At 40.0% G+C, this 72,089-nt stretch overlaps 1 protein-coding gene across 1 annotated transcript; it reads left to right on the top strand.

Moving 5' to 3' along the window:
* Positions 1-15,170: 15,170 nt before the first annotated feature.
* On the top strand, positions 15,171-67,536 carry MYPN (myopalladin). Its single transcript, XM_066324406.1, has 20 exons — positions 15,171-15,391; positions 23,581-24,519; positions 31,952-32,127; positions 33,611-33,662; positions 35,738-35,888; positions 37,351-37,422; positions 37,614-37,755; positions 38,326-38,349; positions 40,339-40,455; positions 40,868-41,237; positions 43,298-43,882; positions 46,212-46,359; positions 56,218-56,439; positions 56,890-57,039; positions 57,877-57,956; positions 58,465-58,591; positions 60,083-60,290; positions 61,006-61,171; positions 63,467-63,600; positions 65,591-67,536. The coding sequence occupies exons 2-20, from the start codon at positions 23,582-23,584 to the stop codon at positions 65,740-65,742; spliced, it is 4,014 nt and encodes a 1,337-aa protein (XP_066180503.1). The 5' UTR covers positions 15,171-15,391; position 23,581; the 3' UTR covers positions 65,743-67,536.
* The last annotated feature ends 4,553 nt before the right edge of the window (positions 67,537-72,089 follow it).

The raw sequence follows: 72,089 nt of genomic DNA, 5'->3' as shown, positions 1-72,089 counted from the left end.
GTGGAGGAAAAGATCCTAGAGCAGAGTAACACTTGCAGATGAGGAGGAAAAAGAAACTAATGAAACATTCGACTATCAGAGGGCACAAGAGGCATGCCATGAAAGGGATGTCAGCACTGATTGCTAGGAGGGAAGGAGGCACAGCACCCCTCTCTAGGAAGCAGAGGACCCCGGCAGCTGGGTGTGACAGCCTGTGGCCCCGTGCCTAAACAATTGTCAGTTCATGCTGTTTTCTCTATTCCTGTGCTAGCACTCTGCAAAGAATAGCTGGGAAGAAAATAACACTGGGGCATAAACTGTGACTGCTATGTTCACACTACATACAGCTGCTTCTGCTATTAGTTATCACTTAGAAATACAGGGCTATTTTGCAACACAGATATTTTTGTTCAGTAAAGATGATTGGACAGTACTCTGCAGCTTTTGCAATTTAATTTGGGACAATATTCATGATCTCACATGTTTTACCAAAACCCAGAGAGGCATGATTCTATAAGATCACTTTTGTGCTATTGGAAACCAACAGGTATTTATTTGGTGAAGCATGGACTGAAATGTGTCAAAGTGGGAGTGAATCTATGACATTTGTATCAACTACAGTAACAACATCTCTCTTCATAAAGGGGATTAAATATTCACAGTGGTAAAAAAGTCTTGGACAGATGAAAAATTAAATTTCTGTTGCAGATGTTGTTAAGGAGTTCCACAGAAACTATATGTGAACAGTCAGAGCTTGGAGTCCTTGAAGGACTGTAACTCTTAAATTCCTAAAATGTAAGTCTCAACCTTGGCATTAGAATAAAAAATTAATAAAAAAATTTTTGGAGACAGAAGGTGAGCTGTATGAGCTGAGCAATCAAATCCTCAAAACTGTGTGAAAAATGGAATCATTGCTGCTCCCTACACACAATTCCTATGTAGAGATACCCAGTGACTCCTCATGTTCCCAGAGGTCACCTAAGCCTGTTTTTTTTATTTATTTAGGAAAGAAATAAAATATTTATTTTATTTAGGAAAGAAAAATTGCCACAAATTTGCGATCTTTTCTTTCTGTTTACTGACACTGGAGTGGTGCAAAGTGCTGCCAATTTTGTTGTTGATTTTTTAGTATGAGTGATTTGGATGCTCCTATTTCACTACAGAAGACATTGGGTCCATGTTCTTGGGATAATGTTTCTTTGTTTATTTGGTCTACCAGCACAGAACAAACTGCTTCCATTTAAAACTTCAAGCTTGAAAGGGGAAGCCACAGCAACCGTATATCTTTTGGAAGCAGAAACAGTAGAGCAGCCACTTGTGCCAAACCTCCATTGCATTTAGCTGTGCTTTTTTCTTGGATAGGGAAGGAGGTAGCAGTGATTCATCACCTGTGTCTGCCTGATGAAGGCTTTCCTGTCATTCATGTCAGCAAGTCACCAGGACACCGCTAAATACGACCATGGTTCCAGTCAGAAATTATCATTTCAGGGGTACTGCATACTCCCCACTTTACACATACATATTTACTTTCATAGCACAATAATGCAGAGCTATTTTCAACTCCTGGTCAAGGTTCTAGAGCAGCAAAATTACTCCTAGACATACACAGACGTGAATTTGAGAGTTAGTCCCAGGGCTCGGGATCCTGGAGATTTAAGTGAGATTGTTCCTGAGACTGTCTCAAGAAAAGACAGAGCATTTCAAGAATATCCAACTGAAACAGCAGCTCCTGTTCACCCTATGACCCAGAGGAGACATCCAAAACCAGACAGATTACAGGAGAGTCAGCCTGAAACAGCAATTTCGTCAGAAAATAGTCACACGTAATATTTTAGCCAGTAGACATGTCAAAAAATATTGTGCGCAAAATGGGATATAACTTCTGCAAATACAAACTATTCAATACAAACACTATTAGATGCTTCTAGCTTGTAGCAAACTCAGCCAGGCAAACTGGCTTTTTAACAGACAGTATCAATATTACGAATGAAATTCCTTTGATTATAACAGGGTTTTTCAATAAAATGAAGGAAAGGAATGCTTATTTGTCTCATGAACAAGTGGTTGCTTTGTAGCAAGCAGCATTAGGATCAAAAATCACTTTCCTGAGAGGTAAATGATGTGGTCTTTATCATATTCCCTGACCTCTTGTTCAAGTTTGAGCTGCTAAATAGCTCACCACCATTATAAACCTCTTCGTGTTGTCTTCTGTGTTTATAATAACCATAAGCGTTAAAATAGTCTGTTCATAACTATAATAGTCCTGCAGAATTATAATAGGCAAGAACCTAGAAACGTTCCATTTATAGCCATTACAAACAGTTGTAATTTCCAGTGCATTGTATCAGCAATGACCTCTCAAGAATCCAGTATTTGGGATTAAAGTGTCTGGGCATTTTAAAGTCAAATTTATGAACACTGTTATCCTTTGTCAAAGTTTTAGTTCAGAATAGCTAATAACAACACATACAGTTTTAAAATCTTCATTTCTGAAACTTCCAACACCAGTAGTTACAGCTAATTTTGACTGGATACAGAACTATCTGCCCAAGTAATAACAAACCAGATACTGTTATTATCATGATTTCTGATGTTTTCTGCAAACCCACAGCAAGTTAAAAGAAATACAATTTGACAAGTGGAATTAAATGGATTTTAAAATATATTGTAAGTATACCTATTTTGAGGTGAAATTTAAAAGCTCAAGGATTATCAAATACATTTATGTTTATAGCTGTATTTCAAGAAAGTTACCATTTTTAAAAATTATTTTTTGAGTAAATAAAGATTCAAATAGCATGCTTGACTCTGCTGTAATTCGTTTGGACATATATTGATCAACAGAAAGAGAATAAAATCAGAAACTAGTGATATATTCCTCAACAAATATTTTCTGATGTAAACCTTTGGCTTCTTCAAATCCTGCATCTTAAGATCTAGACCAGAGAGATCTTCACACCTCTGCAAAAGACGCAAAGGTTTTCTCTTATGCCTCAGAAATAGACACCAAGTATTTCAGGATTAGGAAGCATGCAATAAGTAAAGAGTTCCTTTCCTGAGTTTTTCAAAGTTTTCAAAGGAAACAGTCCTGTTTGGAGCACTGTTGTCCCTCCTTAATACTTCCAGTAACAAGGAAAGGAGCCTGTGCGAGTACACAGAAAGTCACTATATCTGCCAGAGGCTGTCCTTAGAGTGCTCATTCTTGGAGTCAGATTATACATTGGCTCCTGGATTTTCTACTTTTATTACCTTGATTACAGCTGGGAAAACTCTGGAAGTTCTTCCCACTGAGTCCTTTCTTTTCACCCTCCCCAGCCACTCAAAGCCATCATTTCCCGTTTCCCTTTCCTCTAAGTCAAACCCTGGGACAGGTCAATTATTTCTCTTTGGAAGTCAATGGCCAGTGTAAACTAGCTGACTCTGGTGGGTTTATATCACAGCTCAGAACCCCACAACTGAGCATGCCAAGTATGAAAGCCCACGTTTATACTCCTTGCATTTCATGTGAACTCTATCCAGCACTGCCTGACAGCAGCAGTTCTGGCTCCCCCTCCACTCCAGCCCCCACATACACTTCTCTATTCCCTCCAACACTTTAAATCCTATTCAGCAGAAAAATTCACAACCAATCCACTCCACACTGGAAGAATAGTTTCCATACCCACGGGTTATAAACACTGTGATTGAGACTTTCTGAACTATGTACCTTCAAAATGTGTATTGTCATCTTCCAAAAATGGTGAGTATTTAGACTGCCTCTAGTCATTTTAACGTCAAACTCTTGGCTAATATGAAGGTAAACACCTCAAATGGGAATATTCAAGTGGATCTACACAGGCAAGTCCTTAGATTTTCAACAAAAATGTAATAAAAGTTTGTTGTGCTTCAAAAAGTCTTTGCTAATCAGATTAAATGAAAATCACTTACCATATTTGCATTTTCTTTCTAAGTATCACAGTTCGAAGTCTTTCAATAGTATTCCCTTTCTAAAAACAAACCAAAACAAAACAAAACAAAGTGAGACTTTTAAAAATGGATTTCCAAAGGCACCCTAGCCAGAAAGAGAATTCCTTTCTATAACTGGTGGCATAGCACAAGGCATTAATATATATCACTGATGCACCAGTTGATCTAAACTTGGCTTGTAATATGCATGGTTTATCAGATCACAATGTATTTTAAATCCTGTGATAGGTCTTCTGACTCCTTCTGTTGAGTAAATAATGTTTTGACTGGCATGAAATTAGATGGTTCTGGAGACTGACAACTGAGCAAGCAGAACCACTGGCCCGGGAAAGTATTCATCAATGTTTTTGATTACAAGGTGATTTATTTGAAATAGATTAGAGGTCTTATTTAAAGTCTTAAAAGAAAAGGCATATCCTCCTTTGTTTTCCTTATCCCCACTCTGACTCATATACTTGTGAAAAAGTCATCTTTGGCATAGCTGACCGTCAGCCTGGCTAGTCAGAATGGCCAGTACTTCATACTGTTGTTGCTCCAAGGGTATTTTCTGGGTCATGATCGTGTAAGCGAGCTTACATTACCCGAATGCTATTTGTTCTTCAGATAAACAGAATGCTTCTGATACTGATGGTGTTTCATAAGGTGGTACTAACAATTTCCTTTAATTCTCATCTCTGTTGCTTCTGGAAGTTTGCTTGTGTTTTGACTTTTATCATTATTATTATTATATCAATTAAATCTGTCAGTAAAGCTGTATCTCTAAACCCCCCTGGTGTTCTGAAAGCTTCATCGGTACCTACAGATAAAATTTGGCAGTACACCGTCAGATCCATTTTTACAATTGGTGTTGTAAGGCGAGTTAGTTTAGTGTTCCAATGCAGCCTTTAAAGCGGGAAGGTGACTCAGGCCTGAGGGAAGGCGTTCCGGACAGATGAGGCAGCGCCAGGGAGACAGTGCCAGAGCCCCCGACACTGAGCTCGAGTGTGCGCGGGAAGGTGACACACTGAGGTGCCGGGAAAACACCAGCCCCGGCCATTAACGGAGTGACAGCTTGGGGGTGATAGCCCGGCTATGTTTTCCTATCAAAATGACCCTATTTGAATTCGGAGGAGGAAAACTTTCCAAGCGCTAGGCTCCTGCAGCGTGGGCGCAGTCAGAGGCAGGCAGGTGCTGTGCACAGAGCTGTGCACACAGAGCGGTGCACACAGAGCGGTGCACACAGAGCGGTGCACACAGAGCTGTGCACAGAGCGGTGCACACAGAGCGGTGCACACAGAGCGGTGCACACAGAGCTGTGCACACAGAGCGGTGCACACAGAGCTGTGCACACAGAGCTGTGCACAGAGCTGTGCACACAGAGCTGTGCACAGAGCTGTGCACAGAGCTGTGCACACAGAGCGGTGCACACAGAGCTGTGCACACAGAGCTGTGCAGGCGCTCTGCACAGAGCGCTGACCGCACTCTGCCTACAGCCCGCCAAGGCGATTCCCCAGCCCCAGGCCAGGCCTCACTTTGCTGTTGGCACAGACTTCCACGCTTTTCTGCTGCCCCCGTGTGTCGAGATGAGAGGTTCCCTGGGGGTGTGGCTATAACCTGCCCAGCTCGGCTCCCTTCCCTCAGCTCATCCCGTTCCTTTCCACGGAGTTGGCTTCTGCCGTACTTCAGCAAACTGCTCTCGGACCATGCTGTCCTGCTACCTAAGCCACGCGTTTCTATGCAGTCTACCGAACCAAGCTCTTATCTCTAACCACCTCTAACCTGTTCTAGACACCTCTCTGAACAGCCGTGTTCCTGTTCTCCAGACTGTTTAGCTCTATCCTGAGATCTGCCTGGCTGAGGTGATCCCATGACCACAGGTTCAGAGATGAGCTGACAATGCCACTACTGGCAGACACTGAAACTCTCATCTGAATGTGCCTGGAAAGCAAGAGGTCTCAAGAAATTATTTTTAAAATGTAGACTATCCATGAACGCTCTCTCCTTATTTTAATCTACCAATAATATAAGGCATTCTAATTAGGGGTGTATCTTGTGAAGTACAATTTTGACAACTGAATTATTGAATGTCTTATCCTACTAAAGATAGAGCTGGTATTTTGTACAGTTTTGCTTGCCTAGAACAGGTTCAAAAGCCTCTGATGCTCAAAACACCAGCCATTCATTCTGAGTTTGGGCTCTCTAAAATCCTAAGGGTCCTTCTCTACACTGCCACATGCTGAGCTGCCTTGGCCTCCTGCCGCCTGCCCTCTGGGGTTAATCTGCTGTTGTCCTCAGGACCTCTAACACAGACCAAACAACACTGGAAAGACACTACCCCTAAGCAGAAAAAGGATACTGAAGATATCCTATATTTTAGAATATCCCATATTTTATATATAGGGTACATACACTCAGTTCAGACAGAAGTCAAGATTGCTTGAGCTTATTTTTCTCACTACCATGCAACTCAAATTAATCGGGTTTCCACAAATAACAGCCACACTTTGTTTTGTTCTTTTATGTTAAAACCACTAGCAAATAGATTCTCAGTGAAATCTCCCTGTTCTTTTAGGGTTTGGGAATGTCTCTGCAAGGGTTAAATTCTGCTCTCTGTTCTAGATGTATGAAGCCATTTAAGTGATAAGAATAAGGAGTGAACTGTAAATCTCTGTTTGACGAATGTGTAATTGGAAATAGAGACCGTGGTTACAAAGTACGCCTCCCTGGACTGACTCTTAATCCACTTTTAAAAACACAATTCACAACATGTTGTGTTAATCTCAACCCCAAGTTGAAAGCATTCATGTTCTTACTCTGGACAACAGAAAGTGATTAACCAAGGCAGACACTGTAGATGTCATTCCTACTTAGTATCAACTTAATATCAACCACAGAAATAGCTACCAGGAGAAAAAAAATTAAGCTTTTCTACAAGTAACACAAGAAAAAATTCAAATAATCAAAATATAAAGTATATTATATGGCTTCCACTGTAGCAATATACCTGTGTTTCCTTTTCCTTTGGATTTAGTTAATCAGGTACTGCCACTATTCGTACCACCCACTCTGACAACATGTTCAGTTGGTATTAATTATGGCTATGAATATCCTTATTATAGGTTTTGGAGATGTATGTTCTAAAAAAGGGGAAAGCAAACTGAAATTGATGGACCTGTGTTTACCTTAGTGCCTTCTCTTACACTGAATCCTAGGAAAGCAAGTTCATTGGTGTGTCAGCTCCAGTGAGATGTTGCACACCTGTACCAGTATCAGGCTGAGGCAGTGCCCCCAGGGCTGGCTCAGCTGGACACCTGAAACAACATAACAAAATTAGCCTTGTCTGCTACACCGGGTTCCTGTCAAAACCAAGAGGAGAAAAGACATGAAAGACAAGGAAAAAAGTGATGAAGTAAAAGAAGACAGGCAAAGAGAGGGGTCATAGTAGAAAGGCAAATCTCCCTCATCACAAAGTGTCCCAAGTTAGGTGGAGACATTAGAACTGGCATTATCAAATCCCTTCTATGGTCTGTTTGGTCTGATCATGCCTTGCAGTTGGGATAGTGAAATCCTGTCGTGTCAAAATGGATCCCACAGTCTCTGGTGATGCTGAGAGCAGTAGCCCTGACTGACAATCTCACACTTTTCAATTAAGCTGGTTGTTTGGCATCAGTGTCAAGCTTCATCCTGCTTTACTTGCCCAAAGAAAGTCATGAATGGAAGAGCACATACCAAGTAATCAAACCCAGCTTCTGCGTTATTAGTTCTGATAATTTTATGATCTTGTGTTTCTGTCAGTTACCAGACATAGTCTCCGAGACATTGAATTGTAGAGATAGGAGTCCTCATTAGTTTTATCTCATTTTCTAAATTATTTTTAAAACCAATCTGCTGTAAGGGGTGGCATCAAACTTTTGCTTTTTGGGCAACTGCCAGGCTCTGTGTGCTGGTATTTGCTGCGTGCTCTACGAATCATTGAGGTTTGAGGGTGCTGACCACAGGAGGAAGGCTGCTGTGAGCCAAACTCTGCACCCAGACATAGTGGGAACTGCCAGGAGATCCTACTCAGCCACGTGAGCCTTGCCAGGGAGAGCTCATGGATGTTCTATTTGAACCATAAGGGGAAACTATACATTTTAAATTCCGAATGCTAGCAGCTTCTAAAATATTGGTTAGATATCCCAACATTAAAAAAAAAAAAAAAAAAGTAATTTCCCTTAGAGAAATACAAATGTAGGAGAAGCTAATGAAATATTAACTGTACAGACACTTTTGCCATTTCATTAGTATCACAGGCATTTTTGAAAAGCTGATATTTATAAGATAATATTGTGCAGTGGCTAATAGCAGACAAGAAAAAAAAATCATGATTTAAAATAAGGACATGGTATTCTCCATGGTTTTTAGACAGGGAATCTGCCTTAAAGAACCTGACACTTTTACAATTGCGTAGAAGCTTTTTACAAGAAAAGAGATTTTACAAATAAGCTTTCACAATTGCCACCCATAACATCAATTACTTCATGTTCTGAAGATTGTCTCTTTACAACATTTTTCAGCTGTACCTTGTCTGCTGCAACAAAGCAAACTACTGATACATTTTAACCTATTGAATAATTTTGAAAAGCAAATATATGGAACATTGGGGTTCAAGAGATTGTGGTTCTGTGTGGATGACAGCAAGATTGCTTTCATTACTGTAGTTATAACTTTCTGGAAAAGTCTGACTTCTCTCCTATTGATGATAGTGACAGAACAGACTCTGATTTCATTGGAAACAGCATCAGGCCCCATAAATCACTAGTACATTTCATCTAAATAATGAATGAGAGTGAAAAATTCTCTGGTAACACTTGGACAATCCCCAGATAAGGTGAGGATTGAAGCTGCCCTGTGCAATGATAAAGCCTGTTTTGGGCTGGGTGCAAAAGAAATAGGCACTCAAGGAATGTTTTAACATTATTATTTGTACTTTCTATAGAAAAGAGGTACCATTTCTATCATCCTTATAATATGTCTCCACTTCTAAAATTAGAATCCAAATTAGGATTGCACAATACCTGGCAGAACTCATGGTAAGAGATGTGCTGCATAGTGATATGAATAGAGAATACCCAACTCTTCTTACACAAGGTTTGTAAATTACTTGAAATAGCTTTTCCAGGAACATCCAGAAATCTGCCATTAACACTTTTATTACCAAAGGAATAATGGCCTTAAGATAATTCAGTAAAGTCTATAAGAGAAATAGAGCTTGCATCTGCTGTGCAAAACACCCAGCCTCTAGTTGTTGTTATTAAAGCAGCAGCAGTCACTGATGCTTCAAGCAAAGACATTACTGCTCTTGCCCAAAGCTGCACAGGTAGGGAGCAATTCACTGCCCTTGGAACAACCTAACGAAAGAGTACTTCAGGAGTCAACATTCCTACTTGACCAGAAGAACGGTCACAGGCTAAGCCTCTCTTCTGCAGGTACTCCTTCAGCCCATCAGAACAAACTTGGCTAAGGCATTGTTTCATATTATGCATTAGGAAGAAATAAGATCAGCCTTGGGAAGAGCAGGATCAGGGCTTGGTGGGATGCAAACCAGGAGTGGGCAGTAAACATTTGCTGCACAGGGCTTTGGAGAGATCTGCAAAATCAGTGGAACTTGACTGTAAAGGGCCTTAAGGAAGCTTTCAAAGAAATGGGATGTCTCATTTCTCACTTAATGCTTCAGCACATGCTATTAATAGAATAGCATTAATTTCATCCTAATAGCTAGAAAATCAATAATTTACCACTTACGATAAATCCACAGGTTGACAAATACAGTGGGATAATCCTACTGAGGAATAACAGCTAACCAGCCATGTACACAGTTCCATTTTAAACTCACTTCTTGTGGGTTTTCTTTGAGCTTATGAAGGTAGTTTGGGCGTTGACAGCCAAGATCTGGAGAGAAATAGTGCTCATGTATTTTATTCTAGGACACTATGCCTCATTCTTCTGCCGGCCAGCAAAGACAAAAGGATGGAGGTCATCCATAAAGATGGAGGTCGTCATACTTTGAAGTGCTTTTTTTAGTGCTCAGCAGGCAAAAGCCTGATTTCATTTCTATAAATGCAGACAGAAGAGCCACAGTATTTTCATGGGCTTTAGACTGTTACTTAAAAATTAGTGAATCTGAAATTCTCTGGTGTTGCTCTATCAAAATACCAACTCTGCAAGACCTGGCACATTCACATTTTTTTGGTTCTTGAAATTTTTGGCCTTGTACTATCCGCTATTACAATGGTCTGTCTGCCACAGTAAAGGCTCATAACTTTTGGTGATTTCTCAATGCTGTACTTTCTACATAACCCTGAGCTTTTTTTGTCACTCAGATTATTCAGTGATTTTGCAATTCTAGCATCTTAAACTCTGTCTTAAAAGTGGAATTTTTTTTTGCTTTTCAATCAGCTTGAATAATTTTGCTTATCATGCACAAATGGCAGTTCACAAACAGCACACAGGCAGCGAGACTCCATGGTAATAATTGCATTTCAGCGGAACTCCCCACAGGTTTATAATTATTACCAGACACATCAGACTTCATTTTCAGGCTGCAGACTTTGTAGCCTAAACATTTACAGACACTGTCCAAACCACAGCAGTGCGGGATACAGTATCAACAGGCAGTTCCTGCCAGCACTGTATGGGTCACATCTACTGTTACAGAAACTATAAAGAATATCTTAGATCTCTATTCCAGGTATAAAGTAACATCAGGCATCACCCATCCCATAAAATGCCTCACCTGTGCCAAAAAGAAGGGCTGACTTCACTACACAACCTTTCCATATCTTCACCACAAACTCATGCTCATAAGGTATTCTGATAATGGTATTTGTGCTGGTTTTTGCTGGGGTAGAGTTAGGGGGTTTTTTCACAGTAGCTGTGCTTTGGGTTTGTGCTGGAAGCAGTGCTGGGAACACGGGGCAGTTTTGGTCAGTGCTGAGCAGAGCTCACACAGAGCCAAGGCCTCCTCTGGCCCTCACCTGAGCCCACCAGCGAGGGGCTGGGAGGGGACACAGCCAGGACAGCTGAGCCCAAGGGACCCAAGGGACATCCCAGACCATGTGGGGCCACACTCAGCACAGAGCTGGGGGCAGGAGAAGGACATTCCAGGGACATGCAGAGTCATGGACTTCTGTCTTCCCACATCACCCTTACATGGGATGGGCCTCTGCCCTCCCGAAGATGGATGAACCCCTGCCCAACCATGGGAAGTGGGGAGTGAAATAGGAATAGGCAGATCCATCAGGCCAATGCATGGCTCTGAGGTTGGTCTTAGTGGAAAAATTTGGGGGTTGTTGACCATGGGAAGATCTACTCAACAGCTGGCCTACTCTGACACCTGACTGGGTGCACCAGTCTCAGAGCGGAAAAGGAGCTCTAGCACAGGAGCTAGCAGGCTCATTGACAGAGCTTTAAATCACCTTGGAAGAGGGACAGGGACAAAACCAGGCTTGCCAGTGCCAAGGGACGGGATGCTGTGCCAAAACTTGTACTTCCAGATCCCTCAATCTGCTCAATGCCAACAAGGTGTTGGCTACAAAGGACCACACCTGACATGTTTCTACACTAATGCACACAGTACCAGGAACAAACAAGAGCAGCTCCAGGCTTTGGCCCAGTCCCAGAGTTTGACAGCACTGTATGAGTGAAACCTGGTATGATGAGTCTTGTGCCCGGAATTCCCTGCTGGATGGTTATAGACTCTTCAGGTGGGAGAGGCAGGACAGGAGAGGCAGAGGGGTGGCACTGCATGGAACAGAAGGGTTAGAATGTATGGAGCCCACAACTGGCAAGGGCAGAGTTGAGAGCCTCGGGATAAAATCAAGGGGCAAATGAGTAACATGGATGTCATCGTGGGAGTCTACTACAGACCTCCTATGCAGGACAATTACACTGACAAGTTTTTCTTTGAGCATGGAAAGGATGCTTCCAAGTCAAATGCCTGTGTCCTTATGGGGGACTTCTACTTGCCAGAAATTAACTGGTACAACCCGGGCCAGAAAATTCCTAAAACTCCTGGATGACAACTTTATGGAGCAAGTCCTAAGGAAGCCGACTTGGAAAGATGAGAGAAAGCCCTCATTGACCTGCTGCTTGTCAACAGAGAGGTTCTTGTGAGCAAAGTGGGGACTGGGGCTGTCTTGGCCACAGTGACCATGAAGTGATTGAGTTTAAAATCTCTGTTGACAGGAGGAAAAGTGCCAGCAGGACTTGAAGTCCACGCATGAGGAGAGCAATCTTCTGGCTGTGCAGGGAATTAGTAAGCAAGCTACCCTGGGAATATACTTTTCCAGGTGTTGGGGTCTATCAGCGCTGGTCACTTTTCACACATCACTTCCCAAGTGCACAGGAGCAGCAACTCCCAAACGCTCGAAGTCAGGCTGGTGAGGCAGAAGGCCAGCTTGGCTGAACAGGAATCATCTCTTGGAAATAAGGCCAAAAAGGCAGGCGTATGCCTAGTGGAAGCCAGGCCAGGAGACATGGGAAGAATGCAGATATGTTGCTTGCCACTGCAGGGATGAAATTCATGAGGCCGAAGCTCAACTAGAGTTGAAACTGACAGAACTGTAGGGGACAATAAAAAGGAGGTTTTTCAAATATAATAATGGCAAGAGGCAGGGTAGAAATAACACCACTCTGTTCCGGGATGAGGATGGTCACCTCACAAACAGGGACAAGGACAAGGCAGAGCTGTTTCATGCTTTATTTGCCTCTGTCTTCAAAACAGATGATGGACCAAGGGGGTCTCAGTGCCTTGAGCTGGAGCACCATGACTGAGAGAATGATCAACTCCCAGCTGACATTGAAACTGTGCAGGATCTGCTGCTCTAGTTGGATCCCTACAAATCCATGGGGATTCCTGATGGGATTCATCCAAGAATCCACAAAAAACTGACAATGTATTCACAAAGCCTCTTTTTATGATTTCTGAGCTGTGGTGGGAATCCCAGCTAACTGGAAAAAGGCAAATGTTAGCCCAGTTTTCAAGAAGGGCAAGAAAAAGGACCCTTGAAAATAAACCTGTCGGTGTCACTTCAGCGCCTGGCAGTGTTATGGAGAACATTTTTCTGGGAGGCATTGAAAAACCTGAAAGAATCTAGTCATTGGTCACAGCCAGCACAATTTCATGAGAGAGAAGTCCTGCTTATCAAACCTGATTTCCTTTCATGACAAGATACCCCACCAAGTTGATCAAGGGAAACCCATGGATGTAATCTTTCTGGATTTCAGTAAATCTGAATCTGAAATCTTGATACTGAAATTTTTGATCCCAGGATCCTTCTGGACAAAACGTCCGTCCCACAGACACATTATGGGATGGGTGAACAACCAGCTCACAGGTTAGCTGCAAGTGGTGAGAGTGAATGGGGAGACATCAGACCGGTGCCCTAGTCACTAGTGGGGTTCCACAGGGTTCCATCCTCGGCCCTGTGTTCTTCAACTTCTTCATAAACGACTTGGATGCAGGACGAGAAGGGATACTGAGCAAGTTTACAGATGATACAGAGCTGGGAGGAACTGCTGACTCTGTTGAAAGCAGGGAGGCCTTGCAGAGAGACCTTGACAGATTAGAGGACTGGGCAATCATCAACTATATGAAGTTCAACAGGGGAAAGTGCTGGATTCTGAACCTGGGACAGGGCAACCATCTTTCCTTTGTGGTGACCAGTGACAGGGCCTGGGTGAATGGCCTGAAGCTGTGCCAGGTTGCATTTGAGGAAAAGGTTCTTGACCCAGAGAGTGGCTAAGCACTGGAACAGGATCCCCAGGGAAGTAGTCAGAGCCCCAAGCCTGACAGACCTCAAGATGTGTTTGGACAAATGTTCTCAGGCACATGACTCTTGGGGATGGTCCTGTGCAGGACCAGGAGTTGGACTTGATTTTCTTTATGGGTCCCTTCCAACTCAGCTTACTCTATGATTCTATGTGAAATCCTTGCTTTTATTTGCTTGTGTGCACAACTTTTGTTCCATTTATTGAACTGCCTTTATCTGAGTCCATAAGTTTCCTCACTTTCACTCTTCTGATTGTCTCCCCCATCCCGCCAGGGGCTGGGAGTGAGCGGCTGCGTGGGGCTTTGTTACCGGCTGCGGTTAAACCGCAACACTAAAAGAGAGGGAAATAATAGAAAAGTATCTGCAAGGCATCAGGAAATTTTACATGAAAGAATTGCCATTTCCTCCGACTTTTCATACTGTTATGACTCATAAAATAACTTTCTGAACAACTACATTCCACAGGTGAACTCCTTTTCCAGCCCATGTGCTCACTTGATAATGTTTTAAGAGATCTGGAAGAAGGTCAAGAAGCCAACTCTTACTCATTAGTTATTAAAAGGCTTATATATCAATTCCCCAGCATAAATGTGTAATACTTTAATAATCTTTTAAAATCGGAATTGTGACAAGCATTTTAAATAAAATATCAACAATTGAGCAGCATGATGAACTGTTTAAAATTATGGACTGCTTTTTGTGTCTGTCAAGAAGAATAGAAATGAAAATCTTATCTCTGTGTTTACCAAGTGATGTGGTAGGTTTTAGCCAGTCAAGGTTTTAAGCAATGAAATTCTACACAGTAACAGGGTTTCTCTGTGTACTGGTTCAAGTGTGTTGAAGTCATTCCATCTATGTTTCTTTCTTAGTTTTATTTACAGCTTAGTTTTGATTGCCTTTTTTAATTGCTTTTCCTCCAACACTGCATTTCTGTACATTCATTAACAAATGAAGAAGTTCTAGCTTTTTGAGTATCTGTAGTTACAGGTCATCCTGAAGGCTTTCTGCACTGTTCACTGTGTTTATTAAACTGAACACTCCAGAGAAGTCAGGAATATTTTAATATTTAAATCACATGTTTTTTGAGTTTGCCTTTGGAGTTGTGAAACTTTTATGTTGTTACCAGCTGACGGGTTTCCCTGTGATGGTAACCTTCGAGTTCTAATTGAAACTTAACGAACCAGCGATAACTAGTAATTCGAAAAGGAAGAAGTGTAAACAGCTGCCAAGAGTGATACAATGCCACTACAGAGCCTCTTGGAAGAATAAGCAAAACCCACATATGCATCTATAGGGGCTGTTGCATGAGCGAGGAGAAGGCATTCTGTGCCCATAGGTGCCGTGGGAGCAGTGGATTCCCCGTCCAATGAGGTGGAATGCTCCGCGGGCACATGGTTTACGCTGCTCAAAATAACTTGGGACCTGCAAACTGACAAATGCTATTGCTCCGGTGGTGACAGGTTGTCCAGCTCCTTACAGCCATCCTCACAATAACGAAGGTTAACTTCCTCCACTGTGTGGACTCCTAGCTGTTTCTGTTCCTGAGGACTCGAAGAATCCCCTCGCTTCCTTAACTTTAATCTCACGCTTCTGGATAACTGTCAGCGCTACTCACTGCCAGGGTTGGGCAGCAACATCTGGAGGATTTAAAAAAGGTAATCCCTCAATTTCAGATTGGTCTACATTTCGATTTTGCAGAGTGTAGCAGAAAGGTCTGATAAGCATGTATATTTGAATGCTAATTTTAGCTGGTAAGGCATATACAGGGAACAAATACTTTTTAAACCAAATTAGATTATGCTGAGGTATAAGCAGTGAAAGAGGAACAGTGTTCTGTGGCATTATAAGGGACCTGAATAGCACTGGGGTTCTCAAAATCCCTCGGAGCCAGTCTGACTCCTCTAAAGAGTCAACAAGACTCTAGTGACCTGAAAAGTTCTTTGCTAGGACTCCTTCCTCTTCCCAATCACTTTCCCTTCATGAAATGATAGAGAAGTGAAATACTTACATTCTTGTATTCAGCCTTAAACCAATATGCCATAATTTGGAATTCCTTCTTAAGCAAAATCAAACCTAATTTAATGTGACCCCCATAGTTAAATGCTTTCTATTTATTTAATTATTTATTCTGTCATGTAAAATGACCCCCGTGGCTATATTTAGTGCAGGGAGATCTGCTCTCTGGATTAATGTACACAACAGCTGCAGAAACAGTCCTGCTAGAAGGGCATAGCTCTCACCCTTGAGCTCTCACTATCTCCTTTGCTCTCTTTCTCTCTCTCAGAAAAGTATTTGACTGTCAGTAGCAAATGTTTGGCCCAATATATTGCAACATTAAGCAGTAATCAGAAGCCCATGTTAAGGTTTACCAAATAATACATCAACAATTGACAAGAGAACACAGCTCCTGAACATATGTTAACAGAACATTATACAAATCATGTTAAAGACACTGATGACTTTATCAGCAGTTTTTTATTGGTCATAAGGTTTACATTTGTGAAGATGCTCTAGAGTTTGAGTGAAAACAAAACCAGCAAGTGTTAATGGAACAATTTCATAAACTTCAGCTCTGCTCTTCTCCCTCTCCTACACCTCCTGAAGGTTCCTAAGGTCAGGATATTTCTTTGTTCTGTCTTTTTTTTTTTTTTTTTTTTTTTTTTTTTTTTTTTTTTTTTACTTTCAGAAACAGCTAACAAAAATTAAATAGTATTAGCAAGTGTAGTAGTTCCTGTAGCTGAGCAGAATAATATTAAGATATCAAAAACCATTTATAGTCAATTCAGGAGTTAGGTCTTGTACATGGCAGAGTACCAAGCACAAAGGGGAACTGTGTGCTCTGTGCGGGTTTTTATTCCTGTGCATTCTTTAGAGATTTTACAGCACGTCTTGCTGTGGTACTGAAGGAATCATTTTTTTATCAACAGCAGATAACAATTAGTAGTCTAGGGATATTTGCACATAAATACAACATTAAGATAATTTGTTAAAAATGTACACAATACTATAAAGGCCATTGGGCGATGCAACCTCAGTTGTAATCTAAATTATGGAGTGGGGGTGGAAAGAAAGAAAAAACAGTTTACTTTTCTGTTTAAAACTTAACTGGGTTAGTGCTTGTTTTCATAAATAGGAATTTTGTACAGGAATGGGCATGTTATTCCTGTAGAATATAAATCTCATCTAAACATTGCAGTTTGAAAATATGATTAAAATATGAAGGCTTTTATGTTACAATGTTCTTAGGCAAGACTGTTGAAAAAAACATAATAAAGACAGAACAGTGGACAAAAAGAAATATAGTGAGACCATGAAAGAAGAAAGGCATAACTGAAAAACCTGAGGAGAAGAATGCAATCCAGACTTCTTTTGTGTCTAATTTAACACTTAAGTTCCCTTTTCCATTGGCAACCTGTATTTGTAGGAAAACTGAATCTCATTTTAAAACCAACCAGCCCATGGATTTGAAATTTGCAGACAAAGAGATGTGCAAATGCCATGTGGTTTGCATGGCCCTGCTTTTCGGGGCTGTCCTTTGGGTAGTCTGCACTTGTTCAGTCTGGATGTGGTGCAGTCGTCAATACTCGTTTGTGAGTCCCTCACACTGGTGCCATTTACACACATACGGGTAGGATAGAGACTTCTGCTCAGCACTTTAGGTTGTGCAAATTCTCATTACAGTTCCAATGCAGTGCTATAATTTCAGTCTAGACTGAGCCCGTGCCATACCTTTGAACACTGAGAGCTAAGCTGTAGTTTCAGTCCTAAGCTGAAACATTACAGCAGTCCTCAACCACATGACGTGTGGATTTCTGCACTGCTCCCACATACTGCCAGCAGGACTCACAGAAATGACTGAGTTTAAATCACTTGGCTTACAATCCATAAAAATGGATTTGCAGTTTTAGCCATGAAGAAAGATGTGCAGAGTGGTGTGTTCGTGCTTGAACCAGGATAAATAAATATTGTTGCCTGTTAGTTATGTTTTCATTGAGGACTTCTATATGTACATCCAGCACCAAATTGTGGATCTCTGCTGCAACTGGTTTTGCCTTTCATATAAACTTTTTCTCATATGGGCAATCCTTGAAGGAAAGAGGACTATATACATTACTTGAATCAATAAAAACTTGTCCTTCATTGCGAGCACTTGATGTACACTTAGAACTTGTCGTGATATCTGAGGCCTGGCTGCACAGGTCATTGGGAGAGGAGGATGGAGAAGCATCCCAGGCAGGCCTCAGAGACACCCATCACCTGTCTTCCTTTCTGAACTTCTAATTTAAAAAGCAGCTAAACATGTATTTGTTACAATCTGATGTTGTTTCTTCAAGATATTGTTTGCCTTGCAGTTCAAGGAGATTCACTGAGGAGAAAAAGGGTACTTCGGACATAGGATAAAGAGTCTCAGTTCTCATCTTGAGAACTACCAAGGGACAATATTAATTCTGAAATAAGGAAGACTTCTTGTGATCAGAGTGAAAAATAAAAGGTCTTTACATTATATGGGAGTATAAAAGAAATGTTGAAAAAGTTAGAGAGGTCTTAATGTGCTTTTCCCTTGAAGCAGAATTGAGTATTTCCTCCTGCTTAGGATGCCTAATACTGTAACAGTGAGGTCATGGGCGAGGGCGCAACTCCCAAGTGCACACAGGGCTCTTGCAGTGTCTGCTGCAGAATAACTTGGAGAGAGGATTTATCCCATCCCATTTCTGAACGATTTTGTTTCCATAAGAAGCTGCTACACTCCTGATCCTGGAGATTTTCCATTTTCCATATTTAATTACATTACTTGGAACTGGGAGTTTAGTTATATGACTCATTACAGGGAAATGGAAATCAAAGCCACTAAAGTGTCTGGAACAGGAAAGTAAACCACCCTCTTGTATACAGTTTTCTAAACACTATTTTAAAAATATCTCATACGCCTGCCCCCAAACACACAGGACTGCTAACCTCAGTCCTCTACTCCAGCCTAACCTTTCCTGTGTCTGGAGTCTCAAGGCCTCTCTTGCAGCAGCCACAGCTTGTCAACAGGCAGCACCAGAAACTGTGACAATGGCAACTGCTAAGTGAGAATCCCTGCAAGCACTCGAGAATGGGACTGCAATCATCCAAGGTCTGCAAGACAGATCTCTTGTGTCAACTCTTACCTCGTTTTTCATAGCTGCAATCACACAGTTGGAACACTCCCATAAATGTTAAACACTCTGTGGGTAAATGCGATTTATGTGCAATTGAATTAATTGTGAAGTAGACACAGCCTCTAATATTTGCTCAATTTTCCGGTTTCCACACTGAGGTGCTGGGCATGCAGAGTGTTGCTGTGTAAAGGCCACAAAGGTGCCTCTCTATAGAGCAGAAGCAGCAGTTTTCCTGCTGCTCTGATGCTGGGGTTTCACACAAAAGCACTCCCAAAAGAAGTAATGGCAGCTTGAAAAGGTAAGACAGGAACAACATGTACTGACTGAAATTTCTCCTTTTAACTTTTGAAAGCCAGAAAAGTTGTTCCAATACTTTTTGCATTAAATCTGCTAGTTGCATTTAACCTGTTTATTCTGACACAGAGAAGGAGAGTTTGAAAAATTATCTTTAGGGCATCAAGCATTAGCAGGTGTTCTCACCAAATGAAATGGAGATGTATCAGATACATCTGTGATTCCCTTAGCTTGCTGAGGCTTCACTAGTGCTGTAGGAAAAGCTCAGATTCTCCCAGTGGCAACTCAGGAATGAGTGTAAGAAAACTCAAACAAGAAGAAATGAAAGTGTTTGCTGCCACACTATGCATGACCCCCATGGTGCATAATTCCTCCCTTCCACGTAAGGATTTTCAGGTCAAGCCACTGCCAGAACAAACTGTGGAAACTAATTCTACCTCTGTGAATATTTAATCCTAAAGATCACTTGGCTAATAAGAGAACATTGCCATCCATAACCATAGGCTCTTGGAAACTCAAAGCTTGTTCAATTACTTGCCTAATGGAAACTGAATTAGCACAATGAAGAAATTCATGGAGTCATTTTTGTTTGTGGCATCCTCTGGTGCCTTTCAAGACAGCAGGTGCCCAAGGTCACTGCTGGTGGTGTCCCAGGAAAGGCAAAGATATTGCCCTCACACTGTGGTTTGGTGCTGTAGGTAAGGACCCAGTCAAGAGTAGAGAACCTTAGGCTGCTGATGGCAGTAACCCCATTTCCCCCCTAAATAACACCAGTTAAGAGACACTGTTTGTAACCAACAATGCAATTCCTGCCCTTGATACAGGTTCATTACAACTCTTTTCCAGTCATCAAAATTATCGGTGCTTTCATTGCCACCACAGATTGCTGCCTACTGTGTTTTTACTAGTTTGTCCTTCTTACTGCCTGCTCTACACAGTCATCTGCACTTATCTGCTCAGAAGAGACATCTATAATGACAATACAATTAGCACAGTTTTTTGAAAAAAAACCCACAACAAATGGGACATGTCTCAAGGCATAAGCAAGGCAGAATTAATAACTGAAATGGGATTGCCCAGTAGCCTCACAGCAACACTCCCTAAGACTTAACGTTTTCCATTAAATTAAAAATATCAAATATTTCAAAATACTTTAAGACTTCAGTAGACAAACACTACCTGAAAGTGTTACATTTGACTAGAACCCAACTACTTAATTACTAAAAATGGAATTAAAAGTCATCTTCTACAACAAGCTGAAAATAGACAAGAGTTAGATACAAAATTCTGACCCTGAATAAGCTCTAAAGAAAAGTGATGGCCCTCTCAGTATGCAGAATTTGACATCAGATTCGTTCTCATTAATATCTTGCTTCTGAACTCTAGAAGGAGAATTCTGCTCCCTTCTACCTCTTCTGCTCCAATGAGCAGAATGAAGGAAGTTGTTCCAGATCCTTTGCTGGGGAACTGTTTGTTTTCCTCCCTTTGCTGTCAGACAGTGGCTTCCTCACTAGGGTTTTTCAAGCTAGAATTATAAAACTATTTTGCCTAAACACATCTTTGAGAGTAGCTCCTTATGGTGCGGTAATACTCCTTAAGCAAATTAGCAGAAATTATTTCTTTCATGTTTCAATGCTTTCAATTCATCAAAAGATTAATAGAAGACATGCAAGAACAAAGTCTCAAATATACCCAGAGGAGAGTCTCAAAAAATCATACTGAACACACAGTTCCTTTACTATGGTTTCCTGCAGAAAAGCTACACTGTGATTAACAACCTCTGTTGAAACAGACACAGCACTTATGTCTGTGCAACAGAGGAAAATGAAACCTTGAATAGTCTCAGTCAAATAATTTTCATATACTCTTTAGACAAAATCATTATACGAGTTCTTCGAGTTTATTTGACTTCAGGATTTGATCACACAACATCCGTTCCCTACTTAGAACATCCAGTGTTCTCTAAAGATCTGCATCATCATTTTTCAATTCTGATGACCTTTACAGACACTGAGATGAAGATGTACCTTTCTGAAATGCTGCAGAAAGAGTGGCCAAGAAATGCAGCAAACTAAATTTTGCCACCTTGTAAAATACATACTTCTCCAGCCACGTAAAACACAGCCTTTCCACTGTGTCCTGCAAGCTACAAAGAGCTGGATGTCCTAATTCAGCCAGAGCCACATGTGGAGAGGTTCTAGATTCTAGGGCTGCAGTTCATTCATGCAACAGGTCTTTCCTCCAGGCTGTAAACTCCCTATGTTCGAGTGTATTGAAACTCTTGGGAGCTGAAACTGTAGCTTGAGCTGTGACCTTTACAGCGCACAGTCTGCGATCAGCACATAAACAAGCTAAGAGAGCTCCTGAAACAGGTCCACCTTCCCTAGAGGTGGCACAGCTGCCCAAGGAGTTAAAGCTGAGCAAGCAAAAGCAGTTTCCACTGGGCAGGAACTTTAAGCCTCATGGGGGGCCTCTTTGTACTCTTAAGAGGTTAAATTATAAACTCTGTCCAGTCATGAAACACCTCACGATATTATCTCATGTGGGCTTCCCAAATCAATGTTCTCTATGTGCCACAGCTTCACTGAAACACTGCACCAGATAACTGAATGCCAAGTGTTCAATTAGTATCACAGAGCCTGGCTCAGCTGCAGACACTGGACAGGGTGCTTAAAACCCTACAATTTATATGGCATTTTATTTCTCATTCTTTGTAGAGGTAGAAATTTAGCAATATTTTGATTGGGTAACTCTGTAGTCTTAGTGATTTTCTTTCATATTATGAAAACAAAGCAAAATCAATAAATCTTAAATGCCCAGTATTTACATAAGGAAAAGGATTTCAGTATAAAAATGTGCCTCAAGCAAAGGGATCAAGGTATCAAAATGCACATCAGATTATGATAGCTGTATGTTCATTCACTGAAGAAGATTATAAACAGTTTAAATTGAAACCTTCTCTTTTGTAAATAAGGAATAAGGGCTGGCACTCACATTCCAGGAAGAAATACTGCAGCAGTCTGAGACATTACCACTTCATTTGTTCTTAACCAGCCCTTTGCCAGGGACAATTGTCCCACCAGAAAAGCCAGAAGCTTTTCACAGCAGAGACACCTTTTTAACTTTCCTTTGCCGGTAACTTCAGCTGTTACACAAGGCTGTGAGTGGAGATGGCCAAGCTAGGGCATGGATGTCTTCTTCTCTTGAGACCACGACAGGAACAGAACGTTCTGCAGTGTGACAAACCAGACAGCTTGGGATAGGAATACCTGAAACCACTGCAGCAAGACTTGCCACACCCTAAATGAAGCAGGAGGGAGATAATGAGCACTGCATAGTCTGAGAGACAGATCCAGTAAACAGTCCTGCACTTGTTTCAGTATCTGTGAGGAATCAGCTCTCTGAATGGCTAAAGAGCAGATCTTTGTCTTCTTATTTAGGCCACCAGAAGACAAGGGTGTTGTCAGGGCGTCTGAATCTCTCTGCACTCATGCTGGCTCTCGTGTAAATAAAAGGGAGAACACCACACAGTTTCACTTGCTTAAGTATCAAAAGGGATGCTTTAGCTTTGCTTATCAGGCATGAAGGTTAAGTACGGGCTTCCTAATGCTTTCATCTCATGTGGTACATTTTTTCCAGAACCAGGATGACCTAAGAACATGATTTTGAAAGCCCTGTAGTACAAATTATGTTTGTATCCAACAATGACACAGTTCTCTACCTACTTCAAATAAATAATGACATAGTTCTCTACTTAAATATCTTATTAGAAATAACGCTGGATTTAAGAAGCTATGAAACATCTAGCACCATTATGACTTCCTATAATGCATGAAAAATTGTTATTATAGAATATTTTAGTTCATTCTCCTTCCTCCTCACATCCCTCTTAGGATTTTGAGGGCTGACTGACTTACTACTTCAGTGCTTTTCAAGCTAAATTTACTTCACTTTAAAGTACTGTTATTTTCAACAACTTTCAGTGCCTGAAATATCCAACACTTAATCTATCTGATGAGATTGTTTCTTAGCTAAGAAACATACATCAGCAATGATGAAGATTTGACACGGAAACTCAGTTAATAGCTCTGTGGTTGAAGTTTTTCCATGAACAGAGTAGAAAATACCACATTTGCAGTTACTTTATGTGAGGCTACTGACAGTAGAAAGTGATGAAAGATGAACTTTACTAGGTAAAGGCAACAGTGTCTGGCAGGATGTGCTGAAGCCGGCCTTTAACACAAGGCTATCCTTATGCTTCAAGCATTACAAGTACTTCCAAGTATTCAGCACACAAATGCAGTTTGAAAATGTTGTGTTCTGCTTTTCAGAAGCCTGTCATTGTGTTCAATCAAAAAAAATTGCTATTGATAAGGCGTGGTCCTATTTGTCCTTTTTGTTGGCAGCATGCAAGACGACAGTTTAGAAACCTCAACTTCAATATCTCAGCTTCTGAGAGAGAGTTATTTAGCAGAAACTAAGCATCAAGGGAAGAGTGAAAGAAGCAGATCAGAGCCAGTTTCTCATAATTTCCACTATGGCAATGCTTCTGGTGATTCAGATGAGGTAGCTGCCCAAGATGATCTCCCAGATCTCTCTGCCTTTTTGAGCCAAGAAGAGCTTGATGAAAGTGTAAACCTGGCAAGACAAGCTATTGATCAGAATCCAGTGGAAACGAAACAGGATGAGCTTCAGGCACATTCACAGCGCCCCTCAGATCAGCTGAACAACACGGGAAAACACAAACAAATGGCCCAGTCTACAGCTTTGAAAACATCAGACAATGGCCTGCACTCCAGCTTTTGTCAGGAACATGTCAAAAATACGGTGGGGTCCAAAGAGAGCTCTCAAGATCTAAAAAAACACCACCTCCCTTCTGAATCAGAATCCAAGAAGGAATTCCTAAACAAGGCAGCAGATTTCATTGAGGAGCTCTCATCACTTTTCAAAGCTCACAACTCTGAAAGAATACGACCCCGAGCATGCAAAAACTACAAGAGCAAAATTGATTCTAAGAACAAGTCTGCTCAAAAAGGTAGCTCGAGCCTGTCTCTCACATCAGAAAACAGAGAAAGACTTTCCACTTTAACAACTCAAGACTTGGAAAACAAAGCAGGGAAAACTTTTGGACAAACACATGATCATCAGGCAACAAATCTGGAATCTATCAGTCAATTAACAAGTGCAGAGCTGAAAACAGGGTCAGAATCTGCATCTGTATATTCTGATGAGCCCATTGGACAACCACCACGCTTTACTCAAAAACTGAAGAGCAGGGAAGTTCCTGAAGGATCCAAAGTGCAATTGGACTGCATTGTGGTAGGAATCCCAGCACCTGAAGTCAGGTAAATGTGTTCTGCACTTGTCATTTTGTATTTCTGTAATGGTAGGAGTGTGTAGGCGGGAAATACCTTGTTTGGGAAGAATATTATTTCTATTATGTTTCAGTCTAAACTCACTGCTTTAGTTAACAGTTTTGAGGCATTCCCTTGGTGGAGCTTATGCCATTACAAAGGTTCTATTGTGTTCAGCCCTTAAATTCATAGAGGAGTCTGACTAAAAGAGAAAACAGTGCCAGAAATTCAGGGGTTTTTTAACAGAAAACAAACAGGAAATATCATCTCCTAGATATTGGCAACACTCTCTGAACACTTCTCCTAATTACAAAGCAAGACTCTGAACATTTCTCTTGCTTATTTCTCCAGGCATTTGCCTTCATAAGTCCTTTGGATAATAATAATGTCAGTAGGATCCATGGAAGTGAGAATCTATTTTTCCCTCTTTTATCATTCATAGCTTATAATGCAAAGACAAGAAGTGAAATCATCTTCTCTTTTGTACCTGGACCAGTACAGAATCTGGCTTTCTTCGTATTCAGAACAGGTGAACACTGGCTTGTTTACAGACTGAACTCCAACACACAATGTCCAATTCAGGTGTTTCTCCAGAAGGCCACGACACTGTCCTTGTACCAGCAGTCATGTTTGTGCTGTTGATACACATAAAAGTGACAAGGTGTTCATGTCATCCAAGTTTAGGTGTTTAACAATCACCAGAATTAGACGCTGACGCTATAAAGTCACGGAAGCCTCGCAAAGGCAGCTTGGGGAACCCAGGAACGATGGCTCATCCTGCAGATATCCAGGGGTGACCAGAATGCCTGTACACCCAATTCACAGACCATTGATTCTACAGAAATGAATGACAGATATCTTTGTAACTCAGGTCCATTTTTGCGCCAAGAAATCTGAAGCTTTTTAATTTAAATTTCTATTTCAACATTTGATTTTGTTAATTTCGATTAATTAAATAAGCTACTTATGTGAAGCTATTCAATACAGGAGCTACTACACTACTGTAGAATGAGCATCCATCAGATATAGGAAATTAGGGACAGGGAAAAAGAAGTGCCCTAGGGAAAGTTAGTCCCCAGCAGTTAAAGCTCAAGAAAAAGATCAAGCTCAGCTTTTAGTTTCACAGTTTAAACTAGATAATAAAATCTAAGTCACAAGGGGGGGAACTCTGAACTCTCTCTCTCTTGTGTTTGTGTATGTATATACGTGCTGTATTAAGGAGAAAGCTGGGAATGTCATCTCCTTGAATGGTTTCCTGATCATAGTTATTTATTAACAAAACTTTGTCATGTTCATCCAAGATTCTTTCAACTCCACCAATGTGCAGAAGTAACACTAAGAGAGGGTGTAATAATTGTCACTTGACTGAGTGATAAATATGCACATGCTTCCAGTGATCATAGCCTTGTTAGTCACTGCTACAGCCCAAGGAAACCAGAAAACAGAATGTACTTTGGAGTTTGTGCACATTAATCATGAGGATCAGAAGAATGCAGCATTTTTTTCCCATAAAACAGAGCTTATCTTTGATCTGCTATGCAAAACTTCCAAAAGAGTGAAGGAGGAATCTTGTTTGCCATAGCTGTGGAACTGTGAGCAGAACTGTGCTCAAAACTGCCAAATGTCTTGCTTGGAGGGTAAGAGTTTTCCAGGGTTTATGGTGAGTTAGTTCAGTGTCTGTGGAGCTGGGCAAGGACAGAAGGATTCTAATAGATAGGTAAAAGAAATAAAAAAATCAGCAGCCCCAGGAAAGGACTGACTGGCAAGGTAGCAACTGATGAAAGAAAGCTTAATCACCTATAACTTAAAATGGACCTCTTAACCACAGGAAGGGATCCCAAGTGACTTATAATGTATATATTAGAAAAATTACAAAGTGGAAGTTGTACTGTGGGAACCCAGAGCATTGTGAAACAAGAACAGGATTCAGCAAGCTCTGTAATGTAGTGAATCAGTCAACACTAGGAACAGTCTGATGGTTAAACTGATGTAATGGGGATTATATAGAGAAATTAGAGACAGGATATTTAGAAAGAAGCTGATCACAGCTATATAAAGGACTGGAAGATATGAAGGGCAGACACCATGTTTGAAAGCAAGATAGTACTAAACCAAATTTATATAAAAGATGGTGTAAATGACAATTATGATGGATCAGGCTCAAAACACCATTTTGATTATTTATGGAATTGCCAAACCATGGCAATGATAAAGCATTACAGGTGTGGTAGGTAACTATCAAGCACGAGGGCTCACTGAGGGATAGAAAACTGGATAGTGGAGCAAGAGAAGAAATGGGGAACTGATTTGAAACACCAGTAGAAGGAAAGCTAATCCCTCTTGGCTGAATACAGAAAGACTTGCCCAATTGTTTTTTAAGGTAACTCAGCCTTAATGTAACAAGCCTAGAATTCAGAGGAAGCTCGTTTGGCCAATCTATCTAGAAATTTGAGTGAGAAGTTACCCATTTTTCAGTATCATCACCTGAATGCAGAGTCACAGAAGAGACAAAGACTGATACCGCAGGATGTGTGCCTCCTGCTAGCTCAAACCTTAGCTCGCAATTAAAGAGCACTCCTACAATTACTGCTCATTGCTTTCCTCTGACTGTACTGCAGGTTAGAAACAAGCCTTTGATAGAAATATGTAGTGTATTTCCAAAGTGTTTGATGACCCCCTTTTCATGCTCCCTTCTACAGCTCTGCTTCTGTATGAGTAATGGTAGGTGTGACATTTAGTCCCCTCTGTGAGGAGAGCACTCCTTTTCCCCTCAAGTTCAGAGGTCTCTACGTTTTTTCAAACTGTTTGGCACATCACTCCTAGGTTAATTTTACTGATGAATCACATTGCATGGCTTGGCATACACAGTTATCCTGGAAGTGTCATGAGGATTTAATGTGCTAAAAACAGGCTGTATGTCATAAGGTTTCCATGAAAACATTCTTTAACATAGGAATACAAAGCTTAAAAGCTGCATTTTGTGCTGCTTTGTTCAAGGAGACAAGCCCTGCAACTAATCACAGATTTTTAGAAACTCTGAAACCCTGCAAGATTAAGACTTTTCTTCCTGGCTGCCAAATGAAAGCATTTCTCTGTTTTAGTGCTCAAAATCTAGAGCCAAACTTCTCTTGCATTCAACTCCAGTCAAGTCAATGGATTATGATCTAGGATGAATTTGGCACAAGGGATGACACTGCCTGTGCTTAATGTGAACCCCCCTTGCATGAGGAAGCTATCATTGCAATCCATGGCAGGAATGAAATGTCAGTGACAGAGTATTGCTACTTCAGTCATGCCACGTATCTCAATGCCAGAACTCCCCCTGGAACTGACATTTCATTGCTACCACGTACAACGTTGTCACACTAAGCATAAAAGCAAATGTTAACAACGAAGGAGCAGGTATGGCCATACCCAAGTTTTCCATGAAGCTTAACTTCAAAGAAGATGACTGGTTTTGATTTACAAGCATTACAGAGGGACAACATTCACACAACGTGCTCTTTTTTCCAACACGATCTCGAAGTACTTGAACATTATGCTGAAAAGAGTGACTACAGAACACACTGCATAGAGAACTAAACACAGGTTTGAAATAGGAGTTTATTGCTGAAGTTTTAAATCACTGCTGCTGCAAATTTGGGACTAATGAAAGGAAAACTAACTGCAAAGAAAACAACTCAATCCTGCTTCACGGTTTGAGTCTACTAAAGGAATATGATACTTGTATACTAGTAAAAGAAATGTAGAAATTAGCTTACATGGTGTTTTTAAATTTGCTTATAGGAAAATTAAATTGTGCCTCACAAAAGCATATGATACAGACTTAACTGCACAAACATAGCAGGTTAATTGTAAAAGCTGATGAGTAACACAATGAGTTCTACTTTAATAGGAGTTATATCACAGCATTTTGTGTGATGCATTTTGCTCGATGTGCCACTTCAGTAAGGAAACACATTTAAGTGGACACAAAAGTATCACTGAACCATGCAAGTCATTTTCATGTTCTGAAAAGATGCTGCTGAAAATTAAATCAAATTCTAGAACATGGGCATTCTCTTTAATGCTTATTCCTATCTGCTAAGGCACACATGCTAAAACAAGGCTACAATATAAGGAAGAGGCATGGGGTAGGTATATAAAAAGACATGAGTAAGAGCCATGACTCATGTCCCAAAGTGCACAGTTGCCTACATGAATTACACACCTAAAAGGCAACTTGTACATTCATATACCAAATTTGTGCCTGTAGCCATACAACTGCATGAACCTTCTCTCCTGATAATGTGACCATTTTCAGTGATCACCAACTGCAGTTCTGGAGAACAACAGTAGAATAAACCATATCGTAGATAGAATTTTAAAAAATCCTCCCTTCAGTATCACAAGAATCCTATATAATTCCCAAGTCTGGAACTTGAAAAGGCACTAATAATTGTCAAAGGATATTTTCAATTGACCCTGTAGTGCCCATTACCATACTACTCCCTCAGGACTGCTAAACATTTCCTCTACTTGCTCCGGGTAGAATTGTTCATCTATCCCAGGCACTGGAGGTTTGTGTTCTGGATGCCAAGTACGAGCTATGGTGTCTGTACCTACATGTGTGTAAGGACAGCACTGAACACAAAAGAAAAATGTGATACTCACTTCCGGGGAACCAGTCAAAAATATCCCCTTTTTATCCAAGTAATAGTGGTGAAAATTTCAGATTTGGGCAAGCCATTATGGGAAAAGTTTCAAATAGATGTAGCTGTTCCTTCTGTTTGAAGAGGTTTTGTTTTAGAGGATTTGACAGGACTGTGATAGAGTATGACCACTAAAAGTCAATCAGAAGGTGGTAGAAAGATAATTATTTTTAAAGGAAATGCATTTTGAATGGAAACGCAAACCAATAGTTTCAAAATAAAGATGACATAAATAAAGATTAGCATTTTCTAAATAAATGTTAGCAAGGAACCATACAGTCTAATCTACCGAAAAATAATGGTAATGGTACTGTGATAATGAAATCCTTAAAGGGAGAGGTAGTTTGAAATGATGATTTTCAGACCAGTGATTTCACATTTTTAGAAGTATTTTCAAGTGCTGCTTCACACCTTGGGAAAGAAGTTGAAGAGAATGGTTACACACTCCAGAGCAATCAGTGAATAAACACACATGTATATGTTCACTCTGTTTTTACACCGTCCACCCAGTGTCTGCTTTTGGCCACTGTCAGGAGACTGTGCTGGGTTAGGTGGATCTGTAATCTGAGCCAGAACACCCAGGGGGTTCTTCCTCATCCTTCCATACGTGCCAGCTCATCTGGCATCCTTGGATTTTTGCTGCTGTGACTGCTGCCTTTTGTGTGAGCACAGCTGGTTCTCCAATCTCCAAAAGTGCTGCATGCTTAATGGGTTTGGTTGGTGGCCAGAACACTGTTTGCATCTTAACCAAGTTCCACTGAGGTTTGAGAAGCAGCATGAATGGCTGCTGAAAGCCACCTGGAGTAAAGTGCAGTCCTAGGCAGAGTGTCCACTGACAGAAGGCAGCTCAGGGCATCTCTGGTGTGCACAAAACGCAGGGAATACGCTGTCTGCTTTGAGAAAGCCGTGTTGGATGGCTTGGACTGATGGGCACAAAGTAGGGCCTGCTTAGCTCTAGGATTAGCATTTAGGGGCTAGAGCTGTACTCCTTCATACCTCAGTGTCCTGGTTTGGTGCCTGCTGAGGAAGGCAGGAGCCTCCCTTGCAATGGACAATGCAAAGCCCTTTCCCTCCAAATCATTATAATTTTGAAATTAAGGGGCTCTCAGGCAAAGGTGTGGGGATAGGAATAGCAGTTCTTTACTAGCATGTGTAACAAGGCAAATAAAACAACAACTACAGCATTAACAACGAAAACAGCGCTAGGAACCTCGTGACAGTCCTGTCAGCCGAGAGGGGAAGGGACGGAAGGGAGGCTTTGCCTCACAAAAGCGCCGGGCACTCTGAGCCCGGGGGCCTGTTATATTCTCGGCTTCTGCGGGTATGGGCTGTTTAAAGATTTTTTTTTTTTTTTCAAATATTAATTTGGGGGTTTCTTCATGCTTAATTTGTAGCACAAACTTCTTTAAATGTTCTGCAACTGAGTGGTAAAACAAATTTATTCACATTTTTCTAAAATCTCTGAGATCGAAATGTATTGAAGTACCTTACAGTGTAAGACAGGAGATATTAATTATTACAATTTATAACTTATAAACCTATCCTTATCCTTTCCCCAGCAATCTTATTTTCTGTAGTACTAGTCAAATGTTGACCAGTACTTTTACCAAGTTACCATAAAAAATGGATGAAACTATGACTAATACGACAGCCCCCACCCTCACATGCAGAAGATGCATTAGCTAATCGCACGTAATTACGAAAGTCAGAGTAAAAAAATACAAAGACTTTTGTGGCATCTTATATCTATCTATCTTTATGAGAAAAGTTACAGTGAAGATGAATGCACTTAAGTTTGGCTATTCAAATCCAGCCTAGTTATCTATAATTACAGGTATTTATGAGCATTATCACAAACATTTAACTCTGGATTTTGATACATAGCGCTACTTCCTCTTTATAAAGCCTAGATCTAATTTGAATCTGTTTCTGCAGACCCACCTGCTTTTTGTGCTTCTGTTCTGCCTTGTAACCAGCATCCCTCAGTCCTGCTCTCCCTTCCTACCAGCTCAGAGTGAGCTGGTGGTTACTGCCAGTAACACGTCCTGTAGAGATCTGTGTGAAGGTGCTGCTTTTCCTTTTGTGTGGATTCCTGCATCTTCCACTGAAACAACCCTTCTGAACTCTGAGGGACTCAGGAATGCCTGAGATGAGAGTGTGAAAGCTCTGGAGGGCCCAACAGATTCTTGGACAAGTAATGGATTCTTGTTTAAAGAGGAACACAGCAACATTGTGCAGAAAAGCATTCCAGGTGCAGCTGTCTCACTGGCTGTTTCTGTATGGAAGTACCTCTGTATTGTAATGGATCAACTCTCTTACCTTGTGATACACTTCTGCCATCTTTTATAAAAAGCAGATTGCGTTAAATGCATGACCAAAGACAACTTTCACTCACATTCTGAATTAACATGAACTAAAGAAACACAAGTTTGAGGGAATCTTGTTGACATAGGGTTGGGATTTTTTGCTGCACTTTAAGCCACTACACAGAGCTGATTGTACCTCAAGAGCAATTCTGAGCTGGATTGACAGTGTTCCAAATTCAGAGCTCTTTTACTCTTTATTGAATATTATGAAAATGATCAATATTTTATTCCTATGACTGTTGACTCAATAGTCTGTTAGAATTTTCAGGTTAAACCTACCAGTTTTATCATCAGAAAGACTTCAAACATCATCATCCTAGTTATCAACTTGTTTGGATTGAAAAACCATTTCTTTTTGCCTTGCAGGTGGTACTGTGAAGGGAAGGAGCTTGAAAACTCACCAGACATTCAAATTATCCAGACAGGTGATCAACACTCATTGATAATTGTTGAAGCTTTTGAGGAGGACACAGGGCGTTACTCGTGCTTTGCTTCCAACATCTATGGAACAGACTCCACTTCTGCAGAGATTTACATAGAAGGTAATGTTACAAGTGTTGCAGAAACTGATGGTTGGAACTGGTCATACAGGATTAAGATACAATTATTTATCTGGTTTGTTAACTTACCATTTTGTCATAAAAAACACCATAGCAGGAGTCAACACTTCCCATCATTACTAATATCATTATTATTTTCCTGTAAAACACTCTTTAGACAAGGGACCAGCCTTTAAATTTTACTGTGTTGCTTCCCAGAGATTTATCTATCTCACTGCAAGATCCAAATCTAAAAATATTCAGATTCTGAAACCACCTTGTATTTTTTGTCTGTGGAACTGTACAGAAGTTTAAGAAACTAAACTTTGTGTCTAATTCTTATTAATACCTTTTCTCTACAGTCATTATTACAAATTGAATGTAGGACAGCTTCCTCTTAACTCTTTCTTGGGACCTTGTAATCAAAATATATATGCCATCAATGGGATATTATGCTTGTCCAGTAGATGCTATAAATCAAACAGAATACATATTTGCAGATTTAGGTAGCTTTTCTTTTTCCTTATGCTTTTTACTATACCTAGTAAGCCTTAGAGTGGTCTATTTATTATATTTCTTTTTTTTACTTTCTTGGGTAAGATTTGAGATTGAATCCATTATTGTGCTAGCAGGACTATAAATTTAAAAATAAACACATAGGATTTTTTCCCTTTTTCTCTCGGAGAAACATACTATGGGCACCATCACTGACCACAGTGGCACCATTCATAAATTAAAGCACTGCCCTAAAGATGAATTTAGTTCTGCCGTTCTTCTTCCACATCTCTAATTTGACAGTGAAAGGACAAATCCTTTTTTAGAATCTGCACTGCCCCTGACATTAATGGGATATGTTTGTGCTCAGCAGGGATTTACAGGTACTCCAGACAGGGGCCAAGGGCTGCTTTTACCCAACTCAGTGGATGCTGGATGGGAGCCATGGCTGATGGAGATGCTCTCTGGCAGAAACTGCAGAGAAAATGCAAATTCCAAGCACAGTGAAGGCAGAATCAGAGGTGTAAAATGGCTCAGTAACTGACAGCAGTTAGTACACAGAGCCAGTATCTTCTTCCTACCGTGGTACACGGCACTAGCTGGAGAATAACAGCTATGATTCCAGGTCTCTTTTTCCTTTTAATCTGATTGTATCATGTGTCTGAGAGAAGAAAGCTCTTACTTGATTCACAACAAACATGGACTAAATCACAGTGGCATTTGAAAGAGAGCCCAGGAACCCAGGTATCCATTCACTTTTGGATGTTGTTCTCCTTACTTCAACTGCACCTCCTCCCAAATCCGCCTTACCTCAACAGCAGTTCTGCACCTTGCACAGTATGGAACTGCAGTGGGATCTTTTGTCTGGGCACAGCTTTACAGTACATATCCATAGAGTGGTCTACAGGAAATCTGAATAAAGGTTGTATAATTCATGGAGAAATTCAAAAACCCTTCTGCTAAATGATTTTATTTTTATTTTTTTTCATAGGCATCTCTTCTTCTGACTCTGAAGGTGAAATCATCAAAGACGAAATGGATCAGTAAGTTTAAAATCAGTTACATCTTCCATGTAGTTAAAAAATCCACAAGTGCTGACATTTCAGTTTGCAGGCTTCCAACACGTTATTATTCTGTTTAGGATTAGTTTGGGTTGGTTGGGTTGAATTCTGTTTGTGTGCTTGTTTGTTTGCTTTACAAATAGTATGGAACAAACATTTGTTTGCTTTTGGGTCCTCAACTTTAGATTAAGAATTGGAATTTTAATATTAAATATTAATATAAGAAGAAAGACGTTACCATAAAGATTGAAATTCTAAAATTAATTTACCAAAACCAAAGCCATTTGACTAGATCCAGCTTAAATGCTGATTTAAGTGTCTGACTTGGACAAAGAATGTAGTACAATTTCTCACATGAAAATACGCAAGGTTTTTGGGAGAATATCGGTAGTCATTGATTATTTAGATTTAAGACAAAGAAATTAATAGACATGCACTAGAGTGAACTGAAATGATGGTATTAAAGACTACTTAATTATAAAAAGGAAATATGTCAGATGTAATCTAAAATCAGGGAAAAATTTATTTATTCATTTATTTATTTTTCCTAAATGAAATCCATCCCCTGATGATCTAGACCCTGATCTAATGCTGTTAAAATTCTTTCAGAATCAAAGTCTTTCTATTAACTAGAAAGGGAGTCAGACTAGTGGAAAACTAAAATAATCAGTCTTTGATTTTGAACTCCTTTGTATGCACAGATTCAACATCAAAAGCAACCAGTGCTTGATAAAAGAGGCCTTAATCAGATAGACTTACGCACCCTGTTGTTTTTTTTTTTTCCATCACTAAGGAGAATTATACTCATTACAAATGCCAATTTTTAAAATGCAAAGAGAAGACATTTGCAGTGTATTTGACTGAAGAACTCAGGCTGACAGCAAACCCTGTTGTATGAGATTTAAACGGCAAAGTCATAAAGTACTCCAGATGGAATTGGTTTATGGATTTTGATAAATGTTAGTGGTCTTATAAAACTTAAGGTTAGGAAAGTGTCAAACTTGGGATGTACTGCTAATTGGTTTGGGATGAATTGTGAAGTTTTCCATTCTGGCTCAGACTTGTCTAAACGTCACAGGCCTTTTTTTTTTTTTTTTCTTTTTTTTTTTTTTTTCCCACATTCATCTCTTTAGGTGTCAGTATAGGGTTTACCATGATCCTGACCACTTGATGGCATCTCTAAATCACTTACCTGATCAGGTTGGGAGGTAATTTTTTTTCTCAGAATGCTGCTCTGACATCATACTAGGATGTCTTCAAATGCTCACAATGAAAGACCAGGTTTGAGTATAAGAGTGTCTTCAGTTTTGCTGAGCTTCCAGCTGTCATCACATGAATCTGAACACCTGTAACTGAAGGGAGTTAATATGAGAACAGGTGCTCTACGAAGTTTAAGAGAGAAATCAGTGATCACAACAGTTGTACCTTCACTTTGAGAAAAGCTTCCTCTGTTTTGAAAGCTAGCTTTCCTGGGGGGACCTCAAACTGAATAAAAAGACCAGCTCTTCTCTATCTGCATTATTTCACCGAGCAATAAAATAAAAAAAAGGTCAACTCTTGTATTTCCATATATAAACAACCACAAAGTGAAGAGATGTCAATCTGTACACTAGTAAAATTGATGGTATGTTGGCCAGAAAGCATGTCTTTTTTATTTTTCAGCAATTAATTATTCCATCTGTATCCAAGCAAACCATGGTACTCTCACTACCTCAGAGCCCCAGCTCTTCACAAAAAAAGAAACTAGCAGTGTCTTCTATGAAACCAGCATTGCTTTCTCATGCTGCTCTGAGCTGGTAACAGCCACAATTGAGTTCATCCAGGCCATTTATTGCATTTGGTGTGGATGAATCAAGTTTGAGATCTTAGAGTGGCCAGATATGGAGGCTGACTTACAATGCAGTTTTGCCTAGGAGTACAGATCAGCTTAGATCAAGAGGAATTCAGTCCCAGAAGTGAGGCTGGGCTTCACATGTATCTGAGACAGACATACTTAGGGACACACAGACAACTCTAGCTTCGAGTTGGAGAACTTGTTCTTGGTTCATATTTCACAGCAAACCAAAGACAGCCACCACCTCTGTGAATGCAGCATCTCCTGCTGTCAGAACTGCAACCAAGCATCAAGAAACCTCCAAGACACCAGCATCAGCAGTGGTTCAGCCTGTGTCTGTGCCTGTCCAGGTGGTGTCAACTCCAGTTAACCAGGTAGGGGGGACACCAGGGTGAACTTCAAGAACTAAAAGCAAGCTCTTAATAAAGTGTTTCTTCTACAGTTTGTGACTGAGAAGCCCAAATTTTCTAGCATTTGCTTTGCTGTTGAACTTCAGCTTTAAGCCTGGCAGCCATACAGTCCACAGAGGGGAGGCCCTGCCTCCAAGGATCACCTGGCCAAGGGCAGGGCACCTTCCTCCCCCGGCTGCAGGAGGAGCATTCCAGCAGCTCAGGAGCTGCACGGGATCCTGGTGCATTCCAGCAGCTGAGGGGCTGTCAGCTTCCCGGCCTCTCCTCATTGCAGACTGGCTCATCCACTTTCCAGCCCAGCATGTTCTCCTCTCCCTCACTACAGAACTCACTTGAAATCTTTTCCTTTCAGTGAAACTTATTTTAAGTTGAATTGTTTCACTACTGTGTTTACTTTACACGTAGATAAGCTCGTTTCCCACATAACATTTTACTACCCACATCAAAGGGTTTCTAGGTAATATTACCACACATTTGGAGTCGTTTTTGTTGCAAACTGACAGCATCTTCACAGTTGTGAATTCTTTCTTGATAGGAAAGAGGAGCCATACGTACTCAAAACTGCGAAGTTCAAGAGCTTCTGAGTTTCTCGCTTAACAGGGCCTTTCCAAAGTTTACAGAGTTAGGTGGTAACCAATAAACAGATCCTGAACAGGTGAACTAATGCATGTTCACTTTTGATTACAATGAGACTAGAACTAAGCCTCTGCAACACTGCCATTTTGAGAGACAATGCCTTAAGGGTAATAGTTACTTCAAAAATCACTACTTTTAAATTTTGTTGGCTTATAAGGCACCATCTATGTAATTTGGCTATTTCCTGAGATACTGAATCATTAATTCTGCTGTTCTGGGGCAACTCCTATTGCAGTAAAATAAAAGACTGTATTAAATACTCAACCCATATAACAAGGTTTTCCAGGAGGAACACAATTCCATTCTGTTTTCACTGAGTAGGATCAACAGGTTGATATCCCACCTCTGTAAAAGGTTTGGTTTTGGCAAAGGAGAAGAATTACAGTAGCAGTTACACAAGTGACTTGACTTAACCTTTCTTTATTAACACAAATAACTATTTCATCAGTAAGAATTTTTAAAAGAGGATTCTGACCAAGCAGACAACACATATTTGCCCTATTAAAGGATGAAGAAAAACTGTTACAATACACTGGGCTAAAGCTTTTCTTGCCATGATTAACTAAGTAAGGCAATAAAGTAACAACAGCCTTTTTGCTGTTATCCCATCCAGGAAGATCTCTAGCAGCTGTCCATAATAGAATTTCTGGTCATTGTATTAGGTATTTTGCTTTGGACTTCATCCACCAAAATCTCTTTTATGTCATTCCAAAAGCACATTTCTCTGGTATATGAAAAAAATAATGTCTGTACACCTAAATATCATCTTGTGATGTTTTGCAATCTGCAGGCTCAAAGCCCCACTAACTATTTGCAAGGACTGGATGGAAGACCTATAATTGCTGCTCCTGTATTTACAAAGGTAATTTCTTCTATGACATATTTGAAAAGGAGAGGTCAGATAACTGTAAAGAGAGAAAATTAAAAGGATGCTTTTCTTAAGTCATTCAAGGGTTTAAGTGGCTTTATTAAATCTTGCGGAAATCAGTAAAATCCGTATTACTTCCAGACCATTAAGACATTTATTGACTGTCTATTCATTTTCTCTATTAGATGTTACAGGATATTTCAGCTTCTGAGGGGCAGCTTGTTGTTTTTGAATGTCGGGTGAAAGGAGCTCCTTCCCCAAAGGTTGAATGGTACAGAGAAGGAACACTGATAGAAGACTCTCCAGATTTTAGGATATTACAGAAAAGTACGTTTCTTGTGTGAAAATCTTATGTCTAATAAAATATAGGCAAGCAACAAAATTTCTAACATAGCAACACTGTGAATTTCTTATTACAATTGTAATTTTAATTTTCAAATGCGGTCAGAACACCTGCAATTTTCTCTAAGTCTCTGAAATGCTAAAATTGTGAAAATTCAATGGAAGTTCCTTAAATACCACACTGAACTAAACCTAAGCAAAACAATGGTTCATCATATCTTGATTTCATGAGGGTCAGAGTTTCAGAAATTGTCTTCAAGACAAAATAAAATTGTGCCAGTACTGAAAAAAAAACCCAAAAAACACCAACCCCCAACTACTTAGAGAATTATTTCCCATTCCCAAGTTCCCACGAGTGTTCATACTGTTCAATGGCTTTGACATACCACTGAGAAAAAGGCCTGGCTGTCTTCACCTCCCCCAAACAGAAAATTGAATCAAAAAGAGTATTCCATCATATTTAGAAGGTCAAACTTTATATTATTGCTTACAGAAAAACAAATATTGGCAAAATAACTACATTCAATCTAATAGTTCTGCTCTTCTTCCCTTTAGAACCACGAACTATGGCTGAACCAGGTGAGGATCATCAAAAGGCTCACAATTTTTTCATTACATCAGTGGTAATTTAACCTCAGAAAATATTAATTATTAAAGCTTCATTATTTAATTAACATAATTTATTCTTTTCCCCATGTTCTATAGCTGCTAGTGACATACATTTCACTGTAGACTGTTCCACAAACATGTAATTTGAATTAATGCAGTCTCTTTTGAAGAAAATGTTTCCATTCTGCTTTGACCCACTTTTAACTCAGGATCTAAATGAGCTGAAGATTAATCAAATTAATGTATGAGGATGCCCTCTACATCTGAGGTTCCTGAAGTAGATGAGATGAGGTAGACCTGAGCTATTTTTATCTAGTTTACCAGTTAGGGAACATTGCATCATGTATTTAGCCATGTCAGCCATTCCCTGTGCTCCCTACCAGCGTAATGTGAGAGTATCACATCAGGTGTTCCACCCCTGATATCAGCAAATCCTATAAATGTGGCTGGATCTGCTAATATCAAGGACCAGGGCAGAATGTGGACTACTTCATGCAGTTGGAGCAGAGGAGCCTTATAGTTTTGATTATTTCTCCATGAGAGTTTCACTCTCCTCACTATGCTTTTTGCCATTAGAAATATGAAGCTGCCCCTCTCAAGATAGAAAATTACCAAAGGAGTATTAATTCTTATGGAGTATGAACTTCTGTATTCTCCTTGTCCTATTTGAAATGTTTTTACCCCAAGAACAGTCTTGAAAGAAACTGCCTCTCTCTGAGATTCAGGAATGAAAAAATGGAGCTCCTACCACAAGCCACTGACACTGTTCTGTTACTGTCCAGTGGCATCACTGCTGAGTAATGTGAAGCAGTTTTTAGGGGATAATCAGTTCACTGCAGTTGTCACAGCCTCATCACCTGCTGCTCATTCAGAAGGAATCTGGATTTCCATGCATGCAGTGGTTGGCAGATCCCAGCACGACAAACTAGATACTGTAATGCCATAAACTAGTTCTGTTATCATACTACTATAATAAACTGTTATTCTCTTATAGTTGATAGCAATCTCTTTGTTGCTATTACGTTTTCTTTGGCGAAAGATGAAACAATCAAGTTTAAGTGTTTTACAGCCTTCTGCAAAAGTACTCATAGAATATTTATCCTGTAGGGTTTTAGGAAAGTTTATTGCAAACTTGTAGGAAAACAGTCACTGAGTAAGTGAAGAAATTTTGTCAGCCCACATTTCAATTCACCTTAGATGTTACTGCCCCCCCTCCTCCCAGCTACACAGCCAAACCAAAAGCCTTCAAATCCCATCCTACAGGTATTTATTAGCTGGCCCAGAGGTGTCTCATACTGGTCAGACAGAAATGTTATAAACCCAAACTGACTTTTCTAGGTGGGATATAATTTTTCCTAGTACAATTCTGCTAGCATGTTTTTGGTGCCCACTGGTAATCTTCACAAAGAAGTCAAAAGACAACTTTCTGTAAGCGCAGTTAGCACAATTCCTCTATCTGCAAATCTGCACTGGTATTTTTGAAAACGACAGTCTATATGTTTATGTTTTATATTTCTCCCCCTTACAGAGTGACTCCACTTGAATTGTTCCCAGTCAATTATAAGTAATCTTTCAATCTGCAGGGATAAAAATTAAATTATTTTAGTGAGCTGAGAGTTTGAAGTACACTATATATTTTTCCAAATTAAATTTAAGTTCTTTTAAGTCTGTACTTCATGTGTCAGGAAAATGTTTTCTAATGTTTTGCACACACTGCTGACACCTGTTCTTTGCTTTCATGGGGCATGCTGGAGCACAGAGGGTACCAGTTGCTGCAGACAATGCTGATAACAGCTGTTGCACACAAAGGCTGTCAAAATTGATAATACTGATGGAACTGGAAACAAACTGAGCAAGGTGGGAGACGTTGAGAAAATCTCCCCGAAGGCAGTCAGGGTTCTGTGTGTTTGCTCAATGCACATTCGCTTCAAGTACTAACCATGTTCTGATGCTTTGCAGAGGAGATTTGTACTCTCGTTATTGCTGAAGTATTTTCAGAAGATTCTGGCAGTTTCACCTGTACCGCAAGCAATAAATATGGCACAGTGTCCAGTATAGCTCGTCTGACTGTCAAAGGTAAGAGTTAGTTTGAGTCCTTTGCTCCCTAGTAAATACAAGCAGAGCAGGCTGTGATTTATGCTGTGTACTGTTGACTAAAATGCAGCTCAAGTTCTGGCTATGTTCTTCATAACTAAAAAGCATGAGAATTCTCTGGGGAAGAAAAAAAGTTTGTATTTCAAAGATGTAGTGGAATAATTCACTGGGGGCATGGCTGAAGACCACTGATTGATTTTCCAAACTGGAACAGTGTCCCTTTTCCCTCTACCTTCACAATATTCCTTTTCCAAGGGAATTTTTTCTTAAACAAACAAGGTCAAACAACTCAGTGCAACAGCTAGAAGGACATCAGAGTGAGCTTTTTTGAACCGGAACTTCTGTGATTTCATTTCACTATGATAGCCCAAAGGTTTGACCTTTCCTCTTTCAGCACCTGAAGACAGCAGTAATGCTGCTGCCCTCCACACCACAAGCTCCATCGACTTCATGGCTACTGAGCACCAACCTCCCCCACAAACTCCTTCCAGCCACGGAGCAAATCAAACACCCAAACCTAAACTCGAGGGTGTTCTTGTGAACCACAATGAACCCAGGTCGAGTTCCAAGGCAGGGCTCCGTGTCCACTTCAAGCTGCCTGAAGATGAGAAAGGAAGTGAATCATCCTCAGAGGATGGACCTGGCACCACAAACCAAATCAGACCCAACCATTTCCCAGAGAAGATAAATGGACAGCCAATGAAACTACCAGAGCCAACATCACCATCCAAGGAACCTCCCCCAGTACTGGCTAAACCAAAGCTGTAAGTAAACAGAATTCTCATTCTCAGGAGCATCACTGATATTATTTACTATTTATTGACCACGACACTATTGCATTAGAGCAAAAACTCAAATGCAGAATAAAAAGATTACATGGCACTGGCCTAATTAGCTGGCCTAATCTTAGAAGACAAATTGTCCGGCACTAGATTATTTTTTCTGTATATCCCTCTCAGGAAAAATTATCTCAAATTTTAAAAGGAAAAGGTTTTCCCTTTGAAATGTTATTAATTCCACAATGTTTTCTGCTGCAATCAGAAGGTGAAGAACACTGATCTTATGCAGGCAAAATAAAAGCAGGTTCTTCAAACATATCTCACTCAATTCTGGGTATGAAATAATGCCCAAAGCAGACACACTCAGTCTTACACATATTACAAACTGGCAGCCAGTGAGCAACTGTCATCCCAAAGGCCGTGCCTCATGACTTGCATGTCCCACAGATGTCATCTCCTGCAACAGATAAAACACTTGGAAATGCTTGATAACGTGAAACCACTTGAACTAAAAAGCACCTGCATGATTGGTGCACTGCGAGCTCAAGGGGAAATTTGAAGAAGTAAATGTAATTTCCTTAGAAGACAATTTATGGAATTCACACTGCAGTTTATTAAGAAAAGTATTTTCAGCGTCTTTCCAACCTCCCATACATTGTTTAACAAAAAGCACGCAAACACCTTCATTTCATTTCTTAAATAGGCAGAAGCTTTACCTAAGGGCTCAGGAAGGACTTTATAAAGTAATTCACTGGTACTCTTAAGCAAGGATGTAGCTTCATAGCATAAACATTACAAGGAGAAGACAGAAATTACATTCCTTGTAGCAGAGGAAGAACTTGGAGTACAGGGTTTTAATTTGAGAAGCCCACATTCACAGCCCTATATACCTTCTGAGCTGTAGTGAGTTGAAAGGGGAGACAGAAGCAGTATTTAAGTACCCAATATTTCATAAAGCAGAATTTCTTTCAGCTCCCCTTCCCAAAAAAGCTGTGTTACAAAGGATTGCTTTATTATGCAGAGGTATATATGAAGGGCACAAAAAATCAGGCCCACAAAACAACTAACTCTCTAACATTCTACTATACGAAAGCTTGAAATTGCTATCTTTATCTGTTTTTAATGTGAGTTTTGTTTAGTACATTGTAGAAACTAAGTCTTTTGACTAAAACCAAATTATGCTGAGTAGGTATTTGCTTTGTCAAGAGCAGTTGTGATTGGTGTCTACATCTACATTTTCCACTTTTTATCAGTAGTTATTTAATACTCCATAGTTTATTACACAATTATTTTCCATATCCTTTATGTCTTTTCTGGTTTTGGAAGGGAAACAGCTCTGTTTTTCATGTGCTGTATTTCCATATACATAATCATTAAATAAACCACTTCACAGGGCAAAATTATTTTCCTTAATTGCAAAGTAAAAAAGCCCTGAAAAATTGTCTAGTAGATGACATCTAGAAAAATAACAACTTCATGGAATGCAAGTCCTCTCTGAATTATCCACTCCTGCCTGTCACTGAAAGTCAACACCACCTAAACTACATTGGTAACATCTCCTGTGGTGGATTATTAACAAGTTTTATCAGCCAAAGTGTTGGTTTCAGAACCCACTTCAGCAGAAGGTAAATAATGCAACCTGGCTTACAAACACTCATTTAAATTATGACACACCAAATCTCACTCTTTGTTACACAAGCAAAGAGGGACTAAGGTGACTTTGACAATGCTATCCCTTAAATATCTTCAAGTAAGATTTATATTTTACATGCTAAAATGTAAGAATTATCTTCAGTCAAATAATTTGCAGACAAAAAACTTTGGTGCCTCTGGCAAAGAAGGGGAGATGAAGGAAAAGGTTATTTTAGTAGCAAACTAATACTGTGCTCTTTTCACAATGTTAGAGAATATGTCATGTAGCAGTTTCCCACCTCTTACTGTATCACAGGACAGAATTTTTCTCTCTGAATTCAGATACGGAAATGCAGCCTACTGGCTCATTCAGGGCTCATAACCAACTTTGTTCATCTTTATTTTCTGTGCAGTGATCAGAGCCAGTTAAAACAGCTCCACAACCAGGTCTTGCTTGAACAACAGCAGGTGCATCAGGCATCTCTCAAAGAGCTGTCATTCAACACCACTTTGGTGAATTCTGCTACTTCCCTCTACCAACAGTCCACCTCAACCCTGTACAAGCAAAGCTCATCCTTTGCCTCGCAAGCCTTTGGCTACGGCCGCCCCAAGCAGTTCCTGCCAGCACAGACGGCCCCGCCGGCCAGCCCCTCGGCCAGCTCCTCAGTCACATTCAGCAGCGGCCCTCAGGCAACTCAGAGAGCAAACAACATGGAAAGTTTCATAGGAAATCCTCCACCCGCCCCAGCAAGGTCATCAGGAGGGTTTACAAGCAGAAGTGAACAGTCTCTAGCAAGCCCTAAAGAATCCGTGGTGCCTTCATTAACACTTTCTACAAGCAGTGTCAAACAGTTCCAGCCACAGACTGTGACTCCCGCTCCCCTGTCCCCAACCGGACGGATCCAGAATCCAGTAGCTTTCCTCAGTGCTGTTCTTCCTTCACTTCCCACCGCGCCATCCACCAATGCCATGGGACTGCCCAGGAGTACACCAGCCACGTAAGTAGCAGGAAGCACACGCACAGAAGCAGCGACAAATACTCAAAGGAAACTAGGATGTATTTCTGTTCAGGTGTTCAGTGGGGAAGTCACTGAAATGCAAGTCTTTTGTAAAACAGAAAAGTGAGTTGTTCGTATGTTCTGGTCATTTAATCTAACCTTTACATCCAGTAAAGAAAAGAAGGGATAATACCTTCTGTAATAAGACAGAATTCAAGATAGAGAAATGTAAGCATACAAACAGATATACAAGAATGTGGGGTCTCAGAGATTAATAAGACCGTATTAGTGTAAGAAAAGAGACTTCATGAGCTTGTAGGATAAGTCACTTTAAGACTCTTTGCTTACACCAGGTATAAAAACATTCATACCTATTGTAAGAAATAAGTAACGTTTTAAAGGTACCTTATACTGGAAGGGTTTTTTTTTACTCCAGGTGAATCTAGGAAATAACTTATGTAAAGGTATTTTTCTGGTTGCAGTACTTTCTACATTTGAAGTCCCCCAGAAAATCTCAGGAGAGTAAACGGTTTGCACAGAAATACTTCAATTAACAACCAGCATGATTTCTATGACAAAATAGCTACCATGATACAAGCAAATAAGGATGATGATGTACTGGCAAGGTGATGGCCTTAAGAGTCTCTTCTTAACTGGTAGAGTTGAAATGAATTTCCCTTTTGTGGACTATATGAACTGTGTCAGCATGGCTAGCACCTGTACATTGGTACAACTCTTTATCCATAGAACTCCAAATTCTGCACAAAGTAAGGAATGTTTTCCCTTTTTATCAATGGTACAGTTTGAGATAGTAATAGCCATCAGCAAGTCACAATCTCCTGACTATCCTGCTGATACTACATCAACCAATCTGCTATTACAACAGAAAAACGTGTCCCTGTGTCTATATAGCATTCACCACTCTGTGTGCCAAGAATCCTGTCTTCAAGCCAGTACTGCACTGCTACTCACAGACCTACCTCCCAGTTGCCCAGCACAGCCACATAATTGCCATTACCCCATGGCATGTGCCTGGAGGTCTTCCCAGCCCTGGCATCCTGATCAGGCACACAGCGTAAAGCTATAAGGTCACAGTGAAGGTTTTCCCTTGAGCCAGCTCAAGCCTTTGGTCTGCTTCCACAGTGCTGCAAGAGCAAGCAAAAATCAGCTGCAGCTGTCACCGGTCCCCTTCTGCCCCTTCAGAGCTGGGGCACAAGTGCTCAAGGGCTTTTCTCTTTGCATTAATGACACTTAACCTCAGCAGTGTGCTTTCTTTCTCACTGCTGCACAGGCATGGCCACACAAGTCAGCACAATACGCCTGCCAGGCACATGACTAGTTCAATGTGTTTTCTTCATTTCAGCTGTCCTGGGTCCCAGCCCAGAGGTGAATTCTCACACACCTAGTGCTCCTTTTGCTGAGATTGAAATCTTGACCTCTGCATGGGAGAGTCTTAGCAGGGCACAAAAGGTCAGGAAGGAATCTGAACATTAGCACAATATCTGTGGTAATCTGTACATACCTATTACACTTCAGCTTCCCTTTTTGGCATTATCAATGACAGTAATTCTGGCCTAGGAAAGGAGTGAGAGCTCAGTGTCTGCAGAACACAAGGATGAGACCTTGCAAAGCAATCACCAGTTATGCCTTTACCTAGAGCCTGTTACCAAGATCCCAACACCTGTTCTAGTAAACTACCAGAATATTGCACACTCCCTAGTAGTGTCCTGCTGCTGTGCTCCAGCACTGCATGCTCACAGTCTCCTGACAGTCTTATTTAAGAATTCAACTGTTTCCAAGCCTTACTAAAATTAAACAGACCACATCTATAAAATAAGAACAAAGAATAACTGTTGATGTTAGATGTCATAAAAGGGTGAGAGAAATTGAAGAAGTAAAATTCATGGAAAGAGTAAATGAACAATGAATATGTGAGAAAATGATCAATGAGAAATTGTATTAACTTTTAAATTATTGCCTGATAGCAGTCAAATGTACACATTGCGCACCTAAGGTAACACCTACAGTCACTTCTTTAGCATCTACTGTGGCATCATTACTGCAGGATAAATATAAATAGAGCTTAGATGCTTATTGCAGCATTACAAACCTTATTTCCTTTAAGATGTGAGTTTTTAATTTCTACTGCATGGGAATGGGACGCCCCATTAAGATAGTACCAAAAATAAATCACATCCTGTATTGTGCTTTGGCTTCTGTGTAAATAAATAATAGGTTCCACCATAACATATCATATCATACAGGTGACAAAATATATATATATATACACTGGTTCCTGCATGTTAGTATCAGAATTTTCTTTTAATAGCCCAACCCATGGATTAACAAAGAAAAACCTGAAGCCTCTGCCATTAGCAACAGAAGACTCTATTCGGGAAAACAAAGTTGCACTTGTAAAGGACCTGGAAAGAAAACTGCATTTCAGAGAGGATGCTAATCAACAAAGCGGCCAGCAGGTAAGAAAACTGAATGTTATTAAAAAGAATTTGCTCATGAACAAGACATATATGATTATATGGAAAAAAAGGGGTGTTTGTGTGGATGAGCTGCTACACTACTTTGCAAGAGGAGCTTTCATGTGAGTACTGGTTTGGAATAGCAAACTGGAGCTTTAAACAGAAAGCATGAGGGATGCAGCTGTAGAAAATTTACTTTGTGACTGAGCAGCATTTTTCATTTCTGATAATCTCAAAGGCTAGTATAAATGTAAAACTTCTTCATTTTCATGGAAGCTTCTGGACATTGGCTTTTACTTTTTTTGCTTTACAGGTTGCTCTATTCTTTGCACACATACATTCATACACTCTATGTTTTAAAGCAAAGAGTAAAGTAACAAAACAGTTTAGGATAAGGTTTTTGTTTTTCTTTTGGCTGAATGATAATGGGCTTTCAATTTTTTAGCATTAAACCTATTTTTCCAAATTTTCCAAATTTCCGTTCTTATATGAATTGACAGGCACTTCTTGGAGAACTTTATTATAAGAATTTAACAAAATAAGAAACCTTTTACAAAGTTTAAGGAACAAAGTATCACTTCACTCTTAACTGGAATCAACAAATGCACTGGATCTGTGTACTGTCAATGAAACTAAAGAAGAAACAAAAAATGAAATAGTATTTAGAGGTTGAAATGAGTGTAAATCAGGTTCAAGCACCCTCAAAAAAACAGTAGGACACACTAAGGACTGTTGGATAGCTGCTCTGCCTGCAGGTGATCATTCTTCTCTCACCTTGGCCATGGAGCCCATCATAGCTGTCCCACCAGCTCAAGCTTAACGCAGCAAATAAGGGTTTGCCCTCATCTCTCGTCAACCAAAGAACTTTTCTCAACATCCATCAGCCCTTCAGACAGAGAACATGCAGACAGAAGCAAAATGCCACCGAGGCTCTGGAGCAAAGTCCCCTCTGTGGACAACTGCAGTGTAATCCCTGGGGGTTTACAATTTTGCTGGTGACCTTTCTTTCTGGCAGACCACACTGCCAAAGCACTTTGAGTAAAACAACTGGCAAGCAGAACGTTTTGCAGATGAATCACAAATGTTACAATCTGTACTCACTATGCTAGCAAGACAAATTATTTAGAGAGCTACTGTGAAATACCAGTCAATCCTTGGAGTTAACTGCATGATAACCCCTTTAGAAACAATGATCACTACTAGTGTCAAAGTTATCTGCTGACAGCCAAAGTTATTTATACACTTATTTGCTATTCTGCATGAGACCAAGCCTAAATCTTGACTCTCAAATTCCTCAAACACTGAAAAAGTTCAAAGCTGGCACTTCCCTAATTGTTATTGAAATTTGAATGCCAATGGCAATAAATTAAAATCAGTAAAAGTATCCTCATTTTCCTCTCAGTTCCCAACTTTAATCCCTTCTGATTTTACTCTTCTCATCTGAGAAAAGCCTACTCCAGCAAATCCAGAAATTGAGTTTTCTCCTCAATGAAGGCAGTGACTATTTCAACAGATGACAGGATGCAGAGTATTTTCCACAACTCCTATTGCTTTACACTATATAGAACAATCATGAGAACAGTATGCTGGAGTGCTGGATTCACACCCATATAGTTTGTCCTGTTTTCTCCTTTCACAGTTAACACAGAATTAAAAACGAGACATTTTCATCCCACACATAGGATATCTGTATTAAAACAATTATTGTAATGGTAGGGAAGGGCTTACTCTTTCATAAATACAAATGCAAGTCTCCTCTGTGTGAGAGATCTCTGCATAATGGAGTACAGCACCAGTAGGAATCTCAAACGTTGGTTTCTTTGTATTGTCTACATGCTATTTTAAAAATTCATTCTGATAAAATGTGTCCTCTGGTGTATTTTTATTTAGAGCATTGTACTGGGACCCCACATTTCAATAGCAGAGTTCATTCTCATTTACAACACCTGCAGAGCATGCAGGGATCATCCAGAGCAAACACTGCAGATGCCAAGCCTGTGCCTTAAAGTCCTGGCATTGTCTTGTATTACTACACAAAGGGCAGTAATGAACAGGAGAGATTTGCATTCTGGTGCTCCATTTATTATCTAAAATTGACTTCCATATGAAAAGTGTTTAGCTCACAAGACGAGATTTTTCCTAAGTGTCAGCATTATGCACTCAGCATGATATTTGATAATCCAGATGTACTCCTTCTGTTTCATCCAGTACATCATTCATCACCAACAATAAAGAAATACAGGATCAGAACACAGTTGGGAATTTTGCTGATGCTGCATGAGACAGAACAGATTAGTCTCTGGGGTTCTACTGCTATGATGACCATGAGGTGCTGACAGAAATACAAATGTGACTTTGCCAAGAGTCTAACTGCAACTTTGATCAAGTACATGCAACAACAAGCTGTCCTTTTACCAGAAAAAACTGTCATGCCTGTCATTTCTGCAGATGGTGGCAAGCTCTAATGCCAGGTAAAATTTCATCACAATTAGGAGTGCTGACAAAAAATGTGATTTAGTTACACCCAAAATCTTCAGCCAGATTAGCTCAGTTCTTTCAAACAAAAGGTGCACTAATGGCTTTATGCAATCACAGGAAGATGTTAGGACAAATCCCAAGACAGAGGGGACTTGACTCAGTGTCTTCCTTGGCTTGAAGACAATCAATTACATAACTCTGAACTCCCATAAAGGCAGGCTTCCCTCCCTGCCAGTGGGTACATGCCATGTTGGTGCTGTCCCAGGTTGCTCAAATAATTCAGCATTCTTTAACAGCAGGAGAAAAATCTGGAAATTCCACCTTCGAGAACAGCTTCTGTAACAGGTGACCTGAGCTAGAAAACCTAGAAAGCTAGTTAGGTGGTAGAAAAGCCCCTTCTCCAGCTCCAAGAATAAAACTTAAGACTTTCAGGCACCAAGAACAGGTCCTCAATTAGCAGGACATTGCAAAGTGCATTTCAACTCAATGGTTAGGGTCCTCTGAGGAAGATGTTAGAGGTTTTTCTTCCAGGTTGTGATGGAGAAAAGGAACAGAGACAGACTGAGACAGAGAAATAAAAAGAGAATCACTCTACTGCTCAGAAATGAGGACAAAACCACCTGCATTCTTGTCCTTGCTGTAGTGGATGTTTCAGTATCTCTGCAAAGTGAAAGAGAACAAGAAGGACAAAGAAGATCCCCATCCACTCTTCACCCCCCAGAATGTTTTATTGGCACAAAGCTTGGATTTTTCTCTTGGAGACTGAGACTGAAATGCTGTGAGAACAAGCATCCAAATCTCATAACCTTAGTGAGCGTCAGGTAACTGCACCACTTGATGGAAGAAAGCACAGTTAGCATTACCTCCACTTCCCAAAATCTGCCAGTCTAGTGCATTGGGCCTTCCATCTGCCCTACAAGTAAAAAACCTTAGTAATGTTCAATTAGAATGCATCATGTAGAAACAAAAAGATGTGTGGGGAGAAAAGGAAAGATGGAGACTTTAAGGAGACTTTGGCAAATGGATAAATATAAATATGTAATGGAAACTAATTCTTTTCCCCTGGTATTTGAAAGCATTCACAGGATTCACCAATATAAATGAATCTATAAACATTTCCTCTGCTAACAGAGGAAATTCAGCTTTACAGGCAAAACTGAGAAATTAATGATATTATCTCCTCAATATTTTGTTATATAAATTATATAAAATACAAAAATGAGGAAATGAAACCTCAAAATCCTGTACAGTAATAAAACTAAATTAATTACCCAGGCAAATAATAAAGGATAGCAGAGTTAAATACAGGGGGCTGGTTTATACATTTTAGATATAAGAACCACAAACCATGCTCACATATCTGTGTCATTTACTATGAAGAATATCACATGGCAGTGCTGACTGGTTGTGTCTTATGTAAGACTCAGATAGCAGCCTTATTTTTAGGACAAAGAAAAAACCTATAGCTGTTTAGAAAATTATGCACAGCCCTCACATGAATATTCTTTACCTTTGTTAAAGAATATTTGGTAAGAAATTTCAGAGCAGAAGAGATGCAGGGTTTGTCCAAAAGCCTTTAGATTACTAAAAGTCAAAGCCATATGCAGGTCCCAACTCACCACACAGGTCCTGACACCAGTAACACCTCAATTCTGAGCACACAGAACCATCTCCTTGTAGTTTCCATACTGAGCCCTCAGCATCAGAAAGGCCCACAAATCACCCAGAACTCTGCTCCCAGGGCACAAAAATTACACTTCATTCAATCACTCCAAAAATCTGGCTCAAAATCAAGCTTTACATCATCTTTCAAAGGTCAGCAAATGTAGACTGGGGATGGGAATTTGACCACCAAGACTCCCCATGGAAGCTTGTCTGCCCTGTACTAGAAATGAAAAGTGATTTAAGAATCTGACCAAGACAAATTGATATTAATATGTATAAACTCCCTGTAATTGTGGCAATGAACAGTGGAACAACCACTTGTGGCTGTCTTCTCAAGACCTAGATCTAATCAATAAGAAAGTACAGACAGGTTTTCATGGTAGGTATCCTGGCTTGCAGAACTCATCACGTCCGAGGGACGCTGAGCTCTTCATGCTTGCACACACTCACTCCAGCTGCTAAGTCTGTGGGAATTGGAGATGGCAACTCCATTTGCTTTCTCCTCTGTTTCCTTCTTGCTTAATCATTCTGAACTCTATTTTGAATGTTGTGTGGCTAGACAATGACTCGCCAGGCTCTTCATGGGTTTGTGTTTGGGTAAGCATGAAATGAATGCCTAGTGCCATGTCAATGCCCCATGTAATTCATCTGCAGGAAAAAAATCGCCCCACTGGTACTGCTTCATAGGACATGACAAGTGGAGAAAAGCCTGCACATTGGGTCTGCTGCCTTTTAATTCCCACTGCTGAGAGTGGAACAGGGAGAGGAGAGAGAATCCAAACCAACAGGAGACTTCAGTCAGAGTAGCCTAGATTAGACTGCGAAGTTAAGGAGTGTTACAGCTCGGAAACAGATGCTGAGATGCAATATATGTCACTTTCTTCAACAGACTGTTACATGGATTTAGAATAATTCTGCCAAAAAGGCAATCTAGAAAAAGTTACAAAACTGGGATTAAACTGGGAAATTTGTCTAGCATTGGCATTAAGTTGGCAACAGAATTGTTTTTATATAGTACGTGAGAATCAACATCTAAGTAGAGCTCTCCTAGCTTTTCTGTTTGTGGTAATTTCCATGAGTTACTATGCTAACATCAGATTATTTTGATTCTACAAGCTTCTACTAACTGCTAGCATGTATATTCACTAAGATTTGAATCCTGCTAAAGATAAAGTAGAACTACAACAGATGCAGGATTTTAGAATCTGTATTCATACACAAAGGTGCTTAGAATCTAATGGGTATTACTACACTCTATGCAATTCCCTTTTTTTGCCAAAAATGTTCACAGGTAGCAGAAAGGCCCAGGAGTTAAATTACTTGACAAGATCTAGGAGACCATGATCCAGATCTCTGTCACAAATTTTTTGTGTTATCTCAACAGGTTCATCAGCTTCTTTAAGCCTCAATTTCTCACAGGTAAAATGCAGGTAACAGCCCTGCCGTGCAGAGTGCTGTGCTCTCAGATTGTCAAAAATTATGGTGATGGGGCCAAACAGATCCATCACAGAGACAAAATTATGTGAACCTGTACCTTCAGCAAGACTGGAAATGAGAGAAGATTTTGTTTGTTGTGCAGGACAAAGTACAGCCACCCACCACCAGCCTACAACAATATTGCCAAAGCAGAGCAAAGGCAAGCAGAATGAAAGCTGCACTTCACTTCTCTGTCTGCCACAGAGTTCCACTAGAACAGTACAAAACTATTTCAGATACGTATTCAGCACATTTCCTGGCTTTGCTTTGGCCAGTTTTAAGTCTTTTACCCTACAAACTGCACTGTGACAAATATTAATACAAGCACTACTGCCTACTCCCCTTTTGCACACTGTGCACACTAAACAGTGTGCACTAGATGTAGAAGAAATAACCAGGTTTCCAAAGCTGCAATCCACTCAGCCTATATAGATAAATACATACAATTATAGATGCATTATACTTTGTACAGAGCACTGCGCCACTGAACAAGAGCTTGAATTTTTAGCTGGTAGACATAATAATTTTTAATATCTGAATACTGTATTGAACGAGTGTGTGAATTACTGCCTGTAAAAGTTTCATGTTCTAGGAAAGCCGCCAAAAAAGGAGCTGCAATGTTACATTTTTGACCTCAAACCAGGGCTTGAACCTTTGTACTCTTTCCCTCAGTCTCCTCAGTAAGCTGAACTGCAGCCTAGTTTTAACTTTGTATCCCATGGCTACATGGGCTTGTTCTTTGTGTGACACTTGACGAAATACTTGTCTGAACCACAACAACACTTTGCCCTACACCACTTTTGTAATCACATTCAGAAATAGGCTTATGGCCTCTGTGATAAAAGCAGTTCTTCAGAAAGCCGTATTAACAACTCCTTTCTATTCTTGCTAATCCTAAAAGAAAACTTACCAAACAAGCCAAAACCTCCAAGATTATACTCAGCATTCAGAAGCGTATTCTCACTTATTTCAAAGATTTCTGTTCTTTACAGGAAGTTTTGTGTAATACCTTTGGCCTCTGAATGCTGGCGTTCAAATTTTCACAGCAAAGTTAACTTGGTCTTGCTGGTTTGGTTGTAAATTTGTACAAGCATATATATGCACATAGAACAGGTTGAGAAAAGCAAAAGTATGAGGGCAACATACATGAAACAGGGGCTGTGGGAACCCTGACTTCAATGTTTTCGAATTTAATATATAGTTTTGAATATAACTCCTTCAAATGAGGAAATTCCTGCAGTCAAGCCTGCACAGTTCCCTGCCAGAGACTGGCATTTGTACAAGGACACTTGGGCTTCCATGGGCAGGGAAACAGCTGCCAGCAATGACAACCTGGTGCTGATGGTGCAGCAAAATGCTTTTGTTTTCACAAAGTGCTACTTTTATGCCTCGTTCTGTGTATGCAAATACATCCAGGGTCACATGCAAAGAAACCTGTCCATGAGTAACTTCAATGAGTCCCATGAAAGGCCTTCTTTCCTCTATTGTATTTTCTTCTGCAAGCAGACATTTGAAAAGGAAGATACGCCCATATTTCTTAATGAAGGAGTTGGTAGGAAGTTAATATCCTCAGCACATCAGCCAGGAAAAAAAAATTATACACTGCATTCACAGAAAAGTTTTTTGGATTTAAAGCTGGCGCAAGGTTAATTTCTCTATGTACAACTTGAAAATGATTGCGGTAGGTTTTATTTATGTTAGTTGGTTAGATCACTTAAGACAGACCTGCGCTTTTGGAGTAGAGGAAAAAAATGTTAATTGTCTCTATCAGCATTATTTGATTTCATCTGTAGGCCACCATAGCTACAGCAACCCTACGCTATTAATTTCTCATAACATACCATGACTTCTTTTGGACAGCAATGATTCTAGAAAAAAAATCCATATGAAAAACTGCTGACTAAACTCAGCCGTGTATTAACAATACTGGACTGTGCCATCAGTTTGCAACATTTCAAAATTTAACTCTGTTCTGCAGCATTTTGTTCTGCAGTCAACACTTTCCACATTAATGAGATGCCTTGAAAGTGTAATGGCAATGCCTTTCTAGCCCCATCACTTCCCTCTGCTACAGCAGCCACTCCCTGATTCTTACGTGATTCTGCCTTCCTAAAAAGACAGGCCTGTTCTAGTACCAAGGGTAGAACACTGATTGCTTAACTTTCCCTTGGAACACTAGAACCAGTTCTTGCCACTCACGTGGGAAAATGATCAGGTTGGTTGGTGAGAAATCAGAGACACTCCTGTTTTACACTGGCCTTAATGAGATGAGAATTTGATCTATAAAGCAATTTGCTGAGACCTGCTGAGAGAAGACAAGCTGAAGGAGGTGAAACCCTATCAGGCTGTTTGGTGCTCCCCAGCCCTGGCCAGCCCTCTGAGGAGGTGGCTGGTACCACGGCGTGCCTGGCTCCCAGCCTCTGGCACCTCTCACACCAGGACAGGGCGGCCAGCTCAGAGCTCTGCTTGGCACAGCCGGGCTGGCAGGAAACTGTCAGAGGGCAGAGTGGGGGAAGATGTTAGAGGAAAGGAAGGGATCTTGGAGTGGGGTCTCAGCAATCTCAGCTCCCTGAGAACGCTCCCAGAACCTCGCAGCTCTCTGCACTGCTCTGAGGCTGCGTGGAACGAACAGCCCTGCAGCATCAGAGAATAAGGGACCAGTGCAAGGAGGAGCAACTTCATTCACCAAATTCTTCTCCTACCTACTCCAAGCTGGCTGCCTTTTCCTACCATTGCTAACCTTCAAGCAACCTCCCCAACACAGACATTTTAGATGAAAACACACAATATCTACCACTACAGTTCCAAAATCAGGTGTCACCAGAGTGTTTATTCCACCACAGCAATTTCCAACTTTTTCTACTTTGTGGCTGCCACATTTTCCTTCTCTCACCCGCAAGACTTACAAAGCTCTGTCTCCTCAAAACTCTGCTGTAATGCATAAACTTTTGGCCACTTCTGTCTCCTTGGTCTCCTGAAGAAAGCAGAAGAGTTTGTCAGCTAAAATTTTTTGCTGCCTCTGCCTCTTTTCTCCCTACTATCTGGAAATTGTTGGTCAAGAGCATCATCAGCAGTAAGATGGAATGGCTAAATGATCAGGGATGAAATTGCCAGTGCTTTGGGATATCTGCTGGTTCTTTAAATAACTTTCTATAAGATTCCAGACAAGATGCAAATTGAATATATCTAAGGATTGGCTACACCCTTATTTACTACTTGTTGGTTTCTGAAATTTCATTTTCAATAGAAGCAGGAATGCAAACTCTGGGCTTAAACCTGCAAAAATCCAGGTCTGAGCAAACTGATTTGTCTTCTACAGGTAATACAAGATTCCTCCCAACAAAGGCAGTTTTCACGACTTTAGCAAGGAGCTCTTGCAGGTGTGTGTGTCAGTGCAGCAGGCAGTGTGCTACCTGAGAAGTCCACCCAGGTGTAGCTGTAGTGCTCCACCACTCCCAGGACAAACATTGGTTTGGAGGCACAAACCGAAGCTGGCTCTTTGTCTGAGCCTTCACAAGTCACAGCAAGAGGTCAAATGCCTCCTGGTCTAGACAGGAGATTTCCTCATGCAAAACAGCTAAGTGATGAGACGTTTCTAATTAATCCCAGGGGATCAGGAGAAAGTTCATAATCACATCAAACTATCTGGAAACATTCTTTTATGTAGGAATATGCTGGGTTTATTGCATAATCTGTTCAATATTCTAAGAATTTCAATGTAATATCTTTTGCATTCTCAGTTACACCAGCTAGAATTCTGACCAAGTTTAACTTGAAGTTAATTACTCTGAAAATATTTCCCATTCTTCCTAATTTTCTCTTTAAGTAGGTATAGTTTTCCTTATTTAATTATGAACTAAAATACACAGCATTCATTTCTATAATTAGCAGGAGACTAATATTTGAACAAAAAATCCTCAAAAATTTGGTATGTTTTAATGATTTCTGTTGATCAACAGTGTGCAAGAGTATAATTTTTTTTGACAGGGACTTAGAGGAATTACATGTTTGATTTCTTCTGCTGCCTGTAAAAAAACTCAGTGCCATTACACTGTGCAGACTCACAATGCAATATCTGTGCTTGCAACCCAAATTTAGACTGTTTCAGGATGTCCTAGGTTAACTTGGGCTTTTTTTATTTTCACTTGTTGTAGAATGAGTCTAAACATGCCAATGGCTGCAACTACCCCAGGACATGGCTGGTTTTTTGCTCACACCTGTGCCTCTCTCACCCTGCAGGAATACAGGATCTCAAGCTTTGAGCAGAGGCTGATGAATGAAATCGAATTTCGCCTTGAGCGGACCCCGGTGGATGAATCAGATGATGAAGTCCAACACGAGGAAATCCCTACAGGCAAATACATAGCTCCCATCTTTGATAAGAGACTCAAGCATTTTCGGGTAATGGAAGGATCCCCTATTACATTCACCTGCAAAATAGTTGGAATACCTGTTCCCAAGGTACGTCATTCTCATTGTAACTGGTAAAGGAACAAAACCCAACTCCCCTCTAGTGTCTGGACATCCCTGCTAAGCACAGGGCTCTGAGGAGAGAGCTCCCAAATGAGTCATTTCCCCCACCTTTCTGAAAAAACAGGATCTGCTCCTGAGCACGCATCAGGCCTAACTGCAAGCACCTAACTCCAGGAGACACAGAACTGCATAATCCCCAGAACTTCTCACAAAGCTGAGAACTGATCTAACAGTGATGTGCCTAGAGCCAAGAAAAGAGAATCTGATAGGCCCAGCTATGATATGCATCTTCCTGAGTTCAACCTGGAACCATTCTGTTTCACATTATAACTGATCTGCAAAGTTTATAATATTCTAAAATTTTATTGCCTATTGCTCAATTTATGTTATTTTTCTAGTCACTGTTAAAAGTTATGGGGGTGTGTCTGATCATTACAGGTCTACTGGTTCAAGGATGGCAAGCAGATTTCAAAGAAAAACACACATTTCAAAATGAACAGAGAAGAAGATGGAACATGCTCTTTACATATTGAAGCTGCTACTAATGATGATGATGGCAACTATACAATTATGGCTGCAAACCCACAAGTAAGGTGTTTTATTTTCTTTTACAAAAATGCTTGTTTCATCTTTTTCTAATATACATTAATAGGAACATAAATCAGGCCACATACTTTGACATCAAGTGGTGACTATGTCACAAATCGGGTGCTTCAGAGCATAGGAGAGGAAACTATGCAAAGATGACTGATGAAACTACTCCCCAATTACACAGACAGTCAAAAGCACTATGGAAATTTTTTCGTGTTAGTAACTCCTGCTCCATCTCCTTCCCACTCTCAGTTGCTCATTTTTAGATGTGCTGATAACACAAGCACGATATTCAGGCAGAAAGAAGAGAGCAGGAACAAACAAATGGTTAAATCAAATTTGGAACTGTTACCAAATGCAAGTATATTCTTTACCCAGGATGCAAAGATGTGGATCTGCAAATAGTCTCACTGCCTTACACCATTCTCCTTGCCCCCATGTGCTAGCTTAGCTGTTTATTTAAAAGTACATTCATCAGGCAACTTTTCCCAGTTAAAATGTTCCTTTTTTTCAAATTCTTTTTCTTTTCAGTTTCTACATGCCTGCATTTTAAAGTAGGCCAGTACAAGGTACTAGCAGAGAGTACCTGTGGCATGAATAAATAAGCAGGGACAGGCACCACTGCTAAATGCATTGCCACAGCCTCAAGAGTTTGAGAAACTCCTGCCTCAACTGTAGGCTAACAGTATTTGCTTTGGGGAAGTGGTATTCTCACTATAGTTCAGCTCCTTTGTAAAAATGAATCCCAATGCACTATAAGTGTTCAATATTTATGCTTTAAAATTAAGCAAGCAATTAACCAACTATTAATTCTGTTTCCATTGTGAATTACAGGGGAGGATCAGTTGTTCAGGACACCTGATGGTTCAGAGTGTCCCTTTTCGGGGACGAATATCAACAACTCAGCCTCACAGGTGAAAGAAAAATGTCCTGCAGACCTTCTTTATGCTTTGTACTGAAGGCATCCAAAATAACCACTGCATTCATTGAAATTCAATTCTTCAATCATAAAATGGAAATAACAGCAGCAGCTCCCTCCCAACAGGTCACTTCTATGTTTTTGAAGGTCATCCTCAAATACAGGGAAGTATAAGTACGACTTCAATTACTTGTTGTAGTGGAGCTAAAGGCAAGTCATAGATTAGCAAAATGAAATTCAGCCAAAAAAGGCAAAAAGAAAGCAAAAAAGAAGCAAAGAAAGAAGCAAAGACCGGCTTGGGAATCTAAGGATATGATTAATTTGATAATCTTTCTAAATGAAAAATACACAAGAACTAAATTACAATCAGTCCATTTCTTTCTGCCCTTTTATGTAACTCAGGCTCTCTCTCCATCCTTTTCCTCAATTTATTCCTTTTTTTTTTAAGCATTAGGAAAAACAATTTGACTTCTAAACATACACATGTGATTTTTGAGTTGCAGAACACGACCCCGGGTGCCAGAAGGAGACAAAGAGGCAGTTCAAGAACGGTTTTTCAGGCCCTACTTCCTACAGGCTCCAGGTGACATGGTGGCACATGAAGGGAGACTCTGTAGGTTGGATTGTAAGGTATTAACCGGTTTCTCTGTTCACTCTCGCTTTCCCTACCTCTGTAGATGCAGTGCTATGTGTTTCCATGTTCTTTATTGCATGCATGAACACTTTCCATTCAAGTTTTAATGCTTCATTTTTAAAACTATGTCTTAATGCCACTGTCTCTGAGCTGATTCTAGGGATTTCTTTTGAACAAATATTCTTTGGGAATGAAGAACACAGAAAACAGAAGGCTCACTTACAAGGCTGTTCAAATTACTAGATATGTTCACTGTGTCTTTTACTGTCCATGAACTCTGGAATTTCTGCTCCATTATCAGATTCTTGAACATAATCCAGAACAGCACAAAACCATGAGAAAGAGAGGATTCAGCACGTTGCTTTGTGTTCAAACAAATGTCTCTATTGTATTGGACTGAATTACTGAAGATTAATACTCCCTGAAAAGAGGGAACTGAGCCCAGTTCATTTTATGCTTCCCCAGCATGCACAGAGGCAGAAACATCCCCATTTACTGATTGAAATCCTGGCATGAAAGAGTAGTCAGAGTACACAGAGTGAACATCCTGTTATTGAACACCTTTAAGAGAATCATCTGCTCCAACATATTCAGGTAGCCCCTCTATGTCCCTGCAGTGCAGCAAAGGTGGCAGTGCTGACACTGAACTCTACCCTGAAGAGGGCAGAAGCTCTGAGGCACAAGCTAATGCCCTGAAGATAAGCAAGACTCATTACTACTTAATTTACGATGTAAACTTTATGAGGAGCATGCCAAAGAATTTGCTTCTTCCTAGCTCTGCTATCCTGGCAGAGCTTGTGAAGCCTTAAAGCATGTCTGGCATTGTACAAACCTGGGACAGAACAGTCCTCACTCAGGGAAGTTCCACTTCCCTCTTTCTCTGCTTTGTAAAATGCTGTTTGGAAAGCAGTATTTTAGACATGAGTAAGTACTGCTCCCTATTGAAAATGTTTTTAATACCACAATACAGTCTAATCTTTCAAAAATACTTAATTTGTGGTGTTCTAAAGCATGCAAGTTCAACAGCTATGAAGTAATATATAATTCTTCATCAAATTTTACGAAATATAAAGTAATTTGTATAGAAGGTTTTTCTCATCTCTGTTAAACTCTCTAGTATTTTAGGGCAAGGAATGTGATTTATATTCAGCACCAAAAAAGGAAGAAGTAGGAGATTGTTAAGAGTCTTTTGTGACTCTCATATTCTAATGTCATATTTCAATCTAAGTTTCTTCCTTTCTGACTAAGAAAAAGTAAATATTTAATGTATTTTTTAATGGTTTTGCTTGTTTTGTTTTCTGGTTCTCTCCCTTTTGGAACCAGTCAGCAGAGAAACAAAAACTGAGAAAAAATTACAAAAAAAAAAATCTTTCTGGTCTAGATTTTGACACGATTAAACTGGCATTTATACAAGGGCCTAGCTCTGAATTTCACAACCTCTCTCTGTCAGTTGGACATTTGTCTCAAGCCGTTTCCCTGTCTCCCAGGTGAGCGGGTTACCAACTCCAGACCTGACGTGGCTCCTGAATGGCAAGCCTGTGCTCCTCGATGGCAGACACAAGATGCTGGTCAGAGAGACTGGAGTGCACTCTCTGCTCATTGATCCCCTCTCCCAAAGTGATGCTGGAACTTATACGTGCCTTGCCACTAACAAAACAGGCCAAAATTCATTTAGCCTAGAGCTCACTGTTGTAGGTAAGAAGCAAAAAAAAACTAATCTCAATGATGAAGTTACCTGTATGCATTTCTTCAAACTTACCTTACATAGTTTCTCTACAGACAAGCATAGATAAATAGTTAATGCACAGAGAGTAGGAGAATCCAACAGCTGTAAATAAGATATGTAATTTTTATATACGTCTTTCCCTCCCCAGCTGATGGAGGGAAATGCACCTAGTGCTCAGATGAGTGCACTCCAGTTACTAAGAGTGCCATAAGAGTTCTGCCTCATTATCACCCTTTCTCTCTTGTCTAGGTAAAATGACATTCTTAACCTCCTCAGAAAATGCTTAGGGTTTGCATTCATAATATATATGTTGAGGTATCCCATATTTCAGCCCAAATTTTACTGGTTTAAAAATATTTTTAAATAGAAATATTTAATTGGAAGACTGCTCTTTAATAATGCCTTAAAAGATGTGAGACATTGAAATTTATAGATCTGGCATTAATTTCCTGCAATGGTAGTATGTTTAAACCCATTAGGCATGCATATATTCTTTTATGAACTCTATTTACTTTATGTTCCCTTACAGAGGCTATGTCATGGCATTTCAGCTCCCTTCCAACATCTCACTAAAATTTCACTGCCTATTTTGGTATCACAAGAATAATTTTTATCGTGTTCTTCCATACTATTCAAAGAGAAAGAAAGAATAAAATATCTGTTGTTGAATAATTCTTTTTCCAGCAAAGGAAGTCCAAAGAGCCCCCATGTTTCTGGAGAAGCTTCAGAACTGTGGTGTTCCCGAAGGCTACCCCGTCAGATTGGAGTGCAGAGTTGTGGGAATGCCACCCCCTGTATTTTATTGGAAGAAAGATAATGAGACCATCCCATCAAACAGAGAGAGGATGAGGTACTGTATCATAACACCCATGCCTAAGTTTCTTGTGGCTGGACCAACTGCTTCCATGAAAACCTCTGTTGATAAGATGGTGGTGCTTTATAACAACTTCTTTCACCCCCATAAAGCTGCACAAATCTCGCCTCTCTGTGAGGGTAACAATGGCTCTTTCCTTGGTTCAGAACAAAGGCACGAGACCCCAGTGCCTCAGAGAGTGGGGACAGAGCCTGAAAGGCCACAGGCCTGACAGAGAGTATGAATCTCCTTATCAAACATATTCTAATATGGTATTTTAATGCATTTCGGCACCTTATTCTCTCTCAGCTATTTTTTCCCAGTTTAGTTCCAACTAGGTATGAATTCAAACTCAGAACAATTTCAGTACCCCAGAGCATGGGGTAATAGAGAGTTTATCGTGTCAGAGAAACTTAACAAAGTTGGTCACAAAGGCAAAGACTTTGACCCATGCTTACAAAACACAACAATGTTCAAGTTCAGTTCTTGCAGTCAAATGCATCACTATTTTTCAATTTTTACAAAAGATAAGCTGATGAAATTATGTGCCTGGCTGTAATTAATGACAAATTAAGTGCTTTCTTTTCTTTTAAGATTTCTACTTTAGCATATATCTGATTTTTAGTATTTTATTTCACTTGGTTCCAACTGACAACTTGATGCAGTCACTGGATCTTTGAGATCAGCTTCAAGAAGTAGCAGCCCTTCACACACATACCTGCAGGCTATCAGTACAGAAAGCTGGCTCCGCAGCAGCACCTGTTAGGGATGAACACCAATCACAATGGAAAGCATTCTTAGAAAACTCTTTCAGTGGTCACTCTGTCCTCACCCAGAGACTGCTGTCCCTCTCCTAAAATCCCAACTAACCCTGACCTTCTACATCCTGTAGTCTGTACGGTTTGGGCCCAGTCCTGTTTAATATCCTTACAGATAATCTGGAAGAGGGGACCGAGGCTGCCATTAGCAAGTTCATGGATTACACGATATAGATGTTCCCATTTCATAGCAATTGTGGTTACACACATTCACACACTGTAGTTACTGGAAAACGAGCAACTGTCCTAAAATGCCACATTTCCAGTTGTTTCACAAAAGGTTAGAAAAAAAATTTTTGCTTCAGCTCAGCAGAGGAATGGCCAAGGGAAACATCCCACACCCCACAGTGCCAGGAGGAAGCGTAAGGGTTGTGACAGCTCTGCTATTTCAGTCAGTTGAGACCAGAAACCCCAAAGCCACTGTGCCAGTGGCTCTGCACAGACCCATTGGCAGCATCCTCCCTGTTTGTCCCTACCTTGCCTCTCTGTTTCCTTCCTGCCTGAAGCCAAGAGAGGTTTTTGTATCAAAACAAGGCCAAACACCAGCTCCTATACTACTGCATCCCCAGCATAAGGCAAATTGTGTAGTGCAGGGAGCAAAGAGTGAATGTTCCCTTTTTTATTAGAGCTGTTGGAAGCACAAAATGTCCTCTTGTCCTGCAAGTCTGTGGTTTCATTCCCGTTCATATGGAAACAAAATCTCAAATTTCAGAACATCCTGGAACTTCAAGTGTTCTGAAGTGCTCATCTTGCACCTCTTCCTTTATAATGAGAGAAATACTTGGGTTGATAAAAAGGACTAGCCTCAGCCTAGAGAGCAGAGGAGTCTCCCTTCTGTTATATCCTACTGAAAAGTTTTTCCTGGAGATTGCAGCCACAAAGTCTTAGATCACTGGAGAGCAAAGGAAGTGGAGGGAACAACAAAGTAGGTTTCTTTCAGAGTGTTGGGTAAACCAATCTTTCTGATTTTCCCACTTGGTCGTTTTCTCATGGAAAAGGGTACCCCAAGAAAGTTTTTGACTGGCACTGGTTGCTGTTGTGAAAAATGGCACAACTTTGTAGAAGTGCTCTTGGTATTTTATAATGTTCTTGTTCCAGCTTCTGAACCAGGAGAAAATACAGTATGACTGCACAGCAGCTTTGCATAGGTTTAGCTCATTAGTATTCAATAAACAATGCTAATATATATTATAGAGTTATAATATATTATAGCTAATGTGTATATAACATATATAGAGTAACAATTCAACTTCCATAGCTACACCATGGTTGTGCACAACTGAGAGAAGCCAGAACAGATCTGAGATTTCCTGATCATCATTTAAGGCCATACTGAAAGCAAATCTATTGACTATAGACTGCTAGCCTTTTGTGAATAGAGATGACAATGTATCATATTGAATATACACAATTTTAAAATCTGAAAGCTGATGTGCTCTGGAGAAATACTAATTCCCAAACGCTTGTTTTGCAGCATGCATCAAGATACAACAGGGTACGTCTGCCTCCTGATCCAGCCTGCCAAGAAAGCAGATGCTGGCTGGTACACCTTGTCTGCAAAGAACGAAGCTGGCATTGTCTCCTGTACTGCTCGACTCGACATATATGGTAGGTATTGGCTGGGAAAGAAAGCAAGACCCCAATCACTGCTCAGTCTGCGTTTGGCATGGATTACAAATCAGTGTCACAGCAGGGCCACAGCTTAGTAAGGGCCCAGAAGAGATATAATGATACAGCTAAATGGCCAAACCAGCTCTGTTGCACTGGCTTAAAGAAGGGTAAGGACAAAAAGCCAAAGCAGGAGTTTCACACAGTATTTTCTACTCCCATTTTCCACCTCTCTAGATACATAAGCATGTATTTTCAAGTTGAACCTTAACTCTACTGCCTCTGACGTGTCTGTGCTTCAGCCCTGACCTCACAGAGCAATACACTGCACACAAGAAAGCAGACCCCTTTTCTTCCACAGAGCACAGGGGGTGCAAACCAAGCCTAACTGATGGGAACTACTTGACATCCAATACATTTGTATAGGACTCAGAAGGCCCCAGCCCACTTCGAGAACTACAGCACACTATTCAACTGTTATCTCTGCAAGATGGAATAGAAAAAGCAGAGTATTTTGATCACTTAATCAGCATAATAAAACAGAAAGCATGTTCTACAAACTGGATTTTATATAGATATATATAATATAACTGGTTGTATTTGAACCAGACCTTTAAAGAAAAAAACCAAAGAGCCCATGTTTTCAAAGTCTTATTTTTATTTTGTTTTTTAAACCCCACCTAATTATCAGAGGTAAGTCACCAGTGCATCTCTGTCAGCCTCCTGCCACCTTGTGGTGATACGGGCAATAGTAATGGAAGGCTCAAGAGATGGCTAGGGACAGGCTGATTGATTTAAGAAAGGTGAAACAAAATTTTAACATTCCTTAGATATCTAATGTTGAAAGACATACATTTCCAAATGAAAGATTCAAAGTACAAACAGGAAAAATACAGAAATCAAGAAATGCTTCCCAATTCAAACCACACTTTCTAAGATATGTAATTCACACTCATAAGTGAGTGACAGAAGTAATTTTTCCTTTGTGCTATTTTGAATGGATGGGGTCGAGAGACTGAAGGTGTGGTCAGATATTTGCAAGTATGTGTGCAAAGAAAAATAGTAATGAGTAAATAATGAGTTCAAGTAGAAACAAATTGGGTGCTGCAAGAAAAAGGAGGCTCTTTGAAATATTTCCACATAGGGTCAAAATTCAGCATGGAAAGATTCAGCATGGAAAGACATTTCTTATCAATGCTTAACATGTAGACTGTTGTCTCCCACACTAAGTTACCTCGGAGCATTGGAGCCTGAACTTGACTTCCATTTTCACACCCTTTCATTTTAACTGCTGACAGATATGTCTATCTAATTTGGGTGCAGATCGATATGGATAAACATTGGCAAAGATAATATAATTTTCCCTTATCTGAAGTGTTTTAGGGGTAACAACTACTAGGTATTATGCAATACAATATTTTTACAAAATCTTAGCAGTATTTGTTCATATGGGAACATGTAGAATGCTGCTTTTAAATTACTAAATATGTGTCTTTGGATTACATTTCTTTCTGTATGTTAAAAAAAATGTAGGAAACATGTTAGTAGTTATAACTGCTGCAGGGCAATAAAAATTGTAATCACTTCCTCGAAGAAAAACCATCCAGAGGATGAAGCAGTATAGAATCAGACCCCTGGCCACTTTGTTCATCTCTATTCACGCTATGAATGTTTTTAGTTTTGATTGCAAGGGCTTTGGAGAAGGCTCCAAAGATTCAATCATTAAATTTTGGACTTTGTGAAATCCATGCAAACATTGCCATTGAATTGAACAGGAATGACATTTTATCTGTAGACTTCAATAGAACTGCTGAACATACAAACAATGCCAAAGATAATATTTGAAACAACAGACCCTAACCAAGAAAGAACAATGCTGTGCTCTCAAGGATGTTAGAAGCAACTTTCCAGGTGTGTGTATATATTTCCAGTGTTTCTCTGTGACCTGAATGGGAGATTTATACAACCCCTTGTGTTTCTGTTGCTCCAGCTCAGTGGCACCGTCAAATTCCACAAGCACTCAAGCTCCGCCCCGGTGGCAGCCGCCAAGGACTCGACATCTTCTCTGCCTTTCCAGCTCCTGAGAGCCCTATGCTGTTTTCATCCCCAACCCAAAAGTTGGTGGAGAGCGAAGAACTTTGAAAAACAAACACTTGTTCCAGTTGCACCTGTGGAGATACTTAGAACTGTGAAAAACTAAATAATACTAATAAAAAAAAAAAAGGTACAACTCACGATGCTCAAGGTTTACAAGCAACTTGTTTGTAATTAAGTGTTCTGCTGCTGCAAATGCTGCAAGTAATATATCATACAAGACTTTTGTGTATGATTTTAATGCAGGATAATTGTGGTATGGAGTGTTGTGCAATAAATTCAGTACTGTGTAGTTTGCTAAGAATTACATAGTAATCATAGTTTTCAGCACCTAAGAGCCAATACCACTTTCTCAAATTAGAGCTACTGCACTGTAGCTGCCATGATTAAGGATTGAGGATGATTAGCTGGAAAACTGCCAGTGAAAACACTGACATTACAGTAACACCAATCCTGAATGAGGGTAAACAACAAGACTTTGAATGTAATTTTAAAAACATGCCAAATAATCACAAAGCACAAGTTAAATGGAAAAGATGTAACTCATTTTTATATATTATTATTATGCCAGCCTATTCTAGAATTTTTGAACTCCAGACTAGGTAAATATAGCATTTCATGTAGATAACAGCTGTATACCCTAAATATTTATATCTCTGTGTGTGTGTGTACTCCATGAGCTGTGTACTCTCAGTGTAAGGGTTCATAAAATAAGGTACAGGGCATGTGCATAAGGAGGATAGGAAATGGCAATTCCTCTTGTCTGACATGTTCCCTTGAGCCCATAGCTGAAACTATTCTCCAGATGTGCTTCATACTTTTTTCTTTCCCATGTTAGTGATCCTCTGACTTTAACACGAATGACACCAAACTTGTCACTTCATGGCTTTTAAATATCAGCCTCTTTTTCTTAATTTTTAATGTGCATCTACCATCTTGCTCATTTTATAGCTGAATGGAAAGGCATTGCGACCTGGCAAATTTTCACCACCATTAAGGAAACAATCACAAGTGTGGTGCCTAATAGGAAGAGTGAAAATTCTGTTAATATACAAAAGTTAAGAAGTTAAGCAACAGTTATATGCAAAAAGCCAAAAAAACCCAACAGTAGTAATAAACAAGGCAAATTAATGGAAGCTCAACTAAAGATGTTAAGTGACACTTAATGATTGATTTAAATATATTTGGCATCTATACACTTATATTGATACCCCCAGCTGTTAGAATCTGTGAATGTGTGAGATGTTTTCCTGCATCATTAAATTAGTGATAACCCTCTCCTCTAGACATTGTTTTCAAGCACTTACTGCTTTCAACATGGCTGCAGAATGCAACAAAGTCATGATCAAAGTCACAGAGATGAAAAAAAAATTTAACAGATACTTTCATTTTAGGCTATGTTTGAGGTTTCTTCGAATATAAAATTTTAAATTTAAAAACTTCCATATGCAAAGAAACCAATGAAGAGTTATATTAAGAGCAAAAGAATATTGGATATAGCCAGAGACTGAGAAAGAGAATGCCTTTCACTGAGCTTCCCACAAAAACAGCTTCTGCTGTTCCTAACCGTTGATTCCCTCAGGATTTAGAGGAAGTCAATTCCTATGTTGTTTTACTTCCCACCTGAGTGAACACCATAAAACAAAACCACCACTATAACTCTCAAACTTTTGTCAGAAACTTCAGGCAACTCAACCCAGACTGGACAGACCAGAAAGCTAAAACACAGTCTTATCCTAAGAGTTAAAACAAGGTGCAGGTATTTCCATGGGAAAGCAGATGTTGCCCACGTTGTACCTCTTCCCTGGCAAACCAAATAAAACTCATGGCTATTAAAAGTGATGCATGGAGTTAAGTGACTTCAGTAACAAGATACACAACTTAAGACATACTGTGGGTCTGATCTTCTAGGACAGAGAATCTACTGCTCCTGTTACATTCACTTGGCTTGTAGGACAGTTTAGGGATTGCAAAGCTACACCCAAAATTTCAAGCTTCCCATATTAGTTACTAATCTTAGAAAAATAACCCAAGAAAAGTTACTGGATTTTGCTTGCTTAATTCAGTGCTGTTGGGAAATGGAAAGGTAGGAAATTAAGAGACAAAATATCCAAGTCACATCTACAACCCTGGTCCTCTCATTATTTCACAAGCCTGAGAGTAGGTTTTGATCTCAAGTATTCCAGGTTGTATATTGGCCATCAGGTTTATCCCTAAGCTTAATCAAGAGATTTCCTGCTTGGAAGTCTCCTGTGGCCTCTTTGCCTGGCTGAGAGTGAGAGGGGCCATATGACCCCCTGAGCTTTCTTCAGACCTAAGTCACTCTATGCTTCCTAAATGACTTTATTTTCCACTGCCTGTCTAAATATCCTACCTGCATTAAGTTACCTATCAGCCGAGTAAAACCTAAGAACCCAAGCAAGCATAAACTTTTCCTTTTTGCTGGAATCTAACCTATTAGGCAAGTCCAGCTACAAGAGTTCTTAACACAGTGTAGAAGAAAGGAATGCTAGTACTCACCACTGGCAAGTATCTAGTCACCCGTGCTGGAATCATACTGACCTGTATTACTGACAGCAGTAGTGGTTTTCACATTTTACAATTGCACCCAAAAACTCAGTGCAAATTACAAGACAAAGTGTGCAGTGCAAACATACAAATTGTATCTCTTCACCTTTTCTCTGCAATATCAGTGGAGTGTCCCCAAACTCACATCATTATAACCCAAGCTGACATGCTGACCATTAAGTGGCACAATGTTTCTTAAAATGCACATCTAGTTCTTTGGAAGTGAGAGGACAAGAAGCTGAAAGACTTTTCCCAAAGATCTGTATAAAAAGGATTAATCCTTAGTCATTCAAAAAGGGGCCCCAGAAACATCAGTGAGAGTCAGGCTACAGAAAGTAGATCACCAAAAACATGTTAGCTGAATTATAATATTCTCTCCTGAACAGTATTTCCTGGCAAAAAAAGATCAAACCCCTTCACATTTCCCTACAAAATGCAGAAGTCAGCAATTTCAATTCCTTTCAGTAGCTCTGATAAAAACAAACCCATACTCCAATCCCAAATGGTCTGTAGTTGTAATATTTTGCTCCTTAACTGCTACAGGACATTTCTCCTCTGCATGTACTGAGCCCATGAAGTGAGCCTGTGAAGGCAGCTTGTGTGAATGGATGTCAGTGCTGTTTAACAAGTGGTATTGATGCGCTCATCACAAGGAACTTGCAAGAAAATTACACCAAAATTACGTTTGTGTTGTTAAGTGGTGGAAAAGACAAGGAAAAAAGGCCTGTGGAAGAGAAGGACAGTAGGACAGTCCCGTGTTGCCACACAGGATGTGCTAGAGCCACTCTGCTCCCTCCTGAACAACCTGGCTGCTCATTGCTGGTCCTGATTGGATAACCGGTTCCACTTCACACTGACACAACTTTTCATTCCCTTATTCAGGGCAGGCTACTGCAGCAACAAAACTTAATCTTAGACCTTCCACTGAAGTCACTGTCAGTTATTAACTTCCAAAAGTCCATGAAACCAGCACAATGTGGAACATAATGCATGTGTGATACAGCAACGCTCAGGTTTGTAACCTCTCAAGCATTTACTGATTCACAATCTTGTAGGTTAATTTAGTTCCCCATTTCCTCCCAGTCCTGGTTTTGTATACAACCAATCAGGGGCACAGTATATTGCAAACTAGAGCAGAAACAACATCTTTTGTGTTGCAATTCTAGATTTCAAAAAGTATTATTTCTGCTTTAAACTTTTGGTCCAGACTGATGCAAACCCAGCCTGCAGCAGCACTACATATGGGTCTGCACTAATATCACTGGACCTTTTGCTTTAAAACCACTGGACTGAGCTCCTTGCTTCCACATGGAAGATGGAGCAACCCTTCTGAATGCCTTACATCTGCTAACACGAGGAGATGTGAGCATACAGTGCAAAAAGGAAGACCCAAGTCTGCAGTGTTCATCTCAATATGTAAACAACTGCCAGTCACAATTGTTTACAGTAACTGTAAGTACTTCAACCAATAAATCTGGAATATAGATTCATGTAAGAGCTGCGGTCTTAATGCTATCAGGTTTAAAAGCACTAGTTTCTGAAAAATGTCTTCACAAAACCTAATGAAATCTTTACTTTTAATATGAAATCTGGTACTGTTAATACCAGAGAATTGATTCATTGATAATTGCCTTATTATTTCCAATGCAAAAATGTTCACTTTGAGCTTTAAAATTCTAGTTAATATTTCTTCTTGATTAAAGTTGATTTTTTTGTTTTCCAAAGTCATTCTCATTGGGAAGAAAGATGTTCATATCAGTTTTATAGTATACTTTAAGTGCACATGAAAGGAAAAAAAAAACCATCTGTCTGTTCAGTAATGTATTTCCCTTCATCTCATCTGAACTTAAATAAATGCTTCAGAGTTGCATACAAGACTGTGTCCTTCACATGTTCAAGTAATTGTGAACATGCCCAACAGTGCCAGAAGTTTTCTCAGAACTTTGCTGTGACAGATTAATGAAATCAGACTTTACATTACTTAGAAGAAAATCATAAATATTGTCAAGTTATATACTAGCCATGCTATATATGCTACTATGCTTCTAGAAGGTAGCTGTGAAATAAAGTTGCTGCTTTTTTAAACAATTTTTGGTATCAGTTCCCACTGGTTTAAAATATAATCCTACCTTGAGTCTTCCATAGCTGAATACCACTCTGTCTCAAAAATTCATTCCGAGTCTGCCTGTTCCACTGGTCACATGGCCCCCACCTGGAACACCTGTTTGCTGAATCCAGACCAGCACTGCTGCAACTCTGTGCACTCAGTCACAGTGACCTGGCACAGAGCACTGACCTTTTCAATCCCTGGCTGTGCATCCAGCACTCAAACAGGAAAAATCTGAATGAGGGCAAATTAAACACACAAACCACCCTGAAGTTCACTCTACTGCTATGCATGCCTTCAACAAAAGTAATTGAGCATCTTCTTTGTGTAAGGGCCCATTAGTACATTTTGAAACGGGTTTTAGATAAGCTGCAGGTGCAAACTAAACACTTGAAGTAAGATGGATCTCATAGCTCCGATACAGAAGAAAACAGGACCAAATAAAGGATGAGTCCTGTCACTTCTTCTCTCCCATGTAACCATGTTTTCTCCATTCCCACCTGATTTCCACGTACTTCTGTACCTGCCAGGTCAAAGGAAATGTTCTTAAAACCATTTTAGCTCAGCTACAGCTCCATGAGCTGAAGTAGCTCCTTTCCATTTTATCATTTCCTCTGAGCAACAAAAGTTGCTTCTATTAACGCCTTCATACATCAAGTCCACAATAAGGAACCATTTACTGCATAATCAAAAGAAACCTTGGGCCATATGTGGGAATTTAAGTGGAGTTCTCAGTTTATACCAGTGGAAATTCTGTTCAGAAACTGACCTTCCTTTATCACAGTCTGCATCCTTAACACAGCCTGCTAGTAACAGGAAGCATGGTTTTGTAAAGAAATGGAAAAACACTGAAGACAATCTGAAATGTTAGAAGAAAATATTACTATACACCTCAGGCTGCAGGAAGCCAGTGAAAAATGAACTTCCTATTCCTTGGAGCTACATATGCAGACACTTCAGGCAAATTTTGTAAGATATATTTTGCGTGCTATTTTTTGTACAAATGAAAATTGAACTAGAAAAAAAAATGAAATTAGAGAAAAAAGAGTAGTAGACAATATTAAAATGTACTCTTTAGTAGAAGACAGATTTAAATGTTACAAATGGGGTTGGTTAAGGGTTTTGAAGCCAGGTTTGCTCGAAATGTAGTTAAAGTTTAAAACACAGAGCATTTTTTAAGAAGTCCACAAGTGCCAGGTGAAATCAACATTTGTTGTAAGACATCTGCAGAAGAAACACTGCTTCTTCCATGAATAAACACGTCTTCATCCTCAGTGCACTTGACTTTTTCCCCTGAATAATTTGTAGAAGAGTTGAACATATTTAGAGCAAAAAGCAGCTGTTCTGCAAATTATTTTAAAAATCTGGGTAAATTTCACTCCTAAACTATAAAGAACCACATCTATATCGCTTAGCTCCAATACCTGGAATCCCAAGAGTAAGGCTACCTATGTTAAGACAAAAGCTTCCTTTGGCAAATCACTTCCTGTGGCCTGGAAATAGTACTTTTTAAAAAATTTGTGCCTAGTGAATCCCATCAGAGGAGGGACTTCTACAAAGACTTCACAAGGAAAGTTTTACGTAACAAGATAGAGAGAGTGAGCTAAATATTGAAATACCGAATGATATTGATGCTTCCCCACAGGAGGAAGTTGCAAGTCATTGACTTTACAACTGTATAGCTGAGGTCAGTCATACTTTAAAAAAATGGGTACTGTAG

Source organism: Sylvia atricapilla, chromosome 8, assembly GCF_009819655.1.
Source record: "Sylvia atricapilla isolate bSylAtr1 chromosome 8, bSylAtr1.pri, whole genome shotgun sequence".
NCBI lineage: Eukaryota > Metazoa > Chordata > Aves > Passeriformes > Sylviidae > Sylvia > Sylvia atricapilla.
Note: the sequence above shows the minus strand (reverse complement) of the source record. Positions and strands in the feature narration are given on the sequence as shown.

Bases quoted from the DNA above. Each gene is read 5' to 3' on its own strand.
- MYPN (XM_066324406.1), top strand. From the start codon at position 23,582: ATGCAAGACGACAGTTTAGAAACCTCAACTTCAATATCTCAGCTTCTG. The intron at 40,456-40,867 runs GTAAGAGTTAGT...TTCCTCTTTCAG, and splicing joins AGCTCGTCTGACTGTCAAAG to CACCTGAAGACAGCAGTAAT. The intron at 41,238-43,297 runs GTAAGTAAACAG...TTTTCTGTGCAG, and splicing joins GTACTGGCTAAACCAAAGCT to TGATCAGAGCCAGTTAAAAC.